The sequence below is a fragment of the Monodelphis domestica genome, chromosome 8 (assembly GCF_027887165.1).
Source record: "Monodelphis domestica isolate mMonDom1 chromosome 8, mMonDom1.pri, whole genome shotgun sequence".
Classification (NCBI taxonomy): Eukaryota; Metazoa; Chordata; class Mammalia; order Didelphimorphia; family Didelphidae; genus Monodelphis; species Monodelphis domestica.
Window position 1 is genome coordinate 113,036,034 of NC_077234.1, and position 72,089 is coordinate 113,108,122.

General features: G+C 34.4%; 1 long non-coding RNA gene across 1 annotated transcript; it reads right to left on the reverse strand.

The window, feature by feature from the left end:
* Positions 1 to 30,938: 30,938 nt before the first annotated feature.
* LOC103094373 (uncharacterized) lies at positions 30,939 to 58,524 on the reverse strand. Its single transcript, XR_471576.3, has 3 exons — positions 58,449 to 58,524; positions 54,795 to 54,978; positions 30,939 to 40,639 (listed from the first exon to the last, which is right to left on the reverse strand). It is a non-coding gene; the product is annotated as an uncharacterized LOC103094373 (long non-coding RNA).
* Between the last annotated feature and the right edge of the window lie 13,565 nt (positions 58,525 to 72,089).

The window sequence follows — 72,089 nt, forward strand, 5'->3', positions numbered from 1 at the left end:
GTAGTGATATCAGAGGTCTTTGTGGTAGACTATAAAATTATTTCTAAATTCCTTAAGATCTAGACAAGTCTCCAGTGGAGATCATGCCCATCATAATAATGAGTGTAAGAAAGTAATTCAATATCTATTATGCAAAATAAAGTTCAGATTTATAAAAGAAATTAGAGAATAACAATTACCAAGGTAATAAAACATCCTATATATTTGCAAAAGAAGTTGCAAAAAATACTTTCAAAAAGCAAGCTTCTTGAGTACATTTAAAGCAAGATAATATTTGTATTTTTATTATGAAAATATATCTAGTACTTCATCAATGATGGTTTAAGTTTCAACCTATTCAACTCTTCACTTGTCCCTGTTCTTTCTTAAATCCTTCATAGAGTATCTATGTAATTCTTTAATTGGGAAAAGGTACAAATGAAAAAATAAAAGAATCTCATCCCCTTAAGTTCAGGAGATCTCTTGGTTTTGTATTTGTATTCTCAGTGCTGTATAAAATGACTGTCATAAAGAAAATTTAATAAATACTTTCTTTATTCATGTTTATCAAAAGACTTCCTCTATTCATTTAACCTATTTTGGTTACCAACTCAGGACTTTGTCTATTAAAACTTACTTGTTACATGTAATATTTTTTAGGAATTACATTAATATTCTAATAAACAAATAATCCATTTCTGATTTGCTCACCCATGCCAATCAAAATGATATAAATTGAAAATCCTATCTCTTTTTGCTTTCCTGCATTTCCTAGATGCTATATTTTGAACTACTTCTTGTGTGTAAATTGTCATGGTTCTGCCCTAATACTCCAAATCTAATATTATCTATAGCTCTTAATTAAAGTTCCTATGAAATACATAAATAATTAAGTTTTATTTTAAGGTGCTTGAGAAATGTCTCTCTTTAAATAAAAAACAAATTGAACCCTAGTCTTCCCTAAACTAAACTTGTGTATAATTAAGTTACCAATCCAGTTTCAGAATTGAAAGAGATATCAGAGGTCATTTAAATAATGCCTACTTGAGGACCAATTCCCTCTATAATTTACTCAGAAGTCATCCTCCATTTACAAACTCTTAGTAAAAAAGAGCCCGCCAAAGTTCAAGGGAGACTATTCCACTTTTACCTTGATTTAGTTGTTATGAAATTATCCTCATAATAATCCAATCAAAATTTACCTCTGAAACTTCCATGAAATACTCTAAATTCTATCATCTGGTGCACAAGGATCTGTGACTGTGTGTGATTTTGTGTTGGTCTATGTGTGTTGATGCTATTGTATGCCTAGCACTGTGACACATAAAATGAAGTGCAGATATGTCCATGATCTTGTTGGTTTGATAGATATAGACCATTAACCCGAGTAACCTGAGTGAGAAAATTTACCTGAAGTCTGTATTTTACTAATATAAATGAAGCAGAGACAATTCAGGTTTCTCATATTTATATTATAAACAATATAAATTGAAATTATAAATAAAGTTTGTATTTCTTACCCACAAGATGGGAAACAGTTGACCCCCCAAAAATGTAAAAACAATTAAAACGTGTTCTCTTAGTTTCTGATATATTTGGGGGGGGGAATATTAAACCTAATCAATCAATATTTCTAAATGCCCACTATATCCAGGCACTAAATTCTGGGCATTCAAAAAGAGATAAAAGACAGTTCTTACCCTCAAGGAGTTACTCATCACTCTCTAACATCTATGTAGTCATGCAATCCTATACAAGTTCATTTCTAGGGGAAGATTAATTTTCTTTAGGAAAAATAGATTTCCCATTCTCAAAATCAGCAGCCCATTACCACCTCCTCATCTTTCATGAAATTGTAGTGAATACAGTGTGTATATATATATACATATATATATATATAATAGAGTATACAGTAGTTATATTCATGAATGAAAAGTCTAAAGGCTTTCCCAGAGAGATGAGAAGGATATGATATCCAATTTATAATATGAATCAGTCCTAAAACAAGAAATTTACTTACATAAATCCATACTATCCTAAAGAATTCTAGTATTTGAATGATTTAAAGAGGATTCAGTACAATAGAATTACAGAATATAGTTGAATGGATAAAAAAGTACTAAAATTAAAAAAAAATTCTCAAGGCTGTTAATTGGGCATTTTGCATTCATCTGTGCCCCAGGTAAGTCTGATCTTTCTAATAGTCTGTCTTGATGATTTAAATATTTCCTTTAGTGCCAACCTTCTCCTAAAGCTGATGCAAATTGGAGGCTAAGACCTTGGCTATATCAGTATCATCAGTCTCATTACCTACAAAATAGAAGGAAATTAAAAAGACAGGACGATCAGGAGCACTCAACACTGACTGACCTGGTTAAGCCACCAGCCACCACCATATGGGTAGAATCAACATCCCTTAAGAAAAAGAAAACCACTTTTTCACTGCTCCTCAGTAGTGTGATGTCTTGCTGTATAAAGAAGCAAAGCCAAGAAGAAAGCCAGTTGTTTGTTTGTTTTTTAAACTCAGCTGAGTTCTCAACTTTTCTGACTTAGTCATTCAGCAGAGAATATATGTATGTATACATACATATATATGCATGCATCAAAAGCTGGCAGATCAACATTCTCTACAAAGGCGATAGGAAGGTATTCCAAAAGCCTTAGTATAATTTCAAACTTTAACAGCTTATCTAAATCTAGAAGTCATAGCTATCATCCACTAACACTGGGACTCTGAGAAAGTTCTGTAATTTTAATTAGTTTCAGCTCTCTCATATATAAAATAGGAATAAAAAGATCACCTAGTTGATTCTATTGTTGTGAGTACCTGTTATAATATAAATGCAAAAGTTTGATTTTTCCTCTTTCCATCGGTAGATCTATAATTCATCAGCACATTAATTGGTGATTAGTTTTTACTCAGCTCCTATGATGATCATCTTTTAAGATATATAGAAATAGTGATCAGGGTCAGTAGAGGGTAGTAACACTGATGAAATTGCAGGTCCTAAAATATTGAAGAATGCAAATAAGAACACTCATAGCATAGGATCATGGATCCTAAATCAAGAATTAGAAGAGAACTCAGCATTCATCTAGTTCTTTTAAAAATACTTTTATTTTACAAAGGCAGAAGCTGAGGCCAAGAGAATTAAAATCAGTGGTTAAAGTTCATATATGTAAGAGATCTGGGGTTTAAACAGGCATGTGAATATTTATCTAGACATACACAAGACATAAGTACATATGCATATGAACCTGTTTTATAAAAATTGGGGTAAAATTGTTCTCTTTTTAATTAGTCTATTTTCATTATAATCTCCTGGCTGTGTGTCTTCCAAAGAGAAGAAAAGAACTGAGTACTTTACCAGTAGTAACACCAACAGCAACTATATTCTGGTTTGAATTGTATCCCTAAAAAGTTTACTTGTGTTCATGTTTGTGCATTCATATTTATATCTATATCTATATATGTTAATTTACATGTAATTGTATCCGTACTAATGAAATCACTGTTGAATTTGATATGCATTGTAAAGAAAATGAAGAGTAGAGAACTTATATTCATATGATATAAGAAAAATGAGAAATTTTAATTATCTGTTTATTTTCTAACATTCAAATATTTTGTGTTGTACAACATGATACCTGGATAATAATGTCTTTATACTGTGTGTGCCACTATTTGCCTTTTGATTTCATACCTAATATAATCTTGTGGATGATGTTGAGGTTTAAAAGCTTATCCATCTATGACAATGAACCTTTTCGGCATAACAAAGGAGAGATGGAAGTGGTATAACTGTGGAGTGGCTATGTCCACCCAGCTGAGAGATTTTCTGTTATTAATGAAAATGTCAGCAAGCTAGAAGGTGCCCTCTCTATACAAAAGCAGAACACTGGAGGTGAAACCTCAACTGTTTTAGTTAAATTTGTAATTATGTCTAAGCATCCAGAGACAAGAGCACAAGTGGAGCAAGGGGCAAACTCATCATTACACTTGTGACCTATCCCAGCACTAAGGAAGAGTAGAACTAATTAAGGATCCATGATATCATTGTCAGAGTGAGTTGTTCACAGGTCAGAGGAAAAATGCAGAAGAGACAGTTATAGAGGGAGGGAAAAAAAAGAAACACCCTTTGAAGATTTTCAGGAACCTGAATGAGAATATGAAATTATATTTTGAAAAATGAATTAGTGATTATTTACTTCTTTTCAAAATTAACCTTTTATTCCAAGCATTTTAGTACTTTTAAAACTGTGAAGGTTCTAAAGATATTAATGCTTACAATTTTCCATGACTGTTGAAAAATACATTTGTTATTTTTTTTTTTAGTTTATATATAAAATTGTCCTGGAAGTTTGGATTTTGGTTGTTTCCAGAAATTTATACAACCCAAATTAAATGAGATAGTATGTAATTAAAGGGGAAATTTGTGCTGGTGTAAGCTAATACTAAATAGACAGAGCTAATTATTAAATTTTCAGTATGAGCATTTACACTTTGGGAAGTCAGCAAACGTAAGTCAAAGGTTGGTTTATTGATTTGTTGATTGTCTAGACTTAAGAAAGTGATTTTGAAGTGATGGAAATGTTAATAATATATATGCAACAAAAATATGTTGCATATAATTTTTTTTGGAGAGACAGTTGTTAATTACCAGAACACCTCTGGCAGTTGGAATAAGAGCATTATTTTACTTCCCCCTATACAACTTCCTCATTTTACCACTCTTTAAAAGTTTAATCTGGGCCATTCTGTATGCTGCATGTTAAATAATAGGAATCATTCACTTCTTTTAGAATAACAAACAGCCTCTACTATATCTTTTCACTTAAATATGGGGATTTTAGTCTTTGGTGAAGATTTGGATAAAGAAACAATTCATTTGGTTTTGCTTTCCAAATTTAGATTTATTAGAAGCAATTGCAAAAAATGATATTTAAGGAAAATGTTCTTTCCCACACACACTCATACTCTTAGGGGTATTTCATTGTTCTTAATGCTGTTTTAGGTAAGTGAATTCTCATGAAGGCAATAACTAACATTTACCAAAAACAAGAGTCATATTGCACATGAGGTCATGCTGTAAATTCTGTGGCATTACTACTCATAAGTTGACATCTAAATAAATCTTTAAGAAGCAAAAAAAAAAAGCCAGACTGAATTCTCATGTTGCAGATCTGATTGCTATTGAATCATAGTCCTTGAGTACCTTGTTAATTAAATCTATATTGTTAATTAATTATTTGAAATTCAGTTAGCTGTAAAAGATAACTGCAACATATTTGGTATATATGATCAATGTATTAATGTCAAAAACAACTAAAATCACAAAATTTGAATTTAAAGACATAGGCAGATAACAAGTGAGGTTGATCTCCAATTTTCTATCTCAAAATTTGGGTAAATACATACATTTATCTCATGAAATTCTTCCACTTAGATTGTTAGCTGTACTGCTTGCATTGAAAAGCAAGAATAGTTGGGAAAGAGTAGTTTTTAATTTAATAAATTAAGTCTCATTTAATTAGTTCAAAGTCTTTTTCATTATATTGCAATAAGGGTTTTTATAGTCCATTTGTTCAGTGTTAACAAAGTATTTTTTCTTTGATACTACTTAATCTAAAATTTGATTAAAAAAGAGCATCTAACATTAAAAGTATTCAATCTGAGGAAAATAATGACAATAGCAATGTCCACTATTCTTTTACTTAGTCAATTATTTGTATGTCTTTTAGCTCTCAAAGGCACATATGCATCAATGAAATATCAGATCATTGTATTGAAGATTCAAAAACTTGATGCCTGTTTCTGTAAACTATAACATTGCCTTATTAGGGTAAGGAAGAGACTTAAATTCAAAAATATATTTCCCTGATGAAAATATTGAAATTCCAATGATATTTTACATTATTATTTTCAATATTAATACATTAGACTGTATCATTTTTACTATGAAAAGAAACACATCAACAAGAAAACCCCCAGGATATATCAGATTATTATTCCCTTCTGATACTCTTTTCATATTGTATCCAGAGTGAAGAACACTGAATAAACATCATTCACCATATTTAAGACATTTGCAGCCTTTTGTGAGTTAGAATCCAATCTGCTGCTAATCATGTAAGTCCTAGAAATAGTCTTTGGAGAAAAGGTTGTTTCCTTTGAAAACAGATAATTAGCTACCATATGATTGAAAGTTTTTATTGTTTTATATAAGAAATAACTTATTTTGTGTTCAAATTATTAAAAATGTTATAACTTAAGTTGTACTAAACATTTATTTGAAAATATGAAACCTCTTAATCAATTTTGACCTACTTAAATCTTTGATTTTATCATTCCTATAAAATACACCTATTGTTTAAGTGCAATTTGTGGAATAAGTTACAATATATAATTTTCATTCCCCATAATAAAACTATTAACAAAAAGGAAAATAGATTCTTAAATAATGAAATGTTTAAAATTGTAAACAAAAAAATTGCTATGGGCATGAATTTACTTTGGACACAAAAAAGGGGTTTTTAATGAGGAGGAATGCTGCTCATTTTGTTATATGACTGAAAATGGACTTATTTAAAAATGCTAGAAAGTGGAGTAGAACATGAATAACCTCAACTTAATTGCATAAAACAATAATGAGCTACTAAGGAAGTACTGGGGATTTTAGACTTCTGTGATCCTATAGATGGTGAAGAACAAAGAGCTTTCTGTTTTGGATAATTTAATAAAATACTTATATAATGGCTGGGCTTTATAAAAGAGGATGTTTCTGGGATAGCTAGGTGGCTCAACAGATAGAGCCAGGCCTAGATGTGGATCTGGGTTCAAATTTGACCCCAGATAGTTCTTGGGTGAGTCGCATAACCCTAATTGCCTGGCCCTTACTGTTCTGCCTTAGAATTGATGTGTAGTATCAAATATTAAATGGTAAAAAAAATTTTTAACAATCTTTCTATAAGGCTAATTCCATGATTCTATCTGCATTTAAAAGAACAAGAAAAGAAAAAAAGAGAGAAAAGGAAAGAAAAGAAAGTAAAAGAAGTTAAAAACGTGACATTACCTTGCTGAGAAAGAACTTTCATGAATTTTCATTCTTTATTATATTTTGTACTTTGTTCAAAAAAGCACAAATTTCCATGACCCATTATACAAATCATAGGATCACAAGATAATCTTATTAAATTGACCATAAATCCTTTTACATAGGCAGTCTAATTCAGAATACAGAACAGTCAAAGTAATATTGATTATCAAGAAAATTAGTCATTCCCTTAAGACTTAAATGAATTGGACTATATAATTGATTATACAAGTATTAAGAAAAGTAATATGATGTTATTCACACTTCATCCTAGTCTAATAAAGAGCCAATATTGCTGTTTGACAATTATTTTAATTTTCTATTCTTTTTATACACGTTCAGAATGGAAACTAATTTTTTTCCTGAAACTACTTGATCTGTGCGTAAACACATATACACACAAATGTATATACAAATACACATGCATGCACATGCATTATGAATTATCTATGTGCATGCATGTACACATGTGTGAGTGTGTGTATACACATTTCAAAACCTAACAGTATCATTAACCTTAGAAAGGAATTTTGCTATAGTTGTTTTGGAACCAACAATGTTTCTCACATAAAATTTCATTGTTAAACAATCTTACAAAAACATTTACTAGTAATTTAATTGTAGAGTAAAGGAACAACAGCAAAAAAATTTTAAAAGGATTTATTGGATGGTCAATATGTCTAATAACAACAACAACAAAAAAATAGTCACAGCACCTGTAGGCATGGACTAATCTTCAAAGATAATTGGCAGTTATGACTTCAGGGAAATTCTTGGCATGCCCACACTACCTAATATAAAAATTTGATGGAATTTTTAAAATATTATTTTTGATTAGGCTCTGCTGAGAGTCTCTATCTATAGAGAGATAGTGCCTACCACACCTATATGTTAAGAGCAGAGATGTGTCCAGGCAGGAAGAAAACAATGACCTTCAACATTATTTAGTTTTTTGGGGTTTTTTTCCTCAAAGTAATTTTCATGTCAATATCTAAAACTGGAACTTCTCCCTAAATTAAATCAGTCCTCTACTTTATATGGGGAAACTCTAGACTCTGCCATAATTATTCTCATCATTAATCTGTATAACTAGTAGAAAAAAGAAAAGTTCATCTTCAAGGTTGAAATTATATTAAACATCTTGACAGATACAGAATTATGATTAAGACATTTCTGACATTATTTCTGAAGTAGTCTGCTAACGTTCTCTCCTAATACCCCACTCTTCATCCTCAAAAGGACTACATTAAAGTGTCCCTCTATAGTCACTGCTTCCTGGACACCACTGTAGAATATGTTGTGTTGTTTTTTTTTTCTTCCTGTTAGAATGTAAGTTCCTGGAGTACAGTGGCTTTATTTGCTTTTGTATTTCTATCCATCACATTTCAGTAAAATATTAGCACATATTAAACACTCAATAAATGTTTTTTTAATTATTTCATTCATCCTATCCAGGCATCTTAATATTCTTGCCCAATATAATAATATAATTTTGTCCTTCAAAGCCCTGAAGTTAAATTAGTTATAAATATGTATTGAATTATTATTGTGTGGAGGATAATCTATTAAGAAATATCTCCTTGTTCATTCATTCAGTCATGTCTGACTCTTTGTGACCCAATAGATCATAGTACATTAGACCCTTTTATCTTCCACTATTTCCAGATGTCTGTCCTAGTTCATGTTTATTGCTTCCATGACAATCTCTATCCATCTCATCCTCTGCTGTCCTGTTCTTTTGCCCTCAAACTTCAACTACAAGGTCTTTTTCAATGAATTCTGTCTTTTCCTTATGATAACAAAGTATTTAATTAAACTTTATTTTCAATATTTGTCCTTTCAATGAATGTCTGATTAATTAAATTCCTTAAGTACTGAATGATCTGAATTCCTTCTTGTCCAAGGGATAATCAACTCTAAACAAACCACAGTTCAAAAGGGTTAATTCTATGGTGCTCAGTTTTCCTTATAATCCAACTCTCACTGCCATATATTACTACTGGGGAAAAACATAACTTCACCTCTATGAAAGTTTGTCATATAACAATTTTCTTACATATATGTATGTACATATATGCACATGTATGCATATAGAGAACATGTCTTCTAAAAATGTATAATCCAGATGTGATGAGAGTTACAATTTATCTCACCTCGATGTCTGTATGAACAGAACAAAAATCAAATGGTTTTACTGCATCTATCATCAATGAAATAGACAGAAGGCAAGACAACTTCTAACTTATTAATTCCTCATTATTCCAAAATCCACTCTAAAAAACCATATTCCCAAATCATACATACATATAACTTCAGAAACTCAAAAGAACCCTAATTTTATATTCTGTAAAATAAGCATGTCAGACTAAATCACTTCTAGGGGCTTTCTCACCTTTAAATTGTTATGAAACCCAAGAAAGCTCTAAGAAGGTCAAAGGGAAGAAAACAATTAAAATTGAATCTAATAATTCCCTATTCATAATTACTTTCTTATCATCTCATATGTGCCTTTGCCTCCTAGTAATAACTAACATCTAGCTTTATTTGTGACTCACACCTGTTATTCGTAGTTTGAACCTCATGGGCAAAACAGAATAATTCTATCTCCTCTCCTTTGTGAGTTTCTTGAAGACAGCTCTCTTGAAGCTACTATAATTGGTAGCATCTTTTTTCTATGTTAAACATCCTCCAGTTCTTTAATGGAAAAGTTGTTATGAAAATATTTTAAAGGTTATTGGGGAGAATAGTTATTTTTTCATTTTACTCATCCTCAAATTGTAGCCATAGAAGAGGATCAATGAGTAGAAAAAATAACAATTAGATTTTTGCTCAATATGATGAACTTCCTAATGATTAGGATTGTGCACAAAAATAGAACTGACTTGTTTTGGGATGAAGAGGGTGTAAGTAACGCATTTCTTTTCATTAGAGATGGTTAGGCTACATAGAGCTTGATGGAAATGATGTTATAGGGAGTCACACTTCAGACTACACTTTGACTAGATGCTCTGTAAAAGGCAACTGTGTTTCTATGAACTCATTTGTAATGTTTCTAACTTCAAATAATTAGAAACATCAGCCAAAATACTATAAAAACACACACAAAATACTGACTGTTTGAAATGCATGGAAAATGGAACACTAGAAGCCTATCTGATAATTATTTCCTAATTAATCATAATTCCACATAATTCTTAACATATGTTTATATTGACATTCCAATAAGTATAAAAGAAGATTGTCAGAGAGCAATTAAAAATTATTTGAAATGTTTTCAGAGAAATAATGAAGTCCCAGCAAACTAACAATGATATCCTTTAAAAAACTTATTTGTTTCACCTATTGCATAAATCCTTCAAATATTATAGTCATGATAATATTAATCATCTTTGGCATATATATTTATCATATGATAACAGAAAAATATACAAACATATACACATATTAAAATTAAGGGCTCTAAACTAAAATTTTGTATGCACTACACATCTATTTCTATCTGAAAGTCCAAACTGTAGAAAAGGATTTCTTAGTGTTGTAAAAAGGGGCATCATGAATTATTTACAGTAAATCACCTTTTATAACCCTCCTCAATCTTTCATAAACTGTATCCTTGTATTCTATTTGATATTTTATCCAGGGCCTTAATGCAGAATAAGTCATGGAAATCTTTTAAAATCCTAAAAACCTTTTAACAGTACATGTTTCCTACATTTCATGTAACTCTTTGAAAGACTGTATTGATATTCTGTAATTATTTTTGCCTCAGCCTTCAAAAAAGGATGCTGAGGGCTTTGAAACTACAGGTAATTAATACAAAGTTCCAGAAGCTTTGAACTTTGCAAGAACATCTGTTTTGAAAGATAAAATTTTGTCTTACCTTCCTTACATGTCAGAATATGTCTGATTAAAGTAACATGTGTGTTTATCTTTCTAAAGTCCATGTTCTGACTTCCTTTGAAAGCTTTTGTAATGTACTATACTCAGATTATTAGATTGTTTACTAATTCATTTCAAATGTGTGGTCATCACCTATGGTACATATCATATGCAGCTTCATTTTTTAAAGGTTGCCAAATTTGTAGACACTTAATCTCTTCTAAGGAATGTCTAATCAATTCAGAATAAAGTTCCCTAGATTCAGGTTCACTTCCATATGTGAACAGAACCCTGATTTTTTTTCTATATGATATAATTTGCCTCATTTTTGTAGCAGTAGAGGCTCTGGATCACTGGTTAAGCATGATTGATTTCTTTATTCTTTACTTTTCAATGAAATTTCATAGCAATCCTTCCAACATTCCACAATATTTTGAAGTTTCTTCAGTCTGCATTTTACTTGTTTCTATCACATTCTTCTGTATCCTTATCAAGATCGTTGGGTTTCCAATACCTGTCCAACTTCCTCAATGATGTAAACAACTAGCCCACATGGTTTTCTTTTTTAGTCATTTGATGTCTTGAGTATTCACATTAATATTTCAACTGATTCTGCCAATCGTACTATTCTTTTCAGTCCCCAGTGTCCTAATATAATTTCTACTATATTTTATTTATGTTACTTAAGAGCAAACTTTGGAAATCATGTATTTCACTTTTCTTCATACTAAGATTAGAGGAATGATTCTCAAGTACTGAGTCCTTCATTTATAACTTGTTCTCTTCTTTGCTACCAGTAGTAATTTTCCAAGAGCTACCTCTCTCCCTATCTCCCTCCCTGTCTCTCTCTGTCTCTCATTCTTTCTCTGTCTCTCTCTGTCTCTGTCAGTCTGTCTTTTTGCCTATCTGTCTGTCTCTCTCTCCTTAATTTATTTTTTAATTGACTTAATTTTTAAAGGGTCATGTGGCTGATCTTTGGCCTTCTAATGGATAACTGCCTTCTAAATTCTGAGGAATAAGTATAAACTTATCTTTACATATCATTCAGGATCATAATATTTTTCTCTATTACTTGTCCATTTATTATGGACATATGAATTATGTCAACTAGGAGGGGAAAATTCAATTCATCAAATATATCTGCTCCCCTCTATAGTCATAATTCAGAACAGCTCAATTTTCTGATCTTGAAATATGAACCTCAATTTTCTAACCACAAAGTCTTTTATACCCCTTTTTCTTATCCTGACTCCAACTAAAAATTAATATACTTGAAATGCTATTTAGCCTTTAGAAAATTTCTATTCTCCCTGTTCATCTAAGTCCCTTTTGTGGATTCACATTCATAATTCTCAATAATTTGTTAATAGAGAAGTTAATAGATTTCAGTACCACTTACTTTTGATGGATGCAGCTCCCCTCTAATCTCCTTAATGAAATATTATCTGGTTAGTAGTACAGGGTGTGAGGACTCATGGTCTTATGAAATCCACCAAATCTGAGATACCTGGACTTCTAAGGACTTCTAATATTTCATGACAGTGGGACTTTCTATGATTTTAGGTGCCAAAAAGCCATGTCATTGTGGCTAACATTAAGTCAAGAGAAGTAAGGTGCTAATCAAGTTCTAAAGACAGCTTTGTTGCCTCTTGTGTAAAATTAACATAACTTATGTTGCTAGGGCAAAGGTGGGAGAACCCAAGTATATATTAATCTAATTATACTTCCAGACTTATGTATCAATATGCATTCTTGTAATCAAGCTCCAAATCTCATGCCACCAACTTTATATCAAACATTTCAAATTAGATGTCACAGGGACATCTCAAACTCTTCATGTCCAAAACTGAACTTATCTTCTTTCTCCTTAAACCCTTTCCACTTCCTAGCTTCTCTATTTTTGTGGAAGACACCTCTCTATTCCCAGTATAAAAAGTTTTGCATCTTGTACATCTTATTCTCCTTCACCCCACATATTCAATCAGTTGCCGGCTTTTGATATTTTTACTTTCATAATATGTGACATCCAACCTTTCTTTCTAGTCACATAGCTACCATCTTGAAACCTCATCAGAGCCTAGAAAATACTCTCCCTGCTTCAAACCTCACCCCACTTCAGTTCATCTTGTAAACTTTTTCCAACATAATTTTGCTCAAACACAGATATAACCTTGTAACTCCCTTATACAAACAACTACAGTAGTGTCTTCTTGCTTTTAAGATAAACATTTAGCTCCTCTATTGAGTTTTTAATATCTAAACAATCCAAATCAACCTGTTATGCCAACATCTTTGGATATTACTCTTCTTCCATTATTGCAATTCAGCTAAAATGGCATCTTGTTCATCACAAAAGATATTGAATCAGTAGGTCAAAAGAACTTGAGACAGTGAACAAAGTGCTGCAAAAAGAAAGGAGAATGAAAACACATTGTATTACATCAAGGAAGTCACATTTTAATAGTGGAAAGGAGATGTAAACAACTATGAAGATAAGCAATATGAAAAGACAGAATATAAACTAAAATAATATAACATATCTGTTATGTACATATATATAATAAAATAATATAAAAAGCTAAAATATAAGACAGAAGAAATAAAGACTTGTACTAGAGGGTATAAGGATGACGTTAGAAAATAGGTATTTTTTATTAGTTTAGGGATAAGAAGTAAAGAAGCTTTTATTTTTACAGGGGTGGAGGGAAGAGTAAATTGAAAGCATTTAGTTACAGAATGTAGGAATTGAGGTGAGTATTAAAAGAAGCCAAAAATTCCAATAGGCAAGGCTGAAAAAGGAAGGGGATCCAGACATGGGGACAGGTAGTTAAAAGGGATAACATAACTTAATTAAGCCCAAAGCAGGAAGACTTGGAAACAGAGCAGTTATGTGATATAAAAATTAAGAAAAAATTGAAGATAACAATGGAAAACTAAGAGGTGATGATGAGTGAAAATAAGAGGAATGTCATAAAAGGGTTAGATTTTGTAAGGAAATGAATAATCTCTCTTTAGGACAGGTTGAATTTGAGATGCATAAGGAATACTTGCTTAAGATGCCCAAAAAGGAGTAAGTGATAAGAGGCTGGAACTCAGGAAAGACATTTGGGGTCAATATATGGATTTGGGAATTATTTACATAGAGATGATCATTGATCCTGTGTTAACTAAGTAGATCACCAAATGAGATAGAAGAGAAAATATATATATATATATATATGAAGAACCCAAAAGAAGACTGAAACAGAATAATTGGGTATATAAAGGATGAGGAATAGAAAGCAGTGTCACAAAAACCTAGAGAGGAAACAATATTGAGAAGGGGATAATCAACATTATCAGAGGCTTCAGAGTTCTAAATGGATGACCATTAAATAAAGGTCATTAGATCTGGCAATTAGATCACTGATGACTTTGGAGAGAACAGTGTCAGCTGAATTATGAAGCCTAAACTCAGTCTGCAGAATGATTATAATCAAGTAAGAGAAAGAATGGTAGTAAGAGGTAGAATGGTAGACAAACTGATAATAATGTTTATGGATGAAAGAGACCCTAGGATATTTGCAAGTATTAGAGAGTCAGCAGATAGGAAAAGATTACAGATTAGAAAGGAGATGAATGATAAAGGGAATTTTTTTAGAGAAGACAGAGTAGGACGGGATCAAGAATCCATGAAGCATTGTTTGTCTTGGCAATAATAAGAGCTACTTCTTCATGAGAGAGAGTGGTGAAGGAAAATAGTAGGAGAAGATATCTGAAAGAGCTCTTAATCAATAACTTCATAGTTCCCAATAAGAAATCAGGCAAGGGCCTTAGCTGAGACTGTAAGGGTGTAGGGAACATAACAAATTTGATTAAGTATCAAAAGGTTTGGAATAGCCATTGTGGTGAATGGGATAATGCTAAGGGGGATGTAAAAGAATTGCCTTAAAGTAGTACGATCACAGCTGAGATTTTCTAAAAATTTTGCAATGCATGCGGTTTACATGGTTCTGCAATTTTTCCAGTTCTGTTCAGTCATTTATGAGCAGAAACAAAGTTGAATGACAGGAATAATACAGAGTTAATATTTGTCAAGGCATGATAGCCAATAGGACAAAGGAGCCAAGAATTCAAGCTTAGAAGATTGTGTAAAGTTGAACTGATTCATGCCAAAGATCAAAATAGATAAGGAAGAAGAGTATGACATTTTTAGGGGTAATGACTCAGAGGGAAAAAGGAATAATTAAGGGCCTAGAAGTTACTGTGAGGAAAAAGAACCAAGTTGGTGGTTATAAGGCAGAAGGGAAGAAAGAATTCTCAAAGATTTTCATCTGATAAAGGAATTTCAAAGTTCGTGAACATGCAAAAGGAATAATTGTGTGATTTCAAGATCAAGGGTACAAACTATTTCCATATATATCTAAGATGAATTAGAAGAGCAGACCATGAAGATTTGTAAATGAAGGAAATGTGAAGTTAGTGCATCTGAGGAAATATCATTGTATGTTAAAATTTTCCAATATAAAGGCAGACACTGGGGAAAATATTGTGAGCCAAGCACTGAACTCACTAAAGGTGGAAGAAGAATTTCCTAGGATTCAATAGAAATTGACCATCAGGATTGGAATTAGCTCATCAATTCTAATATTATGACTTTAAAAGGAGGGGAAGTGGCTGTATGATGATGGTAGACAAAGAATCTAGAAAAAGCTAATCAAAAGCAAGGCATATTCTGTTAGGAGTATGCCTGAAAATACAAACAGTAGAAAAGTGGAGAAGGAAGTAATATCATGAAGAGGGAATCAGGTCTCAGTGACTACTAGAAGATGGAAGGGGAAAATGTGCAATTAAAATCAGTTTATTTATTATTAATAAAGTTTACCAGAGAACAATGGAAATGGGAGGAAGATTTGAAGTAAGATATTTGGGAGTAGAGGGAGGGTTGATGAAGGTTTGGAATGATATAGAAGGTGGGTAGAGATAAAGAACAAGGGTTGAATTTTAGTAGCCTGGAATTTTAGAGTCTCTGAGACAAGGAGACAATGACAAGATAAGAGTATGCTAAACACTGAAGAATAAATCCATGTGGAGTAAAATGGCAGGAAAGAGCTTCAGTGAAGGAAACAGGTAATCAAACTGTTCAAAGAACTTCCTCAAGATCCAATCTCATGACAACTAGTTTACTGGGAAGCCTGGGAAGCCTGCCTTCTTTATAAAAGGCAAGTATAGGCAGAGGGGCTCAGGCCACCAGAAAGAGGTTGGCAGTTTGAGAAGCATAAGGTCCTGGGAAGACCTCTGCAGCAAAGAAACAAGTGGTCTAAATTGCAACTGGTGAGAGGCTCACTGAAAAGGACCTTGGGGCAAAGGCATAGTATCAAAATATATGACCGGATAAGGGCACATGTGGGGGGTCCCTGCAAAGCTTCATGGCTTTTCCCTGGTTATCCTACATTCTGGAGTGGATTTACTCCTGAATTCCACCTCTGGAAGTCCCTCTCTTCTTTGAAGGTTACCTTGGGTAAGTCACCTAACCTTGTTTGACTCATTTTCCATATTTGTAAAATGAGCTGGAGAAGGAAATGACAAACAAGTACAGTATCATTGCCAAGAAAGCTCCAAATGTGGTCACAAAGGCAGGAATTAAAATGACTGACAATAACATAAATCACACACATATAAATATATATATACACGTGCATGATGATCTATGTATATACATATATGAACATATAGCATGTGTATATGAACTGTATAAATGTATTTCCAAATATTAATATGTATACATATATACATTGTATATATTCAAACTTAAATTGGGATAAAGGGAACAAAATCACATGTAAATTACATGTAAATGTTTATGTGTAAATTTGTCTTATATGTTGTGGACATATATGTGTACATGTATGTGTGCACACATGGACATAACTTGTACTTGTCATGGAAGTTTCTAGGAAGTATTTCTTTGTACTGGTATCCCTAGCATTTATGTACTCAGCATATGCTTTTTTTTTTTCCCTATAACCCTTACCTTCCGTCTTGGAGTTAATACTGTGTATTGGTTCCAAGGCAGAAGAGTGGTAAGGGCTAGGCAATGGGGCTTAAGTGACTTGCCCAGGGTCACACACCTGGGAAGTGTCTGAGGTCAGATTTGAACCCAGGACCTCCTGTCTCTAGGCCTGGCTCTCAATCCACTGAGCCACCCAGCTACCCCCGCATATGCTTTTTGACTGATTGAACTGTTGAGTAATTGGACTGTGCTGCCATCATTAATGTGAAGTTCTTGTATTTTCTTCTTCCAGTGAATGCCCAAAATAAATTATTACAAGTTTTTCACATGAAGTATGACCTTATCCCTAATATGAATTTCTTCATATTTTGTGGGTGACCTAATATATTAATTTACTGAAAATATTAGGGCCACACACATGAATTCTCTTAATTCCCATTCTCTAAATTCTAATACATCTGTGTTTTTTAATATATCTTTTTTCTTTTTTCTTTTTTTGCTCACAGAGGAAGGTCATTTGCTGTTTCAGTTGAGATCTTCATCTCCTCTTTTCTGACCTATTGTAAGCCTCCTAATATGTTTTCCTACTTCCAATGTCTCCTGCTCTCAGGAATGCTCCAAATAATTGTCAAATTGTTTTTATTTCGAAAACATAGATATGGTCATGCCGCTTCCTTTACTAAAAATTTCAGTAGATTTCTATTGCTTATATAACAAATGTACATTTCTCAGTATGGCATTTGAGGTGTCTACATCCTAGTTCTAATATACCTTCTGTGTTATTTTTTTCCTTGAGGTTTTCCTTCATAAACAAGCAGTTAAGACCACCTGTACTTCTCTTTCTCTAAACATGACGTTCCATCTGCTACCTCTAGAATTGTGAATGATTTCTGCCCATATTTGGAATACACTCTGACCATAGCTTCCTTTAAAGGCTTAGCTCTGCAGCCAACTTCTGCTTAAATCATTTCTTGATTCTTCACTCTTTCTTCTCCCAATTCCTGGTTATTTTCCTTTCCTGAATTTTTTCATACTTTGGCTATTTGTTTGAATTTTCTGTATATTATTATATATTTGATATAATACATGTTACATAAAGAATATATAATATAATAATTTCATGAATACCATAAACTCCTTGATGGCAGGAATTATTTTTTTTGTTTTCATATCTCCATAATCTAGAAGAATGCCTTGAAAAAGAGGCAGATAACAAATATTAACTGAATTTTAGTGAAGAAATTCCCTTCTGTCTTTCTCACACTAATCCTTTCCAACTTTCTTCTTGATCGTTTCATTTATTGTTTTACATGGTATTATTTCAGATCAAATATAACTTTTCTTTCTTCTGTTTTCATCCCTTGGCTATTCACTGCCTCCTGAACCTTTACTTTCAAATAAATATTTTGTTCAACCATTTCAGTCATGTCTGACTTTTTGTGACCCCATTTGGAGTTTTCTTGGCAAAACTACTGTAGTGGTTTGCTATTTATTTGTACAGCTCATTTTTAAAAAATGAGGAAACTGAGGCAAAAAAGGGTTAAGTTATTTGCCCAAGATCACATAGCTAGTAAGTTTCTGAGGCTGAGTTAATTTAAGCCCAAATCTTCCTGAATTCCAGGTCTGTGGCTCTATCCATTGTGCAACCAGCTTTGCTAAAAGAATCATAGGTTTCCTCAATCCCTAATCCACCTTACATATTCCACTAAAATCATTCTGTTAAGCATTCCTCTACAAGTCTACTGCTATTTTTGGTTGTTATTTTCATCCTCTCTAACCACTTTGTCACAATATCTTGCTTTTCTCATGTTCCTGACCATTTTCTTCTGTTTACTTCATGAATTCATTTCTCTCCTTTTACCTAATAATTATAGATTTTCCTCAAAGTTTTTTCCAGTGTCATATCTGCTTCTCTGTCTTAATTTTTTCACTTAATGTTCACTTCTTGTCCAAGAACTTCAAGATTACTTCTTTAGGCCTTTGTGTATTAATTGTATAGTTATAGCCTTGTCATCTTTGTTGAGGTTGAATGAATTAATAATGAAACTATCCACAAAGCATAAAGTAACAATGTTACTCAATTATGTATATATGTACTGTACATACTTATGTACTACAAATACTATTGTAGAAAATATCTATCTCTGATAGTGTTTTTAAAAATAGGCAATTTTACTCTCCTAAAAGACTGATCTTTCCCATATAAACAATAGCAATTACCAATTCCTAATTCAATTCCATTTCAAGGTGTCTAAAAAAAACATTTTATTTTACAACTTAATCTTTTCAATGACATTACAGGATTTAGTTGAGAGTGCAGTAGAGTCAGAGTTTGAATAGCTGGGAGTGTCATTTATTCCTTTGTCACCATGGGATAATCTCTTTCTTTCCTGGGTCTTCATTTTACTCATCTGTAAAATGATTTGGTTGTACTTGCTGACACAATCACCATCCTCTAATCCTCCAAATATTACATACTCTCTACCTTACTCTTTCCCCTTCAGTTCTAACTGAATATTAAATCACAAAACTCTCACTTTTCGAAAAGGTGTCATTCCATTATTGAATCTTTGACATAATCAATATAATCTGAGAATGATTATGTTTAATTACATTTATCAGTATAATGGACAACTTCCAGTCACTTCATCTCAATGATCCGTGTTTAATATGTAAAGAACTTTGTAGCTGTAGATATGAGTAATTGAAAAATATTGTCAGAGATGCCAAAATTATATGTAGGGCAATTTTTCTAACTCATTTTTTTCTCTTTAACCTAGATCCTCTCTTCACATTTCTGGGTCTACTGGGGGTTTCGACTACTCTTCCTGAATATTTTAACAAAGAAATACTCAGATTCCATTGGTAGTGAATCAGAAGACACTGACTTTCTGTTGCTCTACTATCCATGAAAGGGAGTGAATAGGAAAAAAAATCTTCTGATATGTCTGAACCAATTCTCTATGTAGATTTCTTTCTTTTTTTTTTTAAGAAGGGATTTTTTTTTCTTGCTTCTTCTGAGGGCAAATAATCTCATGTTTTGTCTTGTTTTTCATTCAAATTCACATCTAAATATCTGTTTTCTGGCTCTAGTGAGAACTCATAACATTTGAAATATTTCAATCAAATTATCTCTTTAAAGCAATCACAAATGCCTCTTGCATTCAGTAAGAATACTACTGATATATATGTGAAGATTTAAAGCCCTCAAAATACTTTGTATTTATTTTATTATTTGATACTCACAAAAACCCCAAGATAGTTATTATCATTATCATATCCATTTTGAAGAAACTGAACCTTAGAATGGCTAAGCAACCTTACCAGGTCCAAGCAACTAATTAATCTTAGACATAGTATACAGATGTAAATCTTCTAACTCCAAACCCAGCTATACAAAGCTAACATTCTATCAACTGATTTCATATGCCCTTAAAAATATTATTTACTTTATTGAAATTGTGGATATAACCCATAGCACCTTTTCCCCTGAAATAAATACAGCAAGACACTTTTTGGCTTAGTATTTCTAATTGAAAAGTATTTTAATATTCTGGAAAAAATTACACAGAAGAAACATTATTAAGGATGTCATTAAAGAGGTATGAATACTTTGTGACCCAGCAATACCACTATTAGATTTGGAGATCAAAAATAGGAAAAAAGAACCTACCTGCATAAAAATATTTACAACACATCTTAAAAAACACTGATAGAGTCCAGAAAACTTGATGCAATTCGTTATCTTGCAGTAACCATTTTTACTTTCTTAGAAATGACCCTAGAATTTTATAGCCCCTGGAAATAATAGCAACTCTTCTATATCACCACCAGCAGGAATAAGGCTGTTTTTTGAAGATCTTTGCTTTCATATAACACTATGGGAACAGATTCAGTTTGGACTGTCTTGGTTTCTGAATAAATATATTTGCCTTTATTCTCTGACGCCAAAAAGAAGTTATTCAGAACTTAATTATGTGTGGTAGAAAGGTATTTTGCACTTTACACTTTCAGATAATTTACAGAATTAAGGCTATAGTTTGTTCAATGTTTCCTTGCATAATTTATGCACTTAAACCAGAGCATGGATTTACCTTGAACTACTCAGTTTTAGCTATATCTGAGTAAACCCCTGAACCTGAAGTCCTTGATATATCTATATTCATTTTTCATCATGACTAGATCCTATTTGTGCGGTTTTTGTTTTTGTTTTGTACTATATAATAAGAAATATACATATATATATTATTTTCATGTTTATATATTTAAGTAACATAAAATATGATAATCTCACCTTAAAAACAAAGGTCACAAAACGTCAAGAAAAGATTATTGAAATTGTGTCTGCATAATTTGGGGAAAATATATAAAACTTAAAAAGATGTAAAGTCCTTACTTCAGAGAGTAGGAGAGGAAAGTATGAGAGGTGAAAGATAAGAATATTAAGGAAAACTTTTTTGGGAAGTGGGATAGCTCATCAATTATGAAGGACCAGTGGATTTTCTTGATACATTAAAAGACCAGCCAATATTAGATAACATAAACTTACAGTGTATTTAATCAGATGTGTAAAGGAGATTTCATCCAATTTATTTTGGGTAACACATGGGAGTAAGGGAGTTGTAGTGAGATGAAAAGGTATGAAGAGTGATAGGACAAAGGAACAAGGGACATGACAGGAGAAAACAATGCAGTTGAACAAGTTAGCTATACATTTGAAGTCACAGAGAAGAATATTCATTGAGGAAAAAGAGAAATTAACAACTTTTTCAGAAAAAAATTTAAACCATCAGTTGTTTAGTTTTTCCATCTCAAGTGCATTTAGGGAATTGTGTTCTTTATTTTGTAGCTTAGGGGTAAATTATTGAAGAAAAATGGAGTCAAGAGTCTTATTTTGATTATTTGATAAGGGTACTATGAAAAAGAAAGTACATTATAGACAAAATTTTTGTCTGTAGAAATTATACTTTATTCTCTTCATCATTTTAATTGGGTTTTTCTTCTCACCAACATCCCAATGCTGTGTTTATAAATAGGTTGACACTAAAGGAAAAAAATAGAATTCTATGGTTCTAAGTCACTTCAATTTACAAATGATTAAATCCTTGATCAGAGATTATAAAGTGTCTATTGATATTTAATCAAAATGTGACCTTAGCAAATCTTTAATGAGCCTTTTGTCACTAGTGTTTAATAGAATTGTACTCAAACAAAATTATATGAATGAAGAAATAAAATGGGAAAGTTATATAAGATAATCTTTCTTTTTCTTATTGCATTCCTGCCTTTTAACTCCCTAGAATAAGTAGAAAACTCCCCTTAATGTATTCAAAGTCATTCTAATCCTTTGGGTTTTTCATGATATCTATCTTAACTGGTGATTTCCTCAATTGTATCTCATCACACCTGGTTTATACCACTAAATACTCTTAAAGAGTACAATTACCTTGTAAATTGATCAGTAAAAGTCTTACTAAATAATTGATTTTAGATAAAACCTAACCTAATGGTGTCAGATACAATTGCATCTCTTTTACACACACACACAAACACAGTTTGAACTCACAATTTGGGGCAGTCTTGTTAGTTTGGAATACACTATATTCATTAAAAATTTGTGGTAATTTGTTCTGACAATTCTCCCTCCTTGCTGGTTTCCTAATTTATCCAGCAAGGAAATAAGCTAGGACTTATAAAATTCAATTTTAAAGATATACCCATAAGGGTGCAAATAATCCATTATTCTCTTAGGTAATGAACAAAACACAATGATTACTAGTAAAGAAGATAAAACTTAATATGTTAGTGCTGAAAGATCCACATAGAATCTAGTCTAACATCCTCACATAAGAGATGAAGAAGCCAAGACCCAGGTAAGTGATATGCTATATGTGATGTCCCCAAGCTAATTCAAAGTTCATAAAAGTTAGATATGACTTTTTTTGATGTGACAACTAAAAATGGAAAAAAATAGTACATGGAAGCTTAAAAAACTGAACTATGAATACAAATATTTTTCTTATATTAAAATTAAAAACAACAGAAGTCTGTTATAAGTATATTTCTTTTCCCATTACTTGCATAATTTTCAATAGAGTACATAAGAAAAAATGGTTTGTCCCTTGGAAGATAATTTGTGATATTTGAAGTTTCAAAATGAACAATTTTACACAATAATTAAGTTGTTATGATAGCAAATAATGGAAAATGGAACAGATTTATCAATGTTTTGATCACCATTTATTTCTATCATAAATATTAATGGAATAATCACAAGACCTTAGCACCCAATATGCTATATAAAGAAACAGAAATAGTTCTTAAGAATAGGAAGTGAAAAAAATACCTGGGCAAGACATTGGAAAAATATTATATATAATATGAAAGAGTACTGAAAGCATCATGAGATAATTTTGTAACCCCTCTTAGGGAGAGGAGAAACAAAACCAATGGGGAAAAACCAAAAATGATATTACCTCTTCCAAAAAAGGACTGTCAAAGTACAATTGCCAAAGAACAAAACAGAAAAAGGTTAAGTAAATCAAAAGAATGTACCTTTTTATAGGAAGTAGAGTATGATTTCTATAAAGACTTTTCCTTTTCTAAATACCATAACTAAATGCTTTTGTCAGCTTTAAATTAAAGGATGTTTATTTTTATAATTGTTTCATAAAAGAGAGTACCAGCTAGAATGGTTTCCTATTTAAGATTTCTAGCTAGAGTTGACATTATTTCTCCTTGTCCAGATTAAGAGATGGCTAATCACAGATCATTTGTGTCATCTTTCTAAAAAATTTATGACAATTAAATGTTCATGTATTGGGAGTAGGCTTCATGAAATTTGGAGAAAGGGAGAATGAATAAATGAATGGTACAATAAATTAATGGAAAAACATGTGCAAAGGACTCAATTGTTGAGAATACAAATAGAAATTGAGAGTTTCTATTCTATAGGAGATATTTTAATTGAAGAAAGAAAACATAGGCATGAACTGTAAATATGATAGGAAGGTATCATTGAACTTAGAACATAATGGCAAAGCAGATCTATGATGTTGAAACATTTCATAGTTTCAAAGATCATGTTATAGAGATCTTTCTTTTCCTTCACAGTGACCTGTCCTCATTTTCACAAGACTCCTTGGAATGATGACTAGGGGCTGGGCAGTAAGGAGATATCTTGCTCTAATGGATACTATCATTCAAAGAGTTCTTTAGTTTCTTTACCAGTTGATGGGAGTCAGCTAGCAATTGGCATTGGTGGAGGCAAGAAAGGTGAGTCATTTCTCCATAATGATTGAGTTACTCAATGAGAGTTATGGAGCTTACACTAGAAGCAAGGCTAGTGAGAGAGGGAGGTGGCACTCCTAATCTCAGAATTCTTAGGCTGATCCTAGATTTCCATTGGGGTCTGAGGAGAGACAGTAGATGAGGTGTATTTGGTGATTAGAGTATTTCTGTTCCCTTATTTTGTTTCCCCTTAGGTTGTCTTGCTGCTTTATGTAGACTGGACAACCTTCCCTAGAGAAGGAAGTTGGTAATCAGTTAATAAGACTGGCTGTTCTCTTATGTATAGGAATTTTATTCAGGGATTCTGGCTTAGAGAGCTAAACTGGAAGAAGGTTGATGATTTGAGGGCAAGAAGTGCTCCTGTTCTTGAGGTTATGGGATTGCCTGTCATAAGTGACTTAGGAAAATGAAGATGATAATTTGACTAACTTGAGACAAGCTGTCTTCTCTCCCTTCCTTAGGGAGCCTTGCTAGTTTAGAAAATCGGTATTTTCATAGAAGCTTTTATAAAGTTGGTGACACTTTCATATAACTGACTGGAAATGCAGAGAATAGAAGATCTTACTATGTACATTCAAGGAGATAATCTGAATGACTTAAAAGAGTTGAGGTGAAGATATTTATTTTCTAGCTGAGACCTGGGTATGGAAGGTTTCATGGGAAAAGTGGTGGACCTCAAAAAAGGAAACATTTTCAAACAGCATTTCTGATTAGAGTAGTGAGGGCATTCCATGTTAGGCATGAGTATCTGGAAAATGTAAAAATGTATATTGGTAGGAAAGAGCAAGATGAGATCCTAAAACTGTAAGGAGCCTTTCAGTGAGGTAAGGAGCTAGACTAGTTATTCAGGTATTATGTGATTATTCTCAGTTTTGCAGCTACTATCTTCATTTTCCCATTCCTGGGGTAGATATAGTCACTTTAGACAAATTTGAGGAAAAGGACCAATTCCTCTTTAAAATGCACACTATTAAAATTGTTGAAGCTATAATAATTAAATTGGAAGTTTTACAAATGGAACCTAGGGACTTCAAAAACTTTGTAAACCTTCTAGAAGTAACAATGTATTGTCTTATCAGCAAAATTAAACTCATTTTTATTATAACTATCTATATTGATAATACATTTGGGGTCCTGAAATAGCTTTTCAGAATTTTTTTTTCAGAGTTCTATGTAAAGTCTAAAGAATTGTTGAAAACAAGGAAGAAAGGTGTTCCCTAGTGAGCTATATGCTATATTAAAGAATTACAATATAAATCTAAGACAGAAGTTTAAAGGAGTAACTGGAAATTAGGAGACTTTGAGCTTTACTCTTTACTTAGGACACACACACACACACACACACACACACACACACACACACACTTTAACCAATTGGTCAAGGTTTAGTGAAATTAGAATGAGATGATATACAGAGTTCCAATGAGGTATATTTTATAATTCTACCAATCATTTATGTTTCTACATTAATTTTAAATTTCAAAAAATGGTTTAAAATATAATATTACACATCAATATAATTAGTTATTTCAATGTTAATATTTATATGAATAAAATTCTACCTATTAGACACCATAACAATTTTTTAATCATGCCCTCTAACATTCCATTAGGTTATTCATTTATTTATTCATTAGTATACATTTTTCCTCTTTACAGTTGTAATTCACATGTATACTATCCTTCTTGTTTTGCTGTTTTCACTCTACATTAATTAATGATTTTTCATGATTGCCTATATTTTTCATATTCATCATTATTCATTATATTATAGCATTGAGAGGAAATATAGTAGGTGCCAAAATTAATAAGTTTGATTTTTTTCAAGCACTCTAATTAGAAATTGTCAGGATTTTTCATTTCATTTGAAAACATGGAGAAACAAGTTTAAACTACATCAGGGATCAGAAGAAAGAATAAGTGTTTATGTATCTCTTTGGAGAAAGAACCCAATACCCAGCAACCAACCAGCTGATGATGTCTCCTGACCCTGAGCCAACAGAGAGATATGGTGTATAGTGATGAGGGAACTGGATTTTTATTTAAGAAACCTGGGCTTGGCAGCAGGATTGAGTGCTAGATGGTATCTTGAAGGTCATCAAGCACATCTGGATAAGATAATGTCTATATTCTGGTACTAACATAAATTCTTTTTTTTTTAAACCCTTACCTTCCGTCTTGGAGTCAATACTGTATATTGGCTCTAAGGCAGAAGAGTGGTAAGGGCTAGGCAATGGGGATTAAGTGACTTGCCCAGGGTCACACATCTGGGAAGTGTCTGAGGCCAGATTTGAACCTAGGACCTCCCATCTCTAGGCCTGACTCTCATTCCACTGAGCTACCCAGCTGCCCCCCATAAATTCTATCAGATGAGAAAGTAATGAAAAATTTAAGTACCTCAGTTTTCTGGTTTGTAAAATGGGAAAGAAGGAAATTAGCACTTATTAAGCACCTTCTTTTGACCAAGCACTGTCCTAAGCATTTTATAAATATCTTATTGGATCCTCACAGTAATCTTGCTATTTTTATCTTCATTTTAGAGTTAAGGGAACTGAGAAAATATTGAATGTTTTTCCAAGAGTCACAGTCAGTCAATGTCTGAGGTCAAATTAGTACAAAATTCAATCTTTTCAACTCTAGGTCCAATGCTCTAACCATTGTACCACCTAGCTATTGGCCTTTCAGGGTTATTATGAGGAAAATTGTTGAATTCTTTCAAAGTATGTATAAATCCATTTGTATATACATTTATGAACTTATGTGCATATATTTGATAATGAGAGAAATATATGCACATATATGTCATAAAACACATATGCCTTCTTTTTAATTCCTGGTAATCTCTTGTTCATTTGCAGTGACTATTCATTGTCTTTTACATTCTAATCTTCAATTTCTATTGCATATAAATAATAATGATTTCTAACATGATGTCATTAAATCTAATCCAATAAATATTTATCGCCAATTATGTGTCAGGCATTGTGCTATGTGCCAGGCGCTATGCTTAGGATACAATTAATTTTTTTAAAAGTCAATCTCTACAGTGTCTTTCCTTTACAAATGAAGGAATCTGGAGGAGTATGGATTTCACACTAACCAGCCTTCCAATCAGAGAAGGGAGAAGGCTAAGAGATGATATAACAATAAAGGCTTAAATTATCTACCTAGTAGTGAGATTAAAGGTGATGAATTTATCCTAGGAGGAGCATCTTGTTCTATGGAGTTGAAATCAGGCAGAGTGGTAAATGCAAAATAGAGGTGGAAATGAGCAGTTGTGTACTACAAAGTTTAACCAATGTGAGTGAATACTTTTGAATAAACAAGAGCTCATTAAGAAGGAGGTAAACATTGATATAATAAAGGCAAACCCTCCTGGAAAAAGAAAGATAGCCTAATCAATCGCTTAAGCCTCTTCCAGCCACATGTATTCTTTCATAATACAATGTCTAGGAATATTGAGCTTTAATGGGCTTAGGAAGTTGTAGCTTTTAAGTACTCTGTCCCCAATTAATTTCTACAAGGTTTCTGCCAGGAAAAAGATAATAGAGGGACCCTAAAAGTAAACTGGAACAAAAAGCACTTATACATAAATGATAAGATTCCTTTTTTCCTTTTTTCAAAATTGCTCATGAGGAAGGCTGCTGTAATGAGATGAAATGTTATATAAAATAATGAATACTACAAAGGAGTAAAATAACAGTCACAACTCACTCCATTCTATAATGTAGGAGCAGAAGAAGATTCAATTAAATTTTTAAAAATTCAATCTGAAAGAGAATTAATTCTTTTGTCAATAGAATATATAATTAGCTTGTAAATTTGTCAAAAGATTCCACTAAAGGAAGCTTGATAGTAATCCCCTCCAAAATAAATAAATCAGATTAAGAAAGACACTTTTTATAAAGTAGTTTAGCTGTAAGAATTTTAATTTATTATGCAGTAAAATAATTAATAGCTGAAATTGTAAAAAATATCTGAAGGATATAAAATTATTTCATGTTCACTGTCAAGTTAAAGAAAGAAACATGAATTGATATGGTAGTTTGGGAAGGTTTTTTTGAACTTCCTAAGGTAATTTCCTGATTCACATGACCCAGTCCTAGTCAAATTCATGAACACCCACTATGAAAATGAAAATTAAACTTGGAATCACAGAATCCAGTTTGGAAACTTGCCTTTGCCAATTTAAAGGAAATGATGGTCAAGGCAGTGGTAATGACCTGACTTGCCCAGAATATGCTGCCTCTAAGAATATTATTTTATCTTGGGATGTTATGATGTTTTAGTCAGGCTGGTCTCAGAGGCAAGAATCTGAGAGCATTTTGAGAGTAGTAAGCCCTTATGGTCCTTAGTGGTTGTGAAGCTGAGGGTAGATGGATGATTAATCAGCCTAGCGAAGTGACATCTTTCCATATGGGCTTCATTGGGATCCAATTACAAGGATATAAATGAAGAGTTATTAGAAATATTTAAGGAAAATTTCCAGAGGTCTGGTTCTCAAACTTTTTCTGGAAAAACCTATGACCCTTTCTCAGAATAGCTTAAATATAAAAATGAAATACATAAAATTATAAATGAAACAAAGTATCTGTAATTACCTTAAATATGTCTTTTACACACATAAATATAATATATTCAGTAATATATTATATACTTATGTTATATATACGTAGATACAGCTGTTTTATAGACAGACAGATAGAAAGAGAGAGAGAGAGAGAGAGAGAGAGAGAGAGAGAGAGAGAGAGAGAGAGAGAGAGAGAGAGAGAGAGAGAGAGAGATTTTAAGTTCATGGATCTTGGGGTAAGCCTTGCTTTAGTTTGAATCATGCTCACAAATTGAGAACCTCTGTTCTTTGGCAAGGGTGGAGAATACTTGAGATACTTTATATGAGACTTCACTTTTCTCAATTAAGTACTTTGAAAGAACTTCTAATGATGGAGCAGGTATGATGTAGGGCTTTGAGGAGAAAAAAAGTTTCAAAACATTCACCACGTTTAATTAGGTAAGTCAATAAAAGATTAATGAAAGGAGTATAGTAGTATTAATATGGTAAGGAATCAGTGAAACAGCTTAGACATGAGTTGAACTTAGTAGAAATCTGTGTTATTCTATAATATTGTTTTCTAATATAAGTGTAAGAGTATAGAGGATTGGTGTTGTAGGGTTATCTATGGCTAACGGTTAGAACAGGAAACAAAGATGAATTAGGACTATGAATTTTCGATTTTCTCCACCCTGCTTAGTCTTAGAAATTTAGCAACCAATGAATGTATACACCCCCACCTAAGGATTAACTGTGAGTAGGATGGCCTATGACAGATATGTGATGGCAAGTGACAAATAAGAAACAATTGACAGACCCCCTGGGCTGTACTAAGTCCAGCTTAAGCTACCATTGGTACATGTGAGACCCCGGAAGTGATATAACTATCTTCATATTTCATGTCACTTCCTCTTTCTGGCCTCTCTCTTGGAGACATTGCTCTCTCTCTCTTGCTCCCTGCCCTCACTCTCACTCTCTCTCTCTCAGAGATGTTGGGCTTGGGAGTGTGAGGAGCTCCTGGAGGCATTCTTAGAATGCTTGGTGAGTCGGTTAGGCTGATTCCTCCTTTCCTTTATCTCTTAAAGCACTATCCTCCTAGGAGACCACTCATCTTGGAGGAGGCCTGGTGGCTAATAGCCTAATAGATTGAGAAGGCCCCTTGACCAAGGCCTCTGAACTACTGCCTGGCTTAGCCCAGGCTGGAGCAATTTAAATTCTCTTTCCTCTCTCTTCTTCTTAATTTCTTCCCTTTATTGTAATTAAACCACCATAAAAATCCCAAACTGTCTTGAGTATTTTATTGTGATTGAATTAATCCCTAGTGACAACTAGTATAATCTATTCAGTCAATAATGCTTAATTTTACCCCTTAAAGTGTGGCTAATCCACAAAGGTTGTGACCAGTACCCTCAAATCTCTCTGAAACTTTTCTTTCTTCTTTCTCTCTTTATTACCTCCTCAAGTTAGTCTTTTCAGCATCTAATTCAGCAGTTCAAAACACAGCTGAGATATCAGGTAAGTATACAACATTTTTTAATCTTTTTCCCTTAATTTGAATTGAACACAACCATTTTTTTAACCTTAAGTGGCAGGGCTCTGCCAGGGAAGCTGTTTCCAAATCTCCCTTTCCTTAGGGAACAAACAACTCAATTAGCCAACCCTCACTGACAATACTAGATGGCTAGATTACTCTTAACTAGCGGTGAAAAGACCCAGGCCCAGAGAAAGTCCTGATCCTGGAGGTCTATTTTCCTTTTTTTTTTTCTTTTTTTTCCAAGCCCCCACATGCCTCTAGTTTTTAAAATCAAGTGAGAAGTAAAAAAAAAAAAACCTGATGAGACCAGCTAGGAAAAGCAGAGGCTTCCCTCAAAGAGAGAAACAGTTTTACCCTGAAGGGGAAGGAGAGGAGGTTTGGGACCCCTCCCAAATTAAAAAAAAAACTCAGCCTTAGCCTCAGACAAAAGGCTTTGTTTTCTGTCTACTTTTGATCTAGAGGACTAAATTGGATTAAAAGGCTCTTAAAAAGGTCTACACCCATATCTTTTGTTTTCACTCCCTGACTTTAACTCCTAGCCAGTAGCAAAATCTACTGAATAAAACCAAAATTATAAATAATTAATACATATACATTTATGTGTATATATATACATATATATATATATATAAAAGAATACTAAATTCTATGAAATTTTCATGGCATTTGAAAAATTAGGGACATTAAAGATATCAGAATATCTCATATTTTGGAGCAAGAGAGAGGCAGATTCAAGATGGTAGCATAGAGGCAGCAAACATTCAGACCTCTGAAAACCCTTCCTTATGAATTGCAAACTAAATGCTCCTAGGGGACTGAAAATCAAACCTAACAACAAGACAGAGCCAAGAAACTCTCCTACTGGACTCAACTTAAAAGGAAAGTGCCCAAAAGCTGGAATTTGAGAACATTCCAGTTTAAGGGGAAGGAAGAAGGAAGGTCCAGGGACCTTTCCCCCAACTAGAGCACTAAGCTTCCAGTGGCAGCTGGAATCTCTGGGCAGGCAAAGGTGCTGGTCTGGAGGGAGTAACTTGTGGGCAAAGCTGTGCCTGGCTCAGACTGTATAACACAGACAATGTGGAAGCAGATAGAGGAGAAATGCATAGCTCAGACCTTGAGGCATAGTTGCAGCAGAGGAGGCACTCCATATTGTCCCCCCACCTTTCCAGAGGTTTTTGGCCCCAGGGCACATCAAGCAACCCAGTCAGACTTAATCCCATCAAAGTCTCCAGAGTACTGGGAAGCTCAAGTTCCAAAAGTCTTCCCCCAAGACTGCTGGACTTAATCCCATTAAAGCTTCCAGAGGGAAGAGAAGCTCAAGCTCCAACACCCCTCCCCCACAGAATCAACTGAGAGATTTACTAACAAAACTCCAACAGTGAAGGCAAAAAGAAAAGCCCAAAACCACAAAAAAATGAGATGAGCAAGAGCTCAGGCAACAGCAAGGAGTAAAGAAGGGGTAAATATGAGCAAACAACAGAAAAAGAAAAAAATAAATTTCAATCGACAGTTTCTATACAGGCAATGAACAAAGAGCAAAAGGAACAGAGAAGGATTAGGGAACTCCAAGCAAATAAAAAGAAAACCTAGCAAATTGGATACAGGCTCTGGAAGAATTCAAAATAAAATTCAAAACACAATTAAGAGATGTTGAAGACAACTTTAAAAGCAAGATAAGTCATCTGGAAACAGATAGCAGTGTCTTGAAAGCCAAAATTAATCAGTTTGAAAATGAGGCAAAGGAAATGAAAGAGGAGGCAAAGAAGATGAAAGATTACCTCCAAAGAAAATCATACCATAAGGAGGATGACCAAAAAGACAGGGATGAAATCCAGTCTTTAAGAACCAGAATACAACAATTAGAAAGCTCAAGTTTATTTCCACAAATTTTGAGGCAAGACACAGAAAATATAAAATTTAAAAACAGCAAATTAATCATATATGTAGATGATCTACTCTTGGCTTCAACAGTCACAGAAGCATGTCAGGAAGATAGTAAACCCCTTCTTTTGGAACTGCACAAAAGAGGGCATAAGATCTCAACAAATAAAGTTCAGTGGTGTCTCTCCAAAGTAGAATATTTGGGGTTCATCCTGACTGTGGGTGCCCGTTCTATGTCTCCAAAATGAATTGATAATATTAAAAATTTAAGTGTTCCTATCACTAAGAAGCAGTTGAGAGCAATTTTAGGAGCAACAGGGTTTTGTATACAATGGATTCCTTGCTATGGGGAAATTAGTAAACCCCTTATAGCATTAACAAGGGTTTCAATCCCTGAGCCCCTAAAATTAGAGCCAGAACACTTGTCAGCTCTATCAGATATAAAATAGGCTATCCTGTCTGCCCCTATCTAGGCATCCCAGATTACAACAAGCCATTTACTTTGTATGTACATGAGCGAAGAGGGGTAACTTCAATTGTTTTAACTCAGACTTTGGGGCCTACTCAGTGCCCAGTTGCTTATTATTCAGTCCAGCTGGACACAGTAGCTTCAGGAGCACCACCATGTCTTAGAGGCATAGCTGATACAGCCTTACTAGTGACAAAAACTGTTGATGATCTAGTATTGGGATGCTCATTAACAATTATGTGCCCACATGAGATAGAAGCATTATTGCTAAGGCATAGAACACAGACATTTTCTGATCAAGGAATTACAAGGTATGAAATAACCCTGTTAAACAATGAAAATATTACTCTGAAAAGCTGTACAACTCTTAACATTGCCACCTTGCTTCCAGATTTACCAACTTCAGGAGAACCATTACACAGTTGTCAAACACTAGTGTCCATGGCAGAAAAGTCTCCAGATAATCTCTTGGACACACCCTTAGACAACCCAGATCTGGTCTTATTTACTGATGGTTCTTCTTTTATGATGGATGGCATATGCTACACTGGAGCTGCTGTAGTCACAGAATTTGCCACTGAGTGGTCAGCTTCACTGACCCTCTAATATTAGTGTTCAAGGTGCAGAACTCATAGCCCTGAAGCATGCCTGTGTAATTGCCAAGGATAAAAAGGCAACAATTTATACAGATTCTGGATATGCATTTGGCATTTGTCACTCAGTCAGGATGCTATGGCTCCAGAGAGGATTTTTAACTGGAAATCTATACTGGAAATCAGCTGGAAAATCTATAGCTAATGAAGAAATTATTAATGAATTTCTTTCTGTTATCCAGCTGCCTGAAGACCTAGCTGTAGTTCATTGATCTGACCATTCAGGTGGTACTGACCTTGTCTCTAGGGGAAATGACTGAGCAGACACCACTGCAAAGCTAGCAGCCATAGAAGCCTGAATTAATTTTAACATTGACAGCCACTGATGACTTAAATTTATAACTTTCCTATAATGAAAAGGAAGAGAAAAAATGGAAGCAAAGATTTAAAACAAAACAGATTAATGGAGTATGGGTATCATCTGAAGGAAAACTCCTGCTCCCTAGAAATTTCTATCACCAAATTTGCCAATCTGTTCATAAAAATGGTCACTTTGGTACCCAGGGCATTGGGGACTCTATCAAAAGAGTATGGATATCCCCTGGTATAACTATTATAGCCTCTAAAGTGGGTACAGCATCCTCTGGTTTACACACCTTTTGAGCACCTACAGATAGATTTCATAACAATGCCAAAGGCTGGACATTGTAAATTTTGTCTAGTCATAGTAGATCAACTGACCAGATGGCCGGAAGCATTTCCTACAGTCTGAGCCACAGTGACTTTAGTTGCTAAAATACTTTTAAAAGAGATTATTCCTTGTTTTGGTCTGCCAGCAAGTACTGATTCATATAGGGGAAGTCATTTTACTGATCCTGTTCTAAATCAGATATATTCATGCTTGGGAATAACTCCCAAACTCCATGTTCCATATCATCCCTAGAGCTCAGGCCAAGTTGAAAAAATGAACAGAGAACTTAAAACTATGATTTGCAAATTATGTACTGAGGCACATTTAAAATGGCCTGAAATTCTCCCTCTGGCCCTATTTTATCTTAGAAGCAGGCCCAGAGGAGAAGACCTACACATCTCACCATTTGAGAAGCTTTTTGGACATCCACCTATACAGACTAAGCTTTTCTCCCCTGTATATACATCACTATTAGGAGGAGATACTACGATTGCTTCCTATATACAGGAATTGCAGCATAAACAATGTAAACTCCATGAATCTGGAGCTGCAGTACAAGCTGGACCACTAGACTTTTCACTTCACAACCTGAACCCAGGAGACAAGGTGTATATTAAGAATTTCCAGCATACTGGAGCAACTCAGCATTCCTAGGAAGAGCCATTCCAAATATTGTTAACTATTCCAACATCTATACAAATCAGAGAGAAGGGCACTTGGATTCATTTCTCATATGTAAAGAGATCATCTTCTGTTGAGGCTGATTGACTGCATCCTATCACATGCATTAGAGATAATAATCTATTGACAAGTGAATGCTGTTTTTCAAGAACACATTGAATTCCTGAATTTTTCCCTCTTTTCCCCTTATTTTTATTATTGCTTTTCTTTTATTTTGATTGAAATATTTGATTTTTTCCTTTTCTGATTTCTTGTACTTAAGGTACATACAATCAATATTATTTTTTTATTCTGCAGTAATATAAGTTTAAAATACATATATACTTGCTATAATATTAAGGCATAACCAAAGTTTTAGACTGTGTGAACCTGTCTTTTATTTATAAATGTTATGGGACTGTGATTAATGTTTTGTGTCTGTTTCTAGAAAATGGGATTAAAAAAAGGAGCCCTGAATTCATCTATACAGTGCCATAGAAGCATAGACTTAACCTGAATAGTGCCAAAAAAGAGCACACAGGTCAATAAGAAAGAAACCAATCCAGATAGGATTAATGTTCTTCTAAGTCAATACAAAAGAACTTGAACCTAGTGTGAGACTCGAGACTTGAGATGCTTGACATATGTTAAGACCTAGGACTTCCTTGTATCCACACTCTTTGTGAAATACTCACAGACAAGTACCAAAATTTGGATATCATCCTGGCTCCCCCTATCCCTGAGAATGAAGGTGAAATCAAACGAGGGAATAACACTTCCCTATCACACACAAAAATCTAGTACTTTTTCTCTCTTATAGTATGGCAACTTCCTGTAGTCTTGGCTGCAAATGGGTAAGTGAAATATTACTACATTCTGTCCTACAGAGTTGTGGGATAGAAATTACTTTAATTGGACACTAATAATAGGGCCTGTAGAAATTTATTGGACCCTAATACAAGAGTCTATTATGAGTTTATTCTTGTTTACTCACAATTTTATATACAATTTTATATTTTGATATTTTGATTCCTGATTTTTAATTTTTTTCCTTCTCCCAAAAGTTTAACTTCAATTTTTTTCTTTGTGTTTTTGGTTTTTGTTTCTCTTCTTTTGATAATTGACTCATATACCCCCCATAACTCAACTATGCATCCTGAGCTGAACTGGGTGTTTCTCAACACCCACTTCATGGGGTATATTGTATTTTAATAAAAATTCAAGATTTTGAAATATTTTGTTCGGGAAAGATCTTCAAGGAAAGAAGCTTGCTAACTCCTGTGACCGTAAAAATGCGGGTTTCAAGACTGTGAATTGCCAAAACTGTAAAGATAATTTTAGTGTCTTGATTTTTATCAAAGTAAGTAGTTGCCATGGGAAAAATTCCCAATATTCCCAAATACCCAAGTCAGTTTGGTTTTATGGAGATTTTAATAAGTAGAATTGACGGAATTAAGGGAAGGGAGAGAGACAGAGTAAGAGGAAATAGTAGGAAAAAGGCTAGGGCCTAGGCCAAATGGCTAGATTGTGTCCCAAGCAAAAGTCCAACTAAGTTCAGAGGCCCAGTTACTCCAGCTAGTCTGAGATCCAACTCCCTCTAAGTTGAGAGAGCAAGCTCCTTTTAAAGAGAAATTTCTCTTATGTCACCTCCCTTAAATTTTCACATCTACCAATCACAGTTGACGTTTTCCACAGGACTGACCATTCTTAATTCACATCTTGTTTTGTTAATCACCTTCCCTGAGTAGAATAAAACTTGACACCTCTTGTTAAGCTTGCCCTTTGTAAGTTGCTTGACCTTTTAGTGATTAATTTAACCTTTATAGGTACTTAGCACCCTTTTGTATTAGATCTAAAAAATAGACCTAGCTTAAGGTTTTGGCCTCACTATAAGTAGGAGTTAGGGAATTTTTCATTGTTCAGAAAGGAGTTTTACAACTTTATCTTCCCCTAAAGTATGCCTAAGTACGGGTGGAGTAATGTTAAAATTCCCAATACATTCCTGATCAAGTATCTCCATTGTTAAAATGGGGAATAGCCTTAACCAAATGTTCCAAGGTAGAGTCTGAGCAGTTTTACGATTCACACTCCTAAATACAGAGAATGAACAGTTTGCAGAAAGATGCCTGAAAAACCTACACTACATCATGAAGATCTAGAATGAACTTTGGTTGTGGTTGATTTAACTGAAGGTTATGTATGTATACTCTTATGCCCCCTAATTGGTTTTTGTCAATGTACCTAGCAAACATTGATTTTGCTGTCTTTCTTTCTTCTTTTCCCCTCTTCTCTCTAACTATTATAGTTTACTCTTAGAAGGGAAAATTTTGTATGCACCTGCAGTTAGAAAATTTAGAGGTGTAGGATGATTGTATAGTGATCAAGTGGAGAAACTAGTCCCCCAATCATCATCAGGGGGGATTGTGAATTTTCCATTTTCTCCACCCTGCTTAGTCTTAGAAATTTAGCAACCAAAGGATGTATACACCCTCACTTAAAGATTAACTGTGAGTAGGATGACCTATGACCAACATGTGCTAGCAAGTGACAAATAAGAAACATCTGACAGACCCTCTGAGCAGACCTAACTCGAACTTAAGCTATTACTGGTACATGTGAGATGCAGAAAGTGAAGTGATGTAAAAAAGGCCTATATATTTCACATCACTACCTCTCTCCAGCCTCTCTTGCAGAGAAATTGGGCTTGGCAGCTTGGGGAACTCCTAGAGGCATTCTTAGCATGCCTAGTGAGTGGTTAGGCTGATTCCTCCTTTCCTTTACCTCCTAAAACACTGTCCTCCTAGGAAACCCCTCATCTTGGAGGAGCCCTCCTGGCTGGTAGCCTAGCTAGATTGAGAAGGCCCCTTGGCTAAGGCCTCTGAACTCCTGACTGGCTCAGCCGGGACTGGAGCAGGTTAAATTCTCTTTCCTCTCTCTCTCTTCTTCTTAATTTCTTCCCTATATTTTAATTAAACCATCATAAAAATCCCAAACTGACGAGTATTGTATTGGGATTGAATTAATCCCTGGCGACCACTAGTATAATATATTCAGTCAATAACCCCTAATGTTATACCTTACAGGACACTGCATCAAAGGATACTATACTACTGAAATGGTTAACCATAGGGCCAAGACAACACATGGATCAGTAATAAACTACTAAACTAGAGAGGAAAAGATTTGGAGGTCAGGATAACAAATGACAGAATTATGAAATCTTAGATTTGGAAGAATTTTAGATTTTTCAGTTCATCAAATGTCCAAATCCTATATCTTATCAATAATATCTTGATATTTAGTCTCAGTTTGAAGATCCTCATCAATGGAGAATTTGCTTTTCCCAAGAGTCCATTTATGCATTTTAAAATAGCTGATTTAATTTTGTAGATGGCTTACTGATTTTGAACCCAAATCTTACTCTAAATTTTACTGGTTGATTCTAGTTCAGGCCTCCAGGACAAAAGTAAAATAGTTTAGTCTCTTTAATGATTATGATTCCAAATATTTGAAGTCAGCAATTTCACCTACTTTAAAACTCTTCTTCTACAGTTTCATATTTCTAAATTCTTTCAGCTATAATCATCATAATATGACATTATGGTGATTCTTCTCATGTGCTATAAATGTCTTCTAAAGAGTGATATCCAAAATTGGATTTGATGCTATAGATATCTGACCATAAAAATGGCAATGGGTATTGTCTCATTTATAGGTAAAGGATGAGTAAAAGGATAGGAGCAGAAAGACCATATTATAATGAAAGGACATCATATAATTAAGATCATAAGATAAAGGGTCTTGACAATCATCTAGTCCAAAACCTTCACATTATAGATGTGTAATCTGAGGCTCAAAAGAGTTAGATTATTGGCCAGTTAGTGAGCAGTTGGTAAGCAAGAATTTAAGTGTTTACTCTTTTCCAGGCACCATATTAAATGCTGAAGAAGCAAAAGAAGAGTAGGAACTATGAAAGGTCTCCTAAAGAGAACATAGGATATGGAATGTCCTATGCAAAAAATACCAAAAAGGATTGGGTTGCTGGCTCAAAAAAGTGTATGTAGGGATTAAAATGTAAGAACATGGGAATGGGTGGAGTTCCAATCAAATCTTTATCCTTCAGATTCAGCATAATTTAGTTTAAGAATAAAATAAAATGTTATTTTTATATCACATTCCCTTTCAGTTAGAGAGTAAAGAAATTCTAAGTTATGGTGTGCTCTCCACTGCAGATGACTGAAGTAGAAGTTAGAAAACTAGAAAGGTTCTTAAAGGCTATCCAGTCTTAGCACTTCCCTGGTGGGTGAGTGACTTGCCCGAGTAGATAATAAATAGGAGAGCCAAGAGTCAGAGTCTTCTTATAGTGACTTTAAATTCATTGCTCTTTCACTGAGCCACATTGCCTCAAAGTTTGAAGTCAAGAGACTTTGGGGCCCTAAAACATAGATGCAATAAACATATTAACAATTACTCTAGCTTTCACAATAAGCAAAAAAACAAAAATCTTGTTGTTTATGAATCAATGTTGACAGAGGTACTATACAAGCTCCTCTTCCTATTCTTCCACAAAAGCAAGCTGAATTTCTGAGTTCATGATTTACTCATATAAAGGTATAGTCTCCCCATACCTACAATAAGATATTTTCTTTACAACCAGACCTTCTTTAAAATATATATGTACATATATAAATTCTGAAAAAAATTACAGTACATAATTGTGGGCATGGCATTCAGTTTTATTTTCCATTTAATCAATACCTTAATTATCTATTTAATTTAAAATTTGAAGCATTGGGTGGATTTAATGTATTTATTGCAAAGTTGTTCTATTTTGTTCTTCTAAATCTTTTAATCTTCAAGTTATACTCTACATTTAAACAATCGATTGTCTAAAACCAATTTCTTTTTATAGAAGTGTACAATAAATTAAATGAACTTTGCAATGAGCTAAAACACAGAATATATTTTGAATTTTAAATGAAATTCTATGATCCCATAATAGTGTTTCCTCAGAGACAAAAATTCAACATAATAGTCATTGAGCCCTTAAGCTCATTATTCAGGCAGGACTATATAAGTATTTAATATCATTTTTAAATTCAAAGAAATACACTGACATTTCTGTTGCTAAAAAGGGTATTTTTGTCTTTGTAGTAGCTGAAATTATTTTATATGCCTTTTTATATTAATCTATTTTCATTTTAGATTGAAACTGCTTAAAGTGTTTAAATACCAAGAGGAACCTTAAAATAGTGATCTGTGTTTGAATGTCATCTCTTCTAATTACTGTCTATGTGACCTTGGTCAAGTCATGATTCTTTACTTACCCTTATTTTCTTCATCTGTCAAATGAGGGAACTCAATGAGATGATCTTTAACTCTTCTCAGATCTATAAACCCTCCAGTTATTAAGTTTTTACTCTCTATTAGGTACTATATTAAGGGACTGAGAATTCAAAGAAAGACATAAAAATGGCTCCTGTCCTAAAGGAGCTCATTATATAGATGTTGTTCACTGTATAGATATATAATGCTACTTTTAAAAATCTTTTTCTAAGAGACTAAGTCAGAAGACAAAATTCAAATCTCTGTTTTGACACTTATTAACAATTTTACCATAGGAAATTTATTTAACCATATAGGGTACCAGTTTCATCATTTTATAAAATCATTTCAAGAAAAGTAAAAACAAAACAAACAAAAAAAACCTTAAGGAACTATAAATTATTAATTATTTCAAATATTTTAATTAACTTCCTTCTCCTTATCTAGGCCAACTCTTTTGCCATTTCTCACCAGTTTGAGATCTTCTATATTCCTCAGTCATGCTCCAGAATTTCCTCAACACAACATATAATTTCAGTGCTGGAATTCACGTTTCAGAATTATTCTCGCTTCCTTAGGGACCCTCTCCCTGATTTGAGTTTGAAGGCTTCATTAGAATTTCCATTTAAGGACTTTGGGGTAACCGTGCAGGCAGTCTAGATGTGGATTGCTTCCCCTCCTCACACCCACTGATATAGATGACCTGAAAAGATGCCAAAAAAAATCTTCATCAGAACGAAGGGACTTTACAGTAAGGCACAGAATTGAAGGTTCGTGGGACTTGGGCATTTCCACACTACAAGGGAATGAAAAAGCTCCCACCCAAACTTGAGCTGAGCTACCCTACCCACCCCCCCACCCCACCTATGGAGTCAAAGTTAGAGCTAGCACATGCCAGATTCAATGAGTGAGCGGGGGGCACCTCTGGAACGAGAAAGGAGCAGCTCTGGGTCTTGGGAGCTGACTAAGACCACCAAGGATCTACCCCTGAGAGCAGTCACACTCAAAAAGCAGGTGGGTGGGCAGGGGAGCTCAGACCTTGGGCACTCAGAGCCAGCGCACCAGAAAAATCAAGTGAGCAAAGTGAACATCTAGAGCAAGCAAGGGGTCACCTCTAGGTCTTGGGGGCTGACCAAGACCACCAAGGACCTAGTCCTAAGAGTAGTTACACTTGAAACACAGGAGGGAAAGCAGAGGAGCGCAGACCCTGGGCAAAAGCCTTGCTCCTTAGTTCAATACACAGAGCCTGCTCTCCTCACTCAAATTTCTGACTGGAAAGGGAAGGAAAAATAATGGCAAACAGAGGCCAGGAAAAACTTCTCAACACCAAGAAAAACAAGAAGAAGGGGTTGACTTTGGATAATTTTTACAGAGGAAAAATACGGACAACAGAGGAAATAGCAGAAGAGGAAATCCAAATAAATGCTCCAAAACCTTCCAAAAGCAATGGAAATTGTCCACAAGCTTTTGAAGAATTTAAATTGGAGCTAATAAAAAAATGGAAGCCTTCTGGAAAGATAAATGGGAAATTATTCAAAAAGAAAATGAAAAAAATTATAGCAGAGACCCAAAAAAATTATAGCTGAAAATCAAAAGGTTAAAGCAGAAAACCAAGCCTTATAAGTACAAGAATTGGGCAACTAGAAACCAATGACCTTGCAACACAGTAAGAATTAAAGCAAAGTCAAAAGAAAACATAAAATATCTCACTGAAAAGGTGACGGATCAGGAAAAGAGAGGAAGGAGAGACAATTTGAGAATCATTGATCTGCCTGAAAAACCAATAATGAACAGAAATATTGACATCATACTACAAGAAATCATCCAAGAAAACTGCCCTGATGTTATTGAACAAGGGGGCAAAATAGACATTGAAAGAGTTCATCGTCTATACTAAATCCCCAAAAGACAAGTCCCAGGAATGAAATTGCCAAATTCAAGAGCTTTCAAGCTAAGGAGAAAATTCTACAAGAAGCCAAAAAGAGACAATTCAGATACCAAGGAGCACTAATAAGGATTACGCAATATCTGGCAGCTTCCACACTAAAGGACCGCAAGGCTTGGAATATGATATTCAGAAAGGCAAGAGAATTGTGTCTTCAACCAAGGATCACCTATCCATCAAAACTAACTATATACTTCCAGGGAAAAGTATGGGCATTCAATAAAATAGAAGATTTTCAAGTATTTGTAAAGAAAAGGCAAGAAATAAGTGGAAAGTTTGAAATCAAAACACAAAGATCAAGAGAAATATGAAAAGGTAAATAAGAAAAAAAGGGAAAAGGAGAAAAATGTTTTTTTTTCTTTGTATTCAAACTCCCTTCTTCAAGGGCTACAATTAGATCAAATGATGTAAATCACTATATGGGGAAAATGTTATTTGTAACTCTCAAAAACTGTAGGATGATATAAAAAAAGAGAAAGGGGGGAATCAAAGAGGGTACCAAGAGATACTTGAAGAAAAAACATAGAATAATCTGTTTCACACAAAGATACACATGGTGAGGGAAGGGGAAGATTACTCTTATAAGAAGGAGAGGAAGAGAGTGCTAATAGAGGTTACTTAAACCTCACTCTCAGAGAAATCATTCCCAAGAGGGAAGAATCTTAAATAGGATACTAGCAAAAAGACTCCAGCAAGTGTTCAGGAGGATTGTTCACCTTGATCAGGTGGGATTTATACCAGGAATGCAAAGATGGTTCAATATCAGGAAAACCATACACATAATTGACCATATGGTCTACTTAAAAAAATCCTAGAGAATCAACTAAAATCCTGGTGGAAATAATCAACAACTTTAACAAAGTTATAGGATACAAAATGTGGAAAGGAAACTAGACTAATAGTTGGTGGGGGAAGGGACAACTGGGAATGGTAATTGGGTCTTGTGACTAGCACTTCCTTTCTGCTGGGTTGAAATGACTTCCTGGTGTTGGAGGAGGGAGGCGCTGGTTCAGCCCAGTCTGGTGTGGTGTGGCTTTTCTTGGTTCAGCCCAAAGATTCAAGCCCAATTACTTCTGAAGGTCAGAACTGTTCTTGTTTGCTTTCTATCTACTGCTAGGATTCTGAATTAGACTAAGCAGGACTGATATAGAGTAGACAGGAGTGGGAGAAACCCTCCACCAGCCTCTGGGCCTGGCCTTAACTCTGAAGCTGAGGAAAACCTTCAAATCCAACTGGTTATTAAACTTTATATTATTTGAACTCTCAGTCAGATAAGTGGGCTATCTTTTCTGTGCATAGAGGGAGCTGAACTTCAGTTCAATCATTTAAAGACAAACAGACCTTATTGGACCCCTGCTGCTTCCTCTTGGCAGGTGGCATCTCCCTCCCTTGCCTCACCAAGCAATATTCCGTCTCTCTCCTCAACTCCTCCATACTCCCATACAAACCTCAATTTATTCCCCATTTTTCCAATCCTCCATTTCCTTTCCCAATAAATATTACAAAAATAAACCCACATAAGTCATCAGCATTTCTATTTATCTCCAACACATCTCAGCAGTAGGAATTAGAAAGAGAAATTCCATTCAAAATCACCCTAGATAATATAAAATACTTAGGAATCTATCTGCTGAGACAAACATAGGAGCTATATGAACACAACTACAAAACACTTTCCACACAACTAAAACTAGATCTGAGCAATTGGAAAAACATTAACTGCTCATGGGTAGAACAAGCTAACATATTAAAAATGACCATCCTACCCAAACTTATCTATTTATTTAGAGTCATTCCCATCGAACTTTGAAAAAAACTTCTTTATGTAATTAGAAAAAACCATGACAAAGTTCATTTGGAAGAATAAACAATCAAGGATACTCAGGGAAATAATGAAAAAAAAAATACAAAGGAAGGTGGCCTTGCAGTACCAGATCTCAGACTATACTACAAAGCAGTGTTCATCAAAACAATTTGGTACTGGCTAAGAGACAGAAAGCAGGATCGGTCGAATAGACTTGGGGTAAGTGACCTTAGCAAGACAGTATATGACAAGCTAAAAGATCCCAGCTTCTGGGACAAAAATCCACTTTTTGATAAAAAACTGCTAGGAAAATTGGAAGATGGTGTGGGAGCGATTAGGCTTGGATCAACCACTCACACCCTACACCAAGACAAAATCAGAATAGATGAATGACCTGAATATAAAGAAGGAAACTATGAGTAAATTATGTGAACACAGAATAGTATACATGTCAGACCTTTGGGAAGGGAATAATTTTTAAAACCAAGGAAGACTTAGAAAGAGTCATGAAATATAAAATGAATAATTTTGACTACATCAAATTAAAAAGGTTTTGCAAAACAAAATCAATGTAACCAAAATCAGAAGGGAAATAACAAACTGGGAAACAATCTTCATAATAAAAACCTCTGACAAAGGTCTAATTACTCAAATTTAAAAAGAGCTAAATCAAAAAAATCAAGCCATTCTCCAATTGATAAATGGGCAAGGGACCTGAATAGGCAATTTTCAGTCAAAGAAATAAAAACCATTAATAAGTACATGAAAAAGTGTTCTAAATCTCTTATAATCAGAGAGATGCAAATCAAAACAACTCTGAGGCATCACCTCACACCTAGCAGATTGACCCACATGACAGAAGAGGAATGTAATGAATACTGGAGGGGATGTGGCAAAGTTGGGACATTAATTCATTGCTGGTGAGGTTGTGAATTGGTCTAATCATTCTGGAGGGCAATTTGGAACTATGCCCAAATGGAGCTAAAAGTCTGCCCTTTGATCCAGCCATAGCACTGCTGGGTTTGTACCCCAAAGATATAATAAGGAAAAAGACTGGTACAAGAATATTCATAGCTTCATTTTATGGTGGCAAATATTGGAAAATGAGGGGATGCCCTTCAATTAGGGAATGGCTGAACAAATTGTGGTATACCTTAGTGATGGAATACTATTGTGTTCAAAGGAATAATAAAGTGGAGGAATTTCATCGGAACTGGAACAACCTCCAGGAAGTGAAGCTAAGCAAAAGGACCAGAGCCAGGAGAACATTGTACACAAAGACTGATACACTGTGGTACAATCAAATGTAATGGACTTCTTCATTAGTGACAACAACATCCTGAACAACCTGGAGGGATCTATGAGAAAAAACAGTCCACATTCAGAGAAAAAACTATTGGAGTAAAACACTAAAGAAAAACCAATTGCTTGAGTACATGGGTTGAGTGGGATATGATTGGGGATGCAGACTCTCAATGAACATCCTAGTGCAAATATCAATAATATGGAAATAGATTCTGGTCAAGGACACCTGTAATACCCAGTAGAATTGTGTGTCAGCTATCGGAGGGGAGGGGAAAGATAGGGAGGGAGGAATAGAAAATGATTTTTGTAACCAGTGAATAATGTTCTATATTGACCAAATTTAAAAAAAATAAATTAAAAAAAAAGAAGTTCCATTTAAAGGAGGAAACCCACATCAGCCATCTATTCCTTTTTGATCATGTTATCTCTATTATGTACCCACTCTGGGTACTTTCTTCTCCATTCATTGCCTATTTCATCTCTCTTTTATAGTCAGTTACCCAATTATAATGTATGCTCCTTTAAAGTAGGGAATATGCTTTTACTTGTATTTACATTCTCAGCAGTTAGCATAATGCATGGCACAAATAACTATTTAATAAATGTTTGTAGATTGACATCCTTGGAATTTAATTATAATACATGAAAGCTTTTAAAATCTCAAATGTGAAAATAATGAAAGTCTGAAACATGATGTTTATTCATCATTTTGCAGCAAAAGTTTGTTTTTCATCAATTTATATTCTCCAATGAGATAGAACATAATATCCTTGTGACTTAGAATATAATCTTTAGGAGTTGCTGTGTCTAAAACATTCGCTAAAAATCTGTCCACTTGGAGATGAGCTTCTTGGAAACTAGCTCGTTTTTAACATTCATTCAATGGCCCACTAAGTCTGCATATTCCTTTCAAACTAGTTAGGACTTAGCAGAGTTTGTCTTGCATTGCTATAGTTTTATATATATATATAATCCATGGTGTAGTATAGTGCTGGGCTAAGAGTTTGAAAAGCCTCTGTTAAAATATACCTGAGTTATTTTGGGGGTAGGAGGTCTTATTATTTATTTATTTCAGTAAAATGTTAAAACATTTTTGACAATTGTTTTCTGACATTTTAGGATTCAGATTTTCTCTCTTCATTTCCTTCCTTGGGGCAGTAAATTGACTGATATAGGTTATACCATTGTTTTCATTCAACATACATTTCCAAATTCCTCATGCCAAGACAAAAAACAAATATTGCATACACTATTAAAAACTCATGAAAGAAATGAAAGTGGATGATGGCATATTTTGATCTGCAACCAGACACCAACAGTTCATTCTTTGGCTATGGGTAACATTTTTCATCTTGGGTAGCTTGTGGATATCTTGGGAACTTGCTTTGCTGGTAATAGTTTAGGTATTCACAGTTGATCATCTTGTAATATTTCTGTTACTGTAGACATTGTTCCCCTGTTTCTGCTCACTTCACTTTTAATCAATTCATATGTATTTTTCCAGGTTTTTTTCTGAATTCATCCTGTTGGATGGCATAGTAGAGCAGAGAAGCTCAAAGTCATCATGATAATACTCTTCAACCAATATTAAAATATTACCACAGAACAAATACAGGAGTGAAAGGACAACCAAGGAGAGAGAGTGAAACAACTTTCAAGAAAAGAGTAGCCAGAGAATATCTGGGGCATTGGGGTGTGAGGCTAGTACAGTCAGCAAGAGGCTACTGCAAGGATTGAAGAAAAAGATAAGAGCAAGCCACATATCCCAACCCCACATCTGCTGTTCCAGGTTCAGAACCTAATCCCAAGTCAATATCCTGACCCTGAGACCCTGACTCTGCAAATAGAGGTCCAACAAATTCAGACCCCTTGAAATTCTACACCTTTTATGAAGTCTGGAATCCCAGCTCAGCAAAGTCTGTCCTGAATTGGGTTAATCTGTGTTGGCCCAGAGCAAAGCCAGGAGTCCCAGTCTGGGCCTGTGACAAGGACATAGATCCCAGTTTGGGGTAGTTCAAGGACTTAAAGGAGGCCCTGATCTTTTTGTTGAAAGCTCGGGGCAAGGCCTCTGGGACAGAGCAATAAACTATATGCCTAATAAAATCATGTATACAGTGAGACCAAAAACTTTCACCTGCCCCTGAGGCTAAGGAGTCCCTGACCTAATCAAGCTCAGAGTAAGACCAAATGCTTATGCACAAACCAGAGGCAAGTTTTTATGCTACCAACATCTAATGGGTTAATTAAATCAGCAGTTGGAGGTGGCCCTCAGAGCTCCCAGACCCCAGGCCATCATACCATGTTGGAAGAACTGAAACTAGAAGAAAACCAGAAACAAAGCTAAGGGTAGCATCAAGGAAGGACTGGAGTTTTAGAGAATACCCTAACCTCCCAGAGAACAGAACCTATCTATAAAAAAGGAAGGAAAAATGAGCAGACATCATAAAAAGCACCTAACTGTAAAGAATAGGGGCCAGTGAAAGGCGAAGGTGAAAGCAAAACAAACAAATGCAAAGTATAAAAGAAAAATATGGATTAGACACAAATTCTGGAAGCACTCAAAAAGAAAAACCAATTAAGAAAGGCAGAGGAAAAATGGGGAAGAGAAATGAAAGCAATGCAAGAAGACATGAAACAAATGTAAAAAAAGACCCAAAAGCTGACAGAGGGAAATCTGGCCTCAAAAATCAGAATCAAACATCTAGAAACTAATGATTTCATGAGACATAAAGAAACAATAAAACAAAATCAAAAGAATGAAAAAACAGAAGAAAGCATAAAGTGTCTCATTTAAAAAACAACTGACATGGAAAATAGATCCAAGAGAGACAATTTAGGAAGTATTGGGCCACCTGAAAGCCCTGTTCAAAAAAAAAAATTAGAAATCATAATACAAGAAATTAGCAAGAAAACTGCCCTGATATTTCTGAACAAAATAGAAACTGAATTCATCCTGTTAATCATTTCTTGTGGCATAGTAATATGCCATTACAACCAAATATCACAACTTGTTTGGCCATTCCCTAAGTGATAGCAAAGTCTTTAGTTTCCAATTCTTTGCCACTACAAATAGAATTGTGAAAAAAAATATTTTTGTATGGGAAGGTCCTTTTCCTTTGTCTCTAATTTCTTCGGGATACAGATCCAGTAGTGGTATTGCTGAGTCAAAGTGTATGCAAAGTTATCAAGATTTACTCGACAAATTATTCATGGGTTAACAATCCAGGATGAGAGAAATGATTCTGGGATTACAGAAGGATCAAATTGACAGACTGACAGACAGACATGTAGAGTCCTCCTGCTGATCAGTGACAAACTTTAATGATTTGGGGGTACATACTGTGAATCTTAAAATTGCTCAGACTATATCTTAGAAGATTTGGTTGAGCTATTACCTTATTATAACAATGGAGGTACTTGGTCAGGAATGTATTGAGAACTTTTAAAATTACTCCACCCTGCTCAGACAGTGCCTTAGGGGAAGATATAAAGTTGTAAACTCCTGATTGAACAATGAGAGTCCCTAACTCATACTTATAGTAAAGCTAGAACCTTAAGCTAGGTCTATTTATAGATCTAATACAAAAGGGTGTTAAGTATCTATAAAGGTTAAATTAATCACTAAAAGGTCAAGCAACTTACAAAAGATAAGCTTAACAAAAGAGGTGTGGTAACCAGAGAAGGTGAGAACTAAAGAGTGATGAGAATTAAGAATGGGCAGTCCTGGGGGAAAAAGCCTCTACTGTGATTGGTAGATGTGAAAATTTAGGGGAGGTGACATAAGAGAAAATTTCTTTAAAAGGAGAATTTAGTTTAGTTTGGTTTTAGTTCAGTTTGGAAGCTGAATTGGAGCTCTGAACTCAGTTCAGGAGTTCAGTGGAAGACTGGAGCTTGCTTGAGACAATCTTGTGGTGAGTAATAAAGACTGACTGGCTCTCCCTTAGTCTCAGGACTAGGTCATTTAGCCTAGGCCCTTTCTACTATTTTCGCTCTCTCTCTCTCTCTCTCTCTCTCTCTCTCTCTCTCTCTCTCTCTCTCTCTCTCTCTCTCTCCCCTTCCCTTAATTCCTTCATTTGTATTAATTAAAATCTCCATAAAACCCAGCTGACTTGGGTATTTTCATATTTGGGAATTTTCCCATGGTGACCACTTAATTTTAGATTTAAAATCAAGACACTAAAAATTATCTCTACAGTTTGGCGGAAACCTTTACAATTTTGGCAATTCACAGTCTTGGCAAACCACATTTCTGTGGTTACAATACTTTATAGGGGAAATGATGTAGGCTAAGGGATTAGGTAAGCCTTTTGCAGGGACAATGGTTAGTAATGATTTACAAGATGGAGACAATGGATTTAGATTACCTCAGTGGCTCTAACCAGAGTTTTCTATAGGATAATAAATCAATGGTAAGTATGTAACCATCTAATATAATTTCTCATAGAATTCCTGCATCAGTAATTTCTTGGAAGGACATTTAGTATTTGGGGAGGAATTAAATTAAATTGTCATGTTGGGGAGGTGTGAAGCTACATGTCTGACTACTTCTAAACTATGACTGTGATTTTACTGGGGCCTACACAAAGTTTTTTAGGCCTTTGAGCCTGATTCCATTTTGCTCTCCAGAATGGTAGTATCCATTCATAGTTCCACCAACAGTGTAAGTATCCCAATTTTCCCACATCCTTTACAACATTTGTCATATTCTTTTTTGGTCATGCTTAGCCAATCTGATAGGAGAGAGGCAGTAAAACAGAGTTGTTTTTAATTTGCATTTCTCTAAACAATATTGATTTGTACCATTTTTTCATATTACTGTAATTTTAATTTCTTTCTCTGAGAATTGTCTATTCATATCCTATGACAATTTATTAACTGGTGAAAGCTTTACATTCTTATAATTTTAGCTCACTTCTCTATATATTTGAGAAAAGAGGTCTTTGTCAAAGACATTTACTATAATTTTTCCCAAAATTTATTTTTCCCCTTTTACTTTTATTTGCACTATTTAGTTTACCTTTTTAATTCAATGTATTCGAAGGGATACATTTCATTTTTCTTAATGCTTTCTATATCTTGTTTGGTTATAAATTCTTCCTTTAAATAGAAGTCTGATAGGTAAACGTTTCTGTGTTTCTCTAATTTGTCTATGGTATCAACTTTTATTTCTAGAGTAAGTATCTATTTTTACTTTATTGACTTATTTTATGTGAGATATTGATCTATTGCCTAGTTTCCCTCATGCTGTTCTCCTTTATTCCTAGCAGCTCCTTACAAATAGTAAGTTCTTTTCCTCAAAGCTTGGATCTTTGGGTTTTTCTAACACTAAATTCCTTTGGACATTAATTACTGTGTATTTCTTACTGTAATAGTTAAAGGAATTGTAGAGGATTGAAGATGTACAAGGGATAAGAAAGGTTTTGTAACAGGGAATGGAGGAGTTGTAGGGATAGAGAGAATATGGCTTCTGGTGAGGTAAAAGGAGAGAGATATCGCCTGCTGAGAGGTTATCTTTTTAAAATGGGGTTCCTCAGAAATAGGCCAAATCTGATCCCCTAATGGGAGATCTTCTCTATTGAGTGTTGTTGAAGATACCCCAGAGCAGGTATGCACGAACCCCTTGAGGGACAAGCCTCCCACCAAGCCCCCCACCAACATTGCCCAGCAGGGATCCAATAAGGATTGTTATGGTTGAATGGCTGTCCTCAGGTTCAGCTCCCTCTATGTTCCCTTGAAATGACAGTCCTCTTATCTGATTGCGGTTTATTTAAATAAAGATGAAGTTTAATAACAAGTTTGGGTTGTGAAGGTATCAGGGAAGAGGGAATTGGGATTTCCCTAGATTGGGGTTTGAGTCTCTCTCAGCTTTTGAGCTGAGGCCAGGCCTTGCAGGCTGGTGGAGGATTTCTTTTATGCCTGTCTATACTAATCTATGCTAGCTTTTCTTAAGTCTAAAGTCTTTAGCAGTAGTCAGCAAGAAGAAAAAAAAAAAGTTCTGAATTTCAGAGCTGGTTGGGCCTGTCTCTTTGGGATAACACCCCTAAAGAATGGCCTTACAGTTCAAACCACTACCCTTAAACCCTTGTGTTCGATGACACAATCACAAGAATCCAGGTAGAGCACACAATTGGGAAAATCCAGGAATAGAGGTACTTCTATCCAGAGACAGGGAAAGAGGCTCCTTCCATCCAAGGGCCAGGAAAGAGAACCTCTAGACCAACTGCCACTCTCTAAATTCTCCTCCCCCCACCAACTGTCATTCTTGTCAATATCTTCTCTCTAATATTCCAACTGCTTTTTGTTCCATCTGAGTGGCAGAAAGTCCAGAGCTTGATTCAGTTTTCCTTTGCTCATTACCTAATCTGTTCCATTGATCTACCATTCTATTTCTTAGCCAGTACTAGATTGTTTTGATGATCATCATTTTTTAATATATTAAAATATGGTATGTATAGACCTCCATCCTTCATTATTTTTTCATTGATTCCTTTGATATTCTTATCCTTTCATTCTTCCACATTAATTTCATTATTTTTCTAGCTCTATGAAATAATTTTTGGGTATTTATTGGAATGGAACTGAATAAGTATATTAGTTTAGGTAGGATTTTCATTTTTATTATATTGGCTTGGCCTATCTATGAACAATTAATATTTTCCCAATTATTTAGGGCTGGTTTTGTTTTTGTGAAAATTATTTTGTAATTGTGTTTATATAGTTGCTGGGTTTGTTTTGATAGGCATGTTCTCAGGTATTTTATATTGTCTAGAATTATTGTGAATAGAATTTACATTTCTATATCTTGTTCTTGGAATTTTTTTGTGTACCTCAGATACTTAATAGATGAATGACTAGAAATGAATCACTCAATCTCTCTGGGACTGTTTTCTTATTTATGAAATTCAGAGGTTGGACTTCATAACCTCAAAGGTTTCTTTTACCTTCAAATTGATAATATTATGAGTATAATTTCAGTGAAGTTATTTGAGACGTGAAATAATATTATATTATATATAAATAATATTATATTATTATATAATAAATTATATTTCTATTTCAAGAATTATATTAATTTACTTCCAAGAGAATAATCATTATTCTTTGTGTTTTATATATAAATAGACTGAAATACTAAAATTTTTCCTTATCGATACAATAGAATAATTTTAATAGTCAATGACAAAATCAGGTTGTGTTTTTTGTTTAGCATAGATGAGCATTTATCATTTATGCATAGTATAATACTAAATACATTTTGAAATTTAAATACTTAGGATAATCCTGAAAATTGACATCAAATTCCTAACATACTTAAGCTTTAAATGAAAAGCCCAATAAGGCCATTTAATGTTGGAAGTAAGATGAAGTCATAAAGAAATATCACATAATTACCTAGGGTTACTTTTTTGGGAAATATGTCAAATTATTCAAATTATTGACATCCTGTAGCATCATCACCACCATCACCATGCTTTACATTCATATAGCACTTTAAGAATCATAAATTATTTTCTTCACATCAAGTATATCCAAGCATTCCTCCTACCATTCCTTCAGTTACCACCAAACTACCTTCCATAATGCCTTCCTCAGAGCTATAATTTCTCAATAGAATTCAATGGAATATTATTCCACCACATTTATACATCATAGACTCTTGACTGATTCATTCAACCTAGACTTAGTCATCTACCCCATAATGGGAAGTTATTTTTGTTCCTTTCTTGAAAACAAATTTTGATTGAGACAAGGAAAATAGAATTAGTTTGGGTCCTTGAGCAAGGAAGCAGTGACATTAAGAGGAGTACTAAGAGGCATACAAAATGAAAAGAGTCAGAGGGCAGAAGACATATCATCCACTTTATATCCATTGCTGTACCCCAAAGGAGGATTCTGTAAGGCCCTGAAATGACTTAACTATCATTCCAAGGGTGCTATTGGTGAATAGGCAGAATAAAAGGAAGTTAAATTAGAAAGCTGTACCTACTCCAGCCTAGTTTGCCTATGTAAAATTGTACAATGCTGAACCTCCATTGAGTGGTTTGTAGACAAGGCCTTCATTTGCATGCATATATGTGTGTTTAACATTCAAATTCCTTCACTTCTATCCTGAATCACAGCATTTTAAGAATATACATAAATAGTGGTGCAGCAAACAATTAGAAACTTCTTAGCACTGTTGGTGTTCTTTTTCCTCTATTTGTGACACTTTTCATAACAAATGTCAACCATAAATGAGACAACTTCAGTCCTTGTAGCAGATTCAAGTAGTGTTAGAAATAGTGGCAGATGGGAAGCCCACTTTTGACATGGAGACTGAACAGCTGAGGGGAGTTTTCAAGACATCGGGTTGCTTTGGTGTTTTCATACAGTGCAGAGAACTGGATGGGGCAGCAACACATTTGATTCAGCTCCAGAAAAAGCAAACTTCACACAAGGGGGAGTGAAAAATGGATCAGAACCAATAACACCTGCCAAGTATTAAAAGCCTGCTCTTGCATGCCAGTCACGAGACCAGGGAAAGAAAGACATATTCCACAGGGTTGTACAGACTTACTGCAGGGCAATTTGGACTCACATTTATTTTTCCTTTTTCATCTGATTACTACTGGCCATAGAAGAGTTTAAATATAATGTGTTTAAATAAAATCAGATGAGTAGGGTCAATTCCAGGTTGTCATTTAAAATTATTAATCTGAAATAAACTTTATCCTACTTGAGTATAGTATAATAATGTTTGTGTGCAAATGTAGTTTCAGTAATTGTCCCTTGCACTTCAGGACTAGTTTAGGGCTCCAAATTGCTGATCCCTATTTTTTTCCTGTAAGAAAATTAGAGTTGGAGTTATAGAAGACAATTCTGGAGTACTGAACTTTTTTTAGGTATACACACACAGATAAGGTAGCATCATGAGGAGATTCTGACAGACAGAAGTTGACATAAAGGCTCTTGTTGACAAGATAAATATTGAAGAGTTTCTTCAAGGGAGTCAGAGATGAGGAAAAATGGAGGTGGTAGTCTGTCATGAGCCACTTCTTCTGATTTGTAATTTTATACAAGTCATCTTGGAACATGTGCCCAAAGCTAACATTGCCCACCTGCCCTTTCCTATATTTGAATAAGGGATTTCTAGCATGTGGCCCCATCTAAATTTGTTTCTCCAAAGAACATGCCATCTGTTTTGGCAGAAAGATTGCTTCACTGCCCTATGAATTTGCCAGAATCCTTCTTGCTTCTGTGACTTTGCTCATACTGATGCTCTCACCAGGAATGTCCTATTTTATGACTATAAAAAATTTTTAAATTCTATAAAAAGTTTTAAAAAGAAGCCTTGTCACTCCTTAATCTAGTCATCTTCCCATGTTTATTCTATGATAGTATAACAACAACAAAAACAGTAACAGTAACAACAACCCCTCAAAAACAACCTACAGCAGGAAAAAGGACATAGGTAACAACAATATGAATGCAAGCCAGGGTGATACACAGTAGGAACAACTTTTTTCCTCAGATCATTTTGATAGCTATAAAGGACTGTCAAGAACTCTGAAATGTTGGAAAATTGGGCTTTGATGACATCACTGATTGGATTAGTATCCTGGTTAATATTATGTAACTACTAGTAAGAGTAAAAGAAGTAAGCAGGGCAGTATTTTGTTGCAGGCTGACTTTACTTTTCCATTTTGGAGATCAGCTTGAAATAGAAATCAAAGGAGCATTTGATACGCCTTCTTATTCTGGTACCACTATAGCAAAACAGACAAGAAATACTGATAGAAATACTTCAGGACAGGTGGCACTTACCATAAAAGTGAGTAAACCAAGAATATACATTAATTCAGATCTTATAAGCAAGGGCTTCCTCTGCTTGTTGTCAATATTCAAGCCACACAACAATGGATTGCTGACCAGTACAGGATAAGAAATAACTTCATCTCTAAGACTGGATATGATGTAGTAAGAGAAGCTACTAAGGATTTCCCAACACCTAATAACAAAAATGTTGAAAAACCTGAGGTCAATGAAAATAGATATTAATGAAACTAAAGAAATATAATTTAACAGAGAAACAAATGTCAAAAATAACACTGATGTCTCACCTTATTTTTTAAAAGATACATGCATTTTAGACTGGATTTTTAAGTTTTTTTTTAAAGTTTTCATAATGAATTAAACTATCACAACAACTATACTAAATAGTATTTTTTAAAACAGCATTTGCTAAAACAACCATGAATGAACATATCCTTCAGCTAAAATTAAAATATAAATACATTTCAAGACTGGTGTACCACTGTATAAATGGCAACAGTTGCCATGGTAAGACACAAAGGTGGAGAAGAGCTGTTGAGGAGTAATACTAAGGATAGGATGAAAAACCATCATAGTAGAAGAAACTTGATAGAATCATTAAAGATCTTTAGAAAACTAATGGAAGATTATATTAATATATTACCAGTATAAAAAGTAGACAAGCTAAATGCTAAATTATTCAACTAAAGGCAACCAATAATTCTAGACTCTTAACCAGTAATGATAATCACTAGGTTTTCAAAATATAATAGGTTAAAGTGGTACAGATGATAAAAAACAATTCCTCATCAATCAAAACCTTTATTAAAGATGCTTTAGAAGCAAAGAAAATAAAGAGGAGAGGGAAACATCTAATATAAAAAATGTAGACAATATCTGGTCATTTTTAAGAAATTAGAAGACCAAAATGACAGAAATAGAAGTCGGATTAAATACAGAACAGAAAATTCACACATTATTAATATAATTAATGACAAAACAATAATGCCAAGTCAATGGAAGTAAATACAGGCTTTCCTGCTTATCTATAAGGTATTACATATATAAAGACAGCTAAAATCCATCACTATTGCCACAAGCAGAGCATGATAGCACATGAATTACTAGTCAGCATTTTCCACAGCTGTAAGCATTATTCTGTTTTCCTTAATAGAAGTTATCTTTCAAAATTAGACATTTTAACAGGAAAAGAAGAAATTAAGAATCTCAGCAAATTATCATAAAATGAAATGATAGAATTTTGTCTATTAGTGAATGAGACTCAAAAGATACGTGAATATTGTTCAACTTTACAAAAAAAAATGAAAAACTCTTACCTTCTGACTTAGAAATCAATATCAAGTATTTTTTCCAAGACAGAATAGTGACAGGGTATAGATAATTGAGGTTAAGTAATTTGCTGAGAATCATACAGCTACAAAGTTTCTGAAGCTAGATTTGAAGCAGGACTCCTGTCTCCTGGTCTGGCTCTCTATTTACCCAGCCACCGACTTACCCCTGTATTATTTAACTTTGCATGCCAACTTTATAAAAATTGACTGTGCTCTCGGACAAAATTATTTCATGAGTCATTCCAGTGAAACAAAAACAAATTACCTAAATTAGACTTTGTGGTATGCCGATCAAACCACCAATAGACTAATTAATGGAAGCAGACAAACTAATAACAATATTCATGTAAAGGAAATGTCAAGATATCAAAGCTAATAACGAAACAATGAGAATAAAGAAGGCATAGTGTTACTAGATCTCAAACTATAGTAATCACTATTGCTATTAGCTACTGGTGAAAACATGGAAAAGATGACCAAAGGAACAGGTTAATTAAGTAAGTTGTTTTTCAGTCATATCTAACTTTTTGTAACATGATTTGGTGTTTTCTTGGCAAAAATATTGGAGTGGCTTATTATTTCCTTCTCTATTTCACTTTATAGGTGAGGAAACTGAGGCAAAACAATTTTATGAACCTGAGACTAGGCTAATAACCTCTTTTATGTTTTACAACTCCCCGGTTTTTTTTTTAATTAATATATTTATGTGGAATATTTTTCCATGGTTACATGATTCATGATTTTTCCCACCCCTTTGCTTTCCCCCCTCCCTGAGCTGACAAGCAATTCCAATGGGTTATACATGTATGATTGTTCAAAACCTATTTCCATGTTATTCATATATGCAACAGAGTGATCAATTAAAGTCAACATCCCCAATCATATCCCCATTGAACCATGAGAAAAATTAAATGTTTTTCTTCTTCTTTTCTACTCCCACAGTTCTTTCTCTCTATGTGGTTAGTATTCTTTCTCATAAATTCCTCTGGATTGTCCTGGGTAATTGCATTGTTGCTAGTAGAAAAGTCTAATACATTTGATTGTGCCATAATCTATCAGTTTCTGTGTATAAGATTCTCCTGGTTCTGTTCCTTTCACTGCATCAATTCCTGAAGGTCTTTCCAGTTCACATGGAATTCCTCCATTTTATTATTCCTTTCTGCACAATAGTATCTGTGAATTTTAGATTTACTCCACCCTGCTTAGTCTTTAGAATTCTAGCAACAAAAGAATGTATACACCCCCACTTAAGAATTAATTGTAGGGGAGGATGGCCTATGACCAGCATGTGCTAGCAAGTGACAAATCAGAAACAACTGACTGACCCCCTGGGCTGTCTTAAGCAAAGCTTAAACCACCATTGATACATGTGAGACACAGGAAGTGATTTAAAGAATTGCCTATATATTTCTTGTCACTTCCTGTGATCTTGCTCTGTGGTGTTGGGAACTTTTGGTGGCATTTGGCATGTTTGCAGTTTGGTAGACTTCGGCAGTGGAGGTCACTGGGAGGAACTCTGTAGGGTGGTCCAGGTGATGCCATTTCCTTGAATCTACCTTGGTGAGCGATTAAGGCTGACTCCCCCTTTCCTTGACCTCCTGAAGGCACTATCCTCTGAGGAGGCCCCTCATTTTAGAGGAGGCCTTGTGTCTGGAAGCTGAGCTAGATTTAATCTTCTGAGAAGACCTGTTGGCTAAGGCCTCTGAACTCCCCTTGGCTTAGGCCAAAGCAGAGAAAATCTTATGCCCTTTCCCTCTTCTTCTTATTATTAATTTCTTCCTTCTATTGTAATTAAACCACCATAAAAATCCCAATCTGACTTGAGTATTTTATTGGGATTGAATTTTAATCCCTGGCGACCACTAATATATTATATTCAGTCAACAACCCTAAAATTCTCCCTTAACATATCCCATCACCATCAGATACCATAATTTGTTCAGCCATTCCCCAATCAATAGACACCCCCCCATTTTCCCATTTTTTTGCCACCACAAAGAGCATGGCTATAAATATTTTTGTCCCATTTTTTTTTTCATAAGCAATCTTGGGCTACTTTAATTTGCATTCTTAGTCTCTTCAACTCTTACTAGCCCAGCCTGTTCAATGTGTTTTGAAAGGGGTGCCTGTCTGAGGGAGAACAGGTGGGATAGAAGCTCTGGAAAACACAACAGTGTCTTGTCAGAAGTAGCAATCTCCCACTCAGTCCTGCACCCACAGTATATCATAAAATTGTTCAAGGTTTATACAAAGATTAAAACCTGACTTCAACCTTTGACCATTTTCTATAAAGGTTAATTTGGAGGATACCCACCTCTTCAGGAAAACTGGAACATGATGGGATGAATGTATCAGGATGATGTCATTTAACCTGAGGTCTACATTTTCCTATAAATATAAATAAATAAAATAAAAATACATTTTCCTCTAAATAAGTTCTTTTTTTTCTTTCTCAATAAGGCATTACTTTTGAAATAGCTTCCTGGTTCTTTGAATAGTGGCTAAAGAGTGTGTACTTTAAAATTTTCAAGGTTCCCTCAATTTCCATTTCACATAGGTTGGAGAGGAACTAGGTTGAGGGGATCATAACTCATAGTGGGGCACAAAACTAGAGGGGAGAAGAATGATTACATCCCTCTCCACTTTCTCTCCTCAGGTCAGACTACATCATCCAACCCCATGCCCATCAGTTCAATCAGAATGTTTCCTTTCTCCACTGGGTGGAATAAGGGGGGAAGCAGGCTGTGCCCAGTACTCAGTGGGGGTGGAGGGGAACATAGAATGTGGTCTCTAGTGGGACACAGATGAACACAGCACTTGGTCTGGGGCGGTAGGGTGGAGTCTGGCACTCCATCTCTAAAAGGCTCCCTATCACTACTTTTTGCCTTAACCCTAGGCTATAAGCTCCTTTTTGTGTAGTCCTTTCTATCAGGTGTTTGTATGTGTTTGTGTGGGTAGGTGGCGGGGTGTTTGGATGTGAACTCAACAATGATCTGGCCTAAACTTCCCTGATGCCTCAGCCTGATATCTCACATACCACACAATCCAGCACATTGTTCCCTTCTAGATTATTACCTTATTGTTTAAATCATTTTGCCTGGGGCTTCACCAGATGCTCTTTCTAGCATTTTTGTATCTAGCTTCTGTGACAAATCACTGATAAGACTCAATTAATAATACCCACATTTCCTTGATTTTTACTTTTGCTCTATGTTCCACCTCTGAGTTTAGGTGTCCTTAACATTATCCATTCAGGCAATATTCCTTAGGAGTGACTTGAAACTTGCGGTTTAAACTATTGTTCAATATAACACATTTTCTTCACCTAAAGATCTCATAGCATCTCTCAGCTACCTCAACATTTAGATCAGGGTCACATTAACATAGGTAGGTAGATGACACAGCTGATAGAGAGAAGACATGGTGTTAGGAAGACTCATCCTGAGTAGAAACCTAGCCTCAGACACTTACTGGTTCTGTGATCCTGGACAAATCACTTAACCCTGTTTGCTTCAGTTTCCTCATTTATAAAATGGGCTAGGGAAGGAAATGGCAAACCACTTCAGTACCAAGAAACCCAAATAGAGTCACTGTAAAAGATAACTTAGTTAAGCTGTCTTAATTGAGATATATTCATTGTTTCATTAATATTTTGTGAATGTATAACTTCTGCATATAATTCCATGAAATGACCAATATTATAATAAGTTGTAATTATAATTAATGATAAGGAATAATCCTACTTATTAATTAATTGAATGTGCATAAGAATCAGCAATCAATAATCATATTGGGAATAAAAATAACAAAAACAATCCTCCAAAATAAATATTCTTGCCAAGGGGAGCTATGTGCATGTGTCCAGCATCCTGAAAGGTGTCTAGGTAGTATGATATCTCAATTGGCTTTGAACCTAAAAGGATGACAGTGGCATTTAACAAATATGGAATTGATCATTACTTTATAGAATATACCTTCTTAAAAAAGGAGACCTTCTCTGGTCACCCTCTTTGAAAGGAAGTGTTCAGAAGGAGTGGTTTATGTAATTTGAATCTATATGTATATACTGGCAACATATGAGCACTGAGTCTTTGGTCAAGCTGGGATGGGCCTGGGCCCTGACATTTTGTGATTTACAACTTTCTATAATAAATGTCATTATGGCTCAGATAATTACTTCCCAGTATTTATTTTTCATTTTTACATATAAAGAGTCAGACATAATTGAACAACATTAATATAGAGTTTACTTTTTCTCATAATATGGTAGATAGTCCATAATAATAATGATAATAATAATAATAATATAAACAACTCATATTAACTCATAACCCTTAAATGTTATTTTCTCCATCTTATACATGAAAAAATTTGCCTCTCAAACATGCATTATTTTATCCCAAATTGAATATACTAATGCTATGTTGTACATCCTAACAAAAATTATATGTCACTAATCAGACTAAATAATTTGGCAAGGTATAAGATGCTTTTCTCTTACCAGATTTCAAACAGAATTCAAATTTGCCAGCAGCAAAAAAAAAAAATTACTCATCTTTAAAAATCAGTAATTACGTCTTTTTAGATGGTTTCAGTTACTGGTTATACTTAAAGTAAGTCCTGAAAGATATAAAATGTTAGTGGGATCATTATATTACTTTAAGCTGAGTAAAAGAATTGTTTAAGTTATCAGTAGAGATTAGTGTTCCTTTGAATTTTCTTGAAGAACTTATAATATCAAACAATCAACAAGCATTTTTATGTGTCTTCTTATGCTACATATTGGGGGAAAAACCAGAATTGCTTATGCCATAAAATAATTTACATTTCATAGGGAAAGAGTACAAATGCACTATCTGTATTAATGTCTAATTCTGCATGTTATATCTTTCCCTGATAGCCTAGACCAAAGCTCCCCATTGGAATATTTTTTTTCTTGGGGATAATATTTTATTAGTAAAACAAACAAAAAAAAATCACACGCAAATAAGTGAATACTCAAAGTCCAATTTAATGGGTCTAAACAATTTTAGCCCATTGGGGGGTGAAAGGGAAACTAGCAATTTTTATTGAACTAAGAATCTAGGTAGTCTGGGACAGAGCAGACTGTCTACAATCTGTTGATGTAGAGTTATAAAGGAAATTTCTTCAATAAAATATTATGATTCAATTACTATTATTTATATATAAAGAGGTTAATTGGAGAAACACATGCTACCTAACCTTTACCCCTATAATCTAATCATCTGACTTGGGGCAACAATACTTAGAATCAGAGCAAATGATGGGAAATATTATCATTTTCCAATAAATCTAAAATACCCATAGAAATAAGTAGTGAAGCTAAGGTCATTAAATAATCAATAAGGCTAGAGCCTTTGGGGCATACCAGTGAAAATTCTCCTTTGAATTGATTCCAAGTACTGTCATTTAAACTGTGTTGGTACATTAATTTAACCAAGTATTTTCTTTTTTGAGTCAAGGAGCTATCCCTGGAGAAATGGCCCAAAGGGAAGCTAATTTCTAGTCTAAATTTTCTATGGATGAAGATCTGCCAGAACCATTGTAATCTTGTCATTCAAAATTCCTGAAATCATGTCAGCTAATGGACATTTAGAAGGTAAAGTTCAAAACTGAAATTAATTTTTTCAGTTTATCTGAAGGATTGGATTATACATCAGTAGGAAATATAAGAATTAAGGTAAACCTTAATTAGACCTGTTTCCCAAAAAAGATGGAGATTGAGCTTGAACAGAATATATATTTTTGTAGAGATTCATTTAAAGTATATACTAAGTATTGTGGAGGAGGCATGCATGCAAGAGAGAATTTACATGCATGCAAGACAGGAAGTTGAAGACAGAAGAGCTGTCAATCAAAAGGAACATCCCATTTGGCATGTTCCCAGGAAAGACAGTTGGAGCCAAGCCAGGCTGAACTGGGCTGAGAAGCTTCTTAACTGGATCCTTTTTTGGCTTCTGGAGCTGGTGGAGAGGCTTGTGAACTAAGTTTGGGTGCTTGTGGCTGATGGTGAAGACCTTGAAACTTTTGCTGACTGACTGATATTTATCTGGCTGATTAGAAGAAAAAGAAGAAAGAAGAAAAAATATTTGTCCTCTTTCTCTCTCAGACTGTCCCTGCTAGTGACTGGCTGCCATTTCCCCAATATTCTCCTGACCCTCATTTTAGAGAATAGGGAAACATATCCCTCTTACCTTATCCTCTACCCTTGTCCTGTCTTCCCCAATAAAAGTCCTTACTTGAGAAATTAAGAAGAGTATTTCCTCTGAAATCTCATAGTGAAACTGAATGAAACTGGAGAAGGGGGAGGGGAAGCTAAAGGTTTTAGAAGAGTGGAGGAAACCAGGAGGTGAAGGGTGAAGGGTAGGAAAAACCTTGATCCATGCAGTATTGATCAATAGGCAAGCTCAAGTATCTCTCTTTTATAATATTCTAGAAACTGACTTTCTGGTGTTTACTGTGATTGGTAAGTCAAGCTCATGCTGCTGCTGTTGTTCAGTCATTGCAGTTATGGTCAATACTTTCTGTTTTCATTACCAGTTTTCTTGACAGATACTGGAGTTGTTTTCCATTTCCTTATCCAGTTCATGTGAAAGTGAGGAATCAGGCAAACAGGATTAAAGTGATTTGCCACAGCTAGTAAGTGTCTGAGGTCAAATTTAAAGTCAGGTCTTCCTGACTCTAGGCCAAATGATCTATCCACTTACCCAGTCAAGTCCATGGTTATCTCAATGAAAACTATTTTGTTGAACCACTAAATGTAAGATATATCCTCTATTATGTCTACAACTCCTTCTCCTCTCAGGATCTCTCCTACTCCCCCCACCTAATTTGTTGTTGTTGTTGTTGTTTTCATTTAGAACATGAATGTATCTCGAAGTTAAATCTGTGAATAGAGGACCTCTGCCTTTGCAAATATTCTTATATCCTCAGTCTGCCTGTCTGACTGTCTTTCAGTTTTTCTCTTTCTCCCACCCCCGGGAAGATATCTTGGAGGCTTTGCTAATCTGTGGAATTTGTTTCCATGCCAACTATGCCAATCCAAATTTTATATATGCCCACATTTATGGTGGAGGGAAGTAAAGAGCTAAGGGCATCAAAAGAGAGGTTTTGTTTTGTTTTTTTCTGACTCAATCATATGACCCACAAATGTCAAACAGATAGATAGATAGAGAGAGAGAGAGAGAGAGAGAGAGAGAGAGAGAGAGAGAGAGAGATTAATTAGATAAATAGATGGATAGATTACATTATTGTCTCTTTATTCTCTCATAGTGAGTTTGACTACATCTAATCTGCTCAAACTCCCACTACAGTTGATTAGTTGTCTTTCTTCTCCTCCCTACTTTCATAACAGTTATCCATCAGTGATTAACACCTCACTTTCCAATTAACATTGAAACAGCAATGAAGTTTTTTTTGGAACCAATTGTAGAAGTTTGTAGGACAAATTTCAGTTAGTAGGAAGACATATAATGCCTGAAAATTTCTGAATACAAGTAAACACCATTTTCTAGAAGATATCCTGTGTTGTCTTTGGAATTGTAATAATTATTCTTCAGTTATTCAGTATGTTGAGAGATCTGTGATCTAATTGATCCTTCTAGCTGTACAACTCACAAGTGAACGCCTTCTCATATGTAAGAGTTTAAATTTAGGTTTTATGCTAAATGTGAGAGTTACAAAGTAATATTTGGTTCTCTGATTTTAAAATATAGCTTAAATCAAAATGACTTTTAGCAGCTTTTATCTACAAAGAGGAGGGAAGAGTAAAAGTGTAAATGTAGATAAAGAGACAGCTTCCTAACAAGCCTACCAGCCTTTCTCTGGTGAAGTCTGGCTTAGCCCTGGCAGGACTTTCCCAAGAATCTATTTGCATGCGGATTTCTCAGTAATTCTTAGACGTCCTGGTGGTGTCTTCAGCCAAGGTTCCACCAATGCAGCCTCCTCCAAAGCCAAAATAAGAATCTCAGCAAACTGATGCAGGATCCCAGAAAAATGTCTCCTTTAAGCTGAGAAAAGAACCAATCTCTACAAACACCAGGAAAGAATTAATCCTAAACCATGCTGGTCACTTCTTTTATGCTTCTTTTTTTCACACCATTTCCTGTCACTTCCCCTGCTTCACAAAAACCAATGGCCAGTCTTTCAATTTGTCTAGCATGGCCCAAGGTGGGAGGGAGGCTGTGGCCTTTGGAGGTGTGAGCTTACTCTAGTGACTCATGAACTGTCATGCTTAATGGTACTTTAAGTTCTTAATTTGATTAGCTAAAAATAGACAAGGGAAGAGTTAATCCTATCTTCACACATATAGTATATTCTTGTCATCACTGGGGCCATTCAGTACAATGTTCTGAGAATTTCTTTCTAGATCTCTTGAAATTAAATGTCAAATAAAATGTGACCAAATAGATAATTCATCTTGGAGCTTTGAAAATTGTAAACAACTATGGAAATGTTTTCTAATATATGTATAGACAGCATATGTTGCTTAATTTTTATAAAATTTTGTTTTTACTTTTAAATTTTTTTTCAATTACTTGTTGAAACAACTTTTGACAATTATTTTCTGATATTTTAAGATTTATATTCTTTTTTCCCTCCCCCTCCCAGGAGCTAAATAGTCTGATATAGATTGTACCTGTGCTTTCATGCAATATACATTTCCATTTTGTTCATATTGTTACAGAAGACATATATAACACATACAATAAAAAACTCAAAAGGAAACAAAATGGAAGATGGCATGCTTTGATGTGCAATCAAACTTCAACACTTCCTTCTTGGCAATAGATGGCATTTTTTTTTATCATGACTCCTTTGTGAATAGCTTGGAAACTTGCTTTGCTTATAATAGTTTAGATCTTCACAGTTTCTTGTCTTAAAATATCTATTGCTACTATATACTGCTACTATATACATTATTCTCCTGGTTCTGTTTCCTCGCTTTACATCAATTCATATAAGTCTTTCCAGGTTTTTCTTAACTCATCATGTTAATAATTTCTTAAGGCACAATAGTATTCCATTACAACCAAATATCACAACTTGTTCAGCCATTCCCCAATTGATGATCAGCCTCTCAGCTACCAGTTCCTTGACACTCTAAAAACAACTGCTACAAATATTTTTATACAAGGTAGACCTTTTCCCTTATCTCAGATATCTTTGGGATATAGACCTAATAGTGATATTATTGAGTCAAAGGATATACACAATTTTATGGCCATCCAAGCCTGGTTCCAAATTGTCCTCCAGATGGTTATATCAGTTCATAATTCCACCACCGTGTATTACTGTCACAATTTTCCCACATCCCCTCCAACATATATCATTTTTTTTCATATATAGTAGTCACTCTGATGTGTATACTATCTCAGAGTTGACATAATTTACATTGTTCTAGTCAATAGTGATTTGGTTCCTTTTTATGTAATAATTGATGGTTTTCATTTTTTCCTCTGAAAATTGCCTATTCTTATTCTTTGACCATTTATTAATTGGTGAATGCTTTGTATTCCTTTAAATTTGATTCAGTTATTTTATATTTGAGACATTAGACCTTTGTCATAGACACGCCATAATTTCCCCCCAATTTTCTGTTTCATTTTTAATCTTGGTTGCATTGGTTTTTTTGTACAGAAATTTTTTAATGTAATCAAAATTATCCCTTTTATTTTTTCATGATGTTCTGTTTGGTTTGATCATAAAGTCTTCCTTTATCCATAAGTCTGACAAGTAAGCTTTTCCATATACCATTATACTTTTTCTATTAGTTGATTAATCCTCAATTTTGTTCCTTGATAGGCTTATATACTTTTTGAAGCATACCTTTATAATAATATCTTTATTTTTATTAATTTATAATTTATATAATAATTATTTATTATAATAATATTACATATTATATATATATTCCATTGCACAATAATATTATATAATACTATTATAAATAATAATTTATATAATAATTTATTCAGATGAAGCAAAAGGCAGAGTGGATAGAGTGCTGGATCTAAAGTCTACATGGCCTGCGTTCAAATTCAAACTAAAATGATTACTGGTTTCTGACCTTGGGCATGTTACTTAACTCCTTGGTTTTCTCACCTATAAAATGAGAATAATATCACCCACCTAATAGAGTTTTTGTGAGTATCAAATTTGATAACATTTGTTAAGACTTATCACATCATTTGGAATATGTATTGCCTTCTCTTAATGTCTCTTAATATTTCTCACAAACAGAATTCTATATTCCATCTCTGCCTTCACATAGGTTGTAACCCATACCTCAAATATACTCTTTCATCACCTTTCTCCAGAAAATCATTGGTCCTTTTCCAACCTTCCACTCAAAAACTGCCTTCCAGCTATTTGAAACCAGATCCTAAAAGTGTATCTACTCTCAGAAAAATCTGCATCTTTGTATTTTTTTTGTATTCTGTATTTTTAAATGTATCATTGGTACTCTTCTTTATGTGTGTCTAATTGGCCTCCCACCTTTTCCTGTAGAAGCCCTTCCTTCTGAATTGATTTGATTTGTCCATTCTATCTTCATAATGTAAGATACATCTGAATTTCATATACACACATACATACATACATACACAAGTATTTAAGGACGACATTGATGAGTCCTAGACAAAAATTGCAGAAAACTACCTTATTGTTTTCTTTATTTTGTTTCTTTCCTCCAAGTTAAATAAACATAAAATTGTGTTAATAAAGTTACCATTCTTGTTACCAAGGTAATTTTTGACATAGGGAGAAAACTTATTCTGCTTTCACTATCAATGAAGAGAGGTAATCTCACTCTCCCAAGTAATTTCTGAGTAGTGAAATCCCAGCATGAACCATTGAAGGCCAAATCTGTTTTCACTTATCCTCTTGAGGAAATCCTTGCCAGCTTTCTAGACTTCCTAGAGAATTTAAAATCAAATAAAAAAGACTACTAATCAGAGATAAAGAGATTGAATGAAGGAAGGGATGGTATTCCCTTCTATGAAAATTAAACTATAAAGTTCAACAATTTCCTAACATGAGTGATTCTAATATTATTGTAGGAATTATTATAATATATTTATATATAAATCTATAATTTATATATAGATTATAATCTAATTCTAGAATTAAATCATGATATTACTGCTTTCCTTGTAACCATGTGACCTTGTACAATTCTGCTTGTCTTAATAATGTCTAACACTTAAGATTCCTAATATGCTCTACATATGTTATCTGGTTTGATCATCAGAACATCCCCAAGAAGTAGGTTCTGCAATATTCATTATCCTCATTTTGCAAAAGAGGAAACTGAGTCTCAGAAAGATTAAGACAACCAAAGACATGCAGATTTTAACTGTCAAAGGCTGTCTAGGTTCTTTTGATTTGAAATCTTTCATATTTTTTCTATTAAACCATTCTATAGTTTGAGTTGTTTTCAGACATGTCCATATGCTCTATGGCCCCATTTTGGGTTTTCTTGGTAATGATACTAGAGTGATTTGCCATTTCCTTTCCCAGCTCATTTTATAGACAAGAGAACTGATAAATTTCCCAGGGTTACATGGTTAGTAAGTGTCTGTGGCCAGATTAGAACTTAGGAAGATCAGTCTTCCTGACTCCAGGTATCATACTCTATTTACTGGGTCACCCAACTTACCTACTGTAATGTATGAGAAGAGACCCTAAAACAGAATCTTGCTATTTGGGAAACATCGAGCCTGGTGGGGGCTGAGGAGCAGTGGAGAGGGAGCAAGAGGATTCTGAGAAAAAGGACTGAGAACTGATAGGATTATGACCAACTGTTTCACTTCCAGCTTTGGAAGGAGACTGAAAAAAGCTTTTTCCTGAAGGTCAGAGGATATCTGAAACCCCAGGAGGGAGAAAGAACCTGATTTCATATTTGCTAAGGGCATTTTTTTCAGCCAGAAATCCTTCACAACCCCCCTAGTCTTGACTGCAGCTATTCAAGACTGAGAGGGAGTTCAGTTGGACTTGTTGGCCAGAGCCAAGCTGCCCTCTCCCTTTGGGTCTCCCCCTTTTTGACTTTCCTTGGATAGATTATAGACATTTAAGTTTAAGTTTATTGTAGTGTAGAGGTATAAGAAATTGGGGGTTGGGAAAAGGCTTGAGGCACAAAGCCTCTGGACAAGGACCTTTGAATACCAATTACTGTAGGATATATTTTATTAGGGCATTCGTATCCCTCCATCCTTCTGCCTTAATCTTCAATCCCTTTTATTCCCCATCTCTCCAAATAAATTTCATTTTACGTCAGTTTTGATATCGGTCAGGGTTTTCATGAGAAGATAGAGGTGGAGTGAATTGTGAACAAGACCAAAGGTGAAACCAGTTTCATCTGTGACAGGCAAAGATCCAGGTTGTCACTGAGCTTTATAGGGAACGGTTTGGCAACAAAACCCTTATCTCTGAAAGGACTGTCTGAGATACAAAATCTTTCCCAGCTGTTGAGTTCACATTCAAGACTCAGGGACATAGTTATAGGAGCATCCTTGGGAAGAGAGGTCGACATATTCCTTCTGCCTCTAAGTAATCCAAAACTGTAAGACCAGCCAAACTTGAAGAAGGAGAGACACTGCCATCTTCCTCAGACTTTCATTTTCTCCTACAACCCTTTCCCTCCACATCTCCCTTTAACCTCTCACTGGACATACACATCCATCCAGTTCACCCCCTCTCCATTAGTAAGATTCAGAAAGAATCCCCTCCATTTCTCCTCTACTGCTAAGTCATTTCTCCTCTATTACACTACTAAACTATTTGGTTTGTCTTAAATGTTAGATATTATAGAAGTTGTTATTGTTATTTTTGATACAGACCAGATTTAATTGATTCAGGAAAGTCTTTAATAGTATAACTTGCAGCATTTATTCTGCCTTTCATTAGTAAAGGACATTTCCTTACTAGAAGTTCAAAATACCAATACAATGACCATGTGCATCACAGGTAAGACTTGAACCCAGGTCTTCTTTAATCTAATGATGTCCCACTACAAACTATACCAAATGCTGCCTTTCTGAGGTAATATAGGTAAAAAAAACTTTAAGATCCAAAAAACATTATACAAATATTAGCTACCATATATTATTTTTCTATTGTTTCATTATTGTCCAACTCTTCATGACCTGTTTGTTTGTTTTATAAAGATAATGGAGTGGATTGCTATATCCTTCTCTAGCTTTTTTTTTACATATGAGGAACTGAGGCAAACCAGGTTAAGTGCCTTGACTAGGGTCAAAAATTTCGTGTCCAAGGCTGGATTTGAACTCAGGAAAATAAATCTTCCTGATTATAAGTCTATATACACTGTACCACTTAGCTGCCTATATAAGTATATGTCAATTCAATTTAATAAATACTTATTAATGTAAAAAGGAATTCTTTATTCCTTTTTTTTATTTAACCAGGGACATGAAGGTCTTCTTACTGAAGAAATGTGTTGGAATTAACCAGCTCACAGAGACAGGAAGGAGGAACCATAGAGACAGGAAGGGAGGAAGAAAAAGAGGGCTATCATCAGTTGGTCTGACAGTTGCTGACAGGACTGGCAGTAGTGGAGAAGTTAGCTGCTGGGCATGACTTGGTCATTGGAGGTTGGTTGCTCATGGTGTGGGTTGGTGATTAGTTGTTGGTTGGGAGATATATATATAAACTTAAATTATTAAAAGTTGCTCTCTAATTTTGTCAAAACTTCTAAATTAACCCTTGCATTAATCACCTACTATGTTGTAAGTGCTGGGAATACCAATGAGAAAAAGGCAGTTATTTGCCCCAAGGAACTTACAATCACAGGGAAACAATACAGAAAAGAAAACTGAAAAAGAAGGAAGAGAAAAGGGGGTGCCTGATGCAGGGAAATAATGTTCTATGTAGTCAAAACCAAGCTAAGCTGCTGATGCTGATCAAAAGTAAAGAGATTTCTGGAAAATTCTGAAAGTTGATTGTCCTTTATAAAAGGAGGCTTTGGTAGGAGTATACTGCTCTACCCTCAAGTCTTTCAATCAGAGTGGAAAAGCAATTGATACAATTGAGTTGTACTGAGTATCAAAAAAGAAAAAATCACGGCATGGTGATGAGACTCCAGGTGATGAATATATCCTAGGGAAAGTATGACAGTTTGTAGAGTTAAAACTAAGTAGAGTTGCTAATGAGAAATGGTGATGTATTTGAAGATATATATATATGTGTGAGTGTGTGTACATATATACATATATGCACATATATACATATCTACATTCATATATATGTACATAGAAAAATATATAGATAGATATATACACAGACATACACACCAAATGTCCTAAAATTTTAATGCAGTTTAATCCAGGTTGCACATAGCTTTAAAATAAACCCAAAAAGGACTTTATGGTTCATTTTGTTGTTCTGAAAGTGTATATTAAAATAGTATTTAATTGTTAATTTCTAAAGATGTAGTCTTCTTTGAACCTTTGAGCCTTAATAAGCTTGGAATTGCACTGACTTCTCTAATATTTTGTAAGTTTTATTCATCCATCTTTCTATCCCTCTATCTCTTTCTGTCTCTCTCTCTCATTTATTTTGAATCTGTTACCCTTAAAACTATGATCCCCAGCAAAACTATGATTCCCAGCACCCTACTCACTTCTTGTCATTATGTGCTGATGAAGACAGGATATAAATTGGGTGGAATTCAGTCTACTGCTCACTCTTTCCTTCCTGTTGTGGCTTTGGTGGAGCGGGGATTTTTGAGCAGGTAGAAAACTTAAGAAGTGGTTCTATTTTGACATATAATAAGCTTAAAAATAATACTTTAAGTATTGGGCATTAATTTAAATCTTACAGACACACACAGAGAGAGAGCATGTGTAAGATTTAAATTTATATTTATCATATAAATTTAAATTATATATGTATGTATATATATATATATATATATATATATATATATATATATATATATAGAGAGAGAGAGAGAGAGAGAGAGAGAGAGAGAGAGAGAGAGAGAGAGGGAGAAATATAGAAACAGGAAGAAGGGATTGGACCAGATTATATATAAGGTCTCTCCTTCCCTACTATATATTATGACAAAAATACTTTACATTTGCATAATTTTATATAGTTTCTATAGTATTTTTATCTCGTTTTTTTCTTCCTAATACCTATAGGCAAAATCAAATAGTGTAAGTACCACCACTGCTCTTTTGCAGTTGAGGAAACAATATTAAATGCCTTCCTTGAGGTTACATAGCTTTTGATTGGTGACATTAAATCAAATTTATTGTTTCATTCAAAGAACATCCCCTGGCATACAACCATGTTTTATTTAAAACTTTAATTCCTCTGAAATTACCTTATAAGGTGAAAACAAACAAGCAAACACATTTATTGCATGAGAGAACCATAGTCAGCTGTTTTGACATAGAGTTTGAAAGAGAAATGTATTTCAGAAGTTTGCAATGAATTGTCTCTAGTAAAAGAACAACTAATTTCCTTTTTCACAGTTCCTTCTAGCTGTTCAACTAAAAATTGCCTCGTGTAAATTAATATGAGATTTTTGTTGGGAAAGGCACAGCTTGAGGTTGTGGAAACCCTCTAACACTTATGTCTTATCAGCAATATGCTTTTCTGTTTTGTGATCACAAGTTTTCCCTCTGTCTCATTTCTAGTGAAAAGTCCTGCTGTTTTCTCCACACACACAGCAAGTGTTATGTCCCTCTGGGCTCCAGTGCTGAAAATACTGACACACACTCCATTCTGTTCCCTTGATGGTGATTTAGGCTGAAATGATTTTATTGGATTTTCTATAACCTTTGCCAACATAATGAGTTTGAGCTTTTTAACATAACACTATAATTAACAACTATTCTTTTTAAGCTGAGTAACGTGTAAAAAGAAAATATATTTTGGAAATCTCCAATCATAAGACTTTGTTAGA